Source organism: Marmota flaviventris, chromosome 4 (genome assembly GCF_047511675.1).
Source record: "Marmota flaviventris isolate mMarFla1 chromosome 4, mMarFla1.hap1, whole genome shotgun sequence".
NCBI classification, from domain to species: Eukaryota; Metazoa; Chordata; class Mammalia; order Rodentia; family Sciuridae; genus Marmota; species Marmota flaviventris.
Window position 1 is genome coordinate 167,069,105 of NC_092501.1, and position 68,391 is coordinate 167,137,495.

At 62.1% G+C, this 68,391-nt stretch overlaps 1 protein-coding gene and 1 long non-coding RNA gene across 2 annotated transcripts; both read right to left on the reverse strand.

Annotated features, from left to right (window-relative positions):
- Positions 1-745: 745 nt before the first annotated feature.
- On the reverse strand, positions 746-24,074 carry Gas6 (growth arrest specific 6). The gene is made up of 15 exons (XM_027938846.2): positions 23,892-24,074; positions 23,318-23,484; positions 17,515-17,539; positions 16,789-16,851; positions 12,735-12,857; positions 11,928-12,050; positions 10,756-10,878; positions 9,270-9,391; positions 8,530-8,648; positions 8,186-8,375; positions 5,950-6,114; positions 5,009-5,177; positions 3,347-3,519; positions 1,924-2,152; positions 746-1,217 (listed from the first exon to the last, which is right to left on the reverse strand). Exons 1-15 carry the CDS (start codon positions 23,971-23,973, stop codon positions 1,063-1,065), a joined length of 2,028 nt encoding a protein of 675 aa, XP_027794647.2. The 5' UTR covers positions 23,974-24,074; the 3' UTR covers positions 746-1,062.
- A 20,790-nt stretch (positions 24,075-44,864) lies between these two features.
- Positions 44,865-46,410, reverse strand: LOC139705465 (uncharacterized). Its single transcript, XR_011707437.1, has 3 exons — positions 45,889-46,410; positions 45,074-45,550; positions 44,865-44,995 (listed from the first exon to the last, which is right to left on the reverse strand). It is a non-coding gene; the product is annotated as an uncharacterized lncRNA (long non-coding RNA).
- Positions 46,411-68,391: the final 21,981 nt, after the last annotated feature.

The window sequence follows — 68,391 nt, forward strand, 5'->3', positions numbered from 1 at the left end:
CCACGGCTTCAAGCCTTGCCTGACTCTCTCGGCCTGCCAGCCACCTACTGTCTGGAGCCAGTGCAGAGCAGGGCTCAGGGTCATCTGTGGTGCGAGGGGTCCAGTGTCCAGCTGGTGCTGCCAGTGTGTGAGCCGAAGGCGGCCGTGCCCTGGAGGGCCAGCTGCCCCCAGCAAGGCAGGAGCCAACAGCTTGGCACTCAGCTGGGTTTCGACGTTTATGAAGGCGGCCTCATTCTTGACTTGGGCCTCCGCGCGGGTCCAGCAGTGATGGGATCCTGGCAGAGCGATGCGGCCGGGGCGTGAGCCTTGGCTGGGTCCTCCCCTGGGCCTAGGAGGGGCAGCGGCCCCACTGGCGTCTCCTGGCACACTTGCGGTTCCCTGTGGCCTCTAGGCAGCAGCCTCCCCGGAGGCCAGGACGGAGTTGGTGCATTTCCAGAGGTGGCTTCCCAGGCAGTGATAACCCGGCCTTTCATTGGCTGCTGGCGTCAAAGAGTGTCCGCGGCTCCTCCCCTCCTCACTGACAGCTGGGGACTGAGGCCAGAAGCAGGTGGGCCAGCTCAGAGGGGGCACAGGAGTGGCAGGAACTCTGTGCTGTGGCTGATGCCCACATCAAGCAGATCTGTCCCCTTCATAGAGGACAGACCCAGGCTCCTTGAGGCACAGAGCACAGCAGAGCGGTCAGCCTCCAAGCCCACTAACCCCAGTGCTGGACAACCTCGTGGAGCAGAAGATGGCCAACACAGGGTTAAAAAGGTTTCTGTAAATATTTTATTTCCCGTATTTTAGAGTCAGAAAGAAGCGTGTGGTCATAAAAATAATAGAGAATCATTTTCTTCAAGTCTGCTTCTCTGTGAGCTGCTGGCCCTCCCCGTGCCCACCCCTGTGGCCAGCTCCCAAGGGGCAGCCTCAGCCTCCACCCGTCCCCCATTCACAGCTATGTTACAAGGAGTGGCCCAAGGGAGAGTGCTCAGGGGTCGGGGCTGTGCTGCTCCAGGGCCGGCCTTCCACCTCCTGCCTCCTGGAAGAAGGCAGGGGGTCTTCCCAGAGGAGTCCTGCCGCAGCCTAGGGTGCGGCCAGCTCCACCGGAGGACAGGAGTGCGAGGTGATGTCGCTGTGCTTGTAGGCAGCCTCATCCAGGTCCAAAGGCCTCCGGTTGACCTCCAGCGTCATGCAACCACGGTAGAAGGCTGTGACGGGTGCCGAAGTCACTGGCACATCTGGGCAGTGGGGCAACAAGCACCATCAGTGGGCAGAGCCAGGCCCAGGAAGGCACAGCACATCTCCCTGGGGGCGCGGCGCCAAGCAGACACAAAGCCGGCTGATCCTCGGCGCCCTCACACCCAGAGGAGCCACCACACTGTGGGAACCCAGTGGCCTCCGGGAAGCCTCACTGCTGGAAACCCAGAGGAGCTGTGTCTGGCCACCAGGACAGAAGTCCTGCCGATGCTGCCAGATAGGGCCCCAGCAGAGCCACAGTCCTCTCTCTGCCACACTCCTGGCTCTGGGCAGCGCAGGGACAGTTTGTGGCTGGGTACCTGTCCCACCCCGCGTCTGCATGAGCCAGCAAGGTGCTGCTGGCCACCCATGCTGGACATGGAAGGGGCTGACAGCCATGTCAGTGGCCAACAGTGGCAGGTGACCAGCAGGGTCTGGGTGGTGGCCTTGCACACTTCCCAGAGCCTGCCTGGCCTCCCCCTGGGCCTTGGCCTGCTGGGATCTGGGCGGAGGCTCCCCAGAGATGCAGGGTGGCCGAGCGAGCTCGGGCCGGCCTGGGCTCCCCAGTCAGGTGGTGCGGCTGAGCAGGAGAGCCAGGCCGCAGTCCCTCTCCCTCCAAAGCCAAAGCTCCCCCCAGCACCAGCCTGGACTGGGGAAGCCAGGGCCCAGGGACACAGCCGTCCTCCCAGAACGCCACAGGAAGCCCACCTGGCAGCCCCCCCACGAAGGTGAGCACGGAGCCCTGCAGGTGCCTCTCCAGGGTGGCCAGCCTCTCCTGCAGCTGGGCAGCACCCACTTCGCTCTGGCCCTTGGTGCCGTCCACCTCCAGAGTGACCTTGCCATCCTTCAGGGACACGGTGACCATGTGCTCCTGCCCGTCACACACCTTGATCTCCATCAGGGCCAGGGCAACATCCTCGACTGCCAGGACCACCAGCTGTGGGGACACGGAGGGAGGGGTCAGGGTGACGTGGGAGTGCAGGGGTCACATGGGTCAGGGCATGGCAGCCAAGGCCCATACGCTAGCCACTGGCTCCCACTGCCTCTGGTACTGCACCAGGCCTCACATACCTCTCGAGCCTCCTCCCAGACCCCGGCAGGCCCAGGTCCCGGGCAGTACATGAGGCTGCCAGCACCCAGACCCTGCTGGGCATCCACTGTTGGCCACTGACATGGCTGCCAGCCCCTCCCACGCCCAGAGGGGTGGCCAGCAGCCCCTTGCTGGCTCATGCAGACCCAGGCACGTCTGTGGCCCTGAGGTGTGAGGGGCTCTTAGCCCTGGGTGACCCACTCCCACTAGGAGTGAAGAGAGGCTGGGAGGTGAGAGGCAATAGCAGGGCAACCCCTGGCCAGCCATGGGGACCTGGCCACTCAGGCACAGCTGAGCAGCTTCCCAGGGCCCCTGGTGCCTCAGGGTGGGCACGTGGGTATGGCTGTGGGCTCCCAGTCCCGAGGTGCCTGTGCTGGGTGGGAAGACTCTGTGCCCGGGCCCTCACAGTCCCTGGTGTGGGGGCTTTGCTGGTGGGGCGCTTGCTGTTTATCCCAGATGCTGGGAGCCGGGTGCCAGCGGGTGTGTGGCCGTGGCCCTCTTGGTGCACAGGCCGAGTCTGTTACTGTTGAGTGCACAGAGCAGGAGCGCTGGGCCCGGGGCAGCTTGGGACAGGGAGCCCTCTCTTCTGGCCCATGATCTCCTGTGGACGGGGGAGAGGAGGGTCTATTCCCAGGGCAGGAAGGGTGCTGCCGTGCAGGGAGTCCTCGGGAGGCCCCATCCCAGAATCAGCTGGAAAAGGACGCTGGCCTGCATCACGCAGGCCAGGTGGGCAGATCTGACATGATGGGCCTGGGGCAGCTGGCCACGTGATCCTCAACACCAGGTGTGGGGGACACACCCCACGCCCAGTGCCACCCAGGGCTGGCCTGGGAGCACACTGTCCCTCCAGCCGACTTGGCCAGCGACAGTCTGCCTTCCAGTCGTGTGGAGGTGGCCACCGCAGCTGTGGTCCCCCAAGCGCAAAGGCCCACCTGGATCCAGTGCTCAGGTCCCGGGAGAGGCCGGGGCTGGGACCCCTCCCCAGGTGGTGGGTTCCCAGGCTCTGGGTGCTGTGGCTGCGCTGGCAGAGGCGCAGCCTACCTGTTTCTTGAGCTTCTTGGTGGAGTGGTAGTCCACCAGGGCCACGGAGAGTGGCACCGTGTGGTCCTGGCCCACCAGCGCGATCAGCACACCCGTGTCGGTCGCTGGACGGACACGAGCCACCACTTCTATTTCCCAGGTCGTCTCCGTCCAGGCATCCGGGGACGTCCGCGCTGCGATGAGAGTCGCGCATTACAAGGCGGCACAGATGTCGGCGACGCTTGAATGAGTGGCGGTTGGACAGAGCACAAGCCTGCGGGGGGACGCTGCGACGCCTGCTCTCCGCAGAGGAGGCGCGGCCTGGCCCGGAGGAAGTGGGGGCTCGCCGTGGCACGAGCCTGAGGACCCTGCTGTCCCGGCCATGCCCTGTCTGGGAGGCAGTGGAGGAGGCCTGTGTAGGGGTGGCCGCCCCCTGCCACACACATTCTCCCCTCGGGGGCCTGGTTTCCAGGTTGGAGGGCCTCACGCTGACTTCATTCACACGCACACTGCCAGTCTCACGCGTGAGGCCACCGTCGGTGTGTAGCTCTGGGCACACTTGGCTAGAGAGGCGGTCCAGGCTGTCTGGGCCCCTAGACCCTCTGTGACGGGGACATTGGAGACCTTGTCCTCTAGCCCTTGTGTTCAGACCTCACCTAGAGCTGCAGACTTCTGGGGAGCACCTGGGACGGGGTCTGCTGGGGAGCACCTGGGGCGGGGTCTGTGGTAAGGCTGTAAGCTCCTGCCTCCTGCCCGCTCCAGCCGAGGCCCTGTGCTGGCCCTGGACCTTGTGCAGCCTCTGCTCGCAGCCCTCAGGGGTAGATGAGGAAATGCACAGGAACTGGGAAGGGCAAGAGCAGGCCTGAGCCTGCAGTACCCTGTCGGGGCCCTCCACTGGGCCAGCGCTTGCTGTCCCTCGGGGTCTGTCCTCAGCCCGGGGCCTCTGACCTGAGGTCTAGGGGCCTAGCCTGCCCCGGCTAACTGTGGTGCGCCAAGACATCTGGGCCCCACTTTAGAGGTGCCAGGGCTTCTGGGCTCCACCTCTGCCTTCTGGCCATCCTTGGCCCCTCCCTGGCTGCAGCACCACCAGCCCGATGGACAGACTGTCCAGTGCCCGTTCCCATGCACACAGACTCTGTGGCTCCCCACAGGTCCCAGGGCTCTCCTGCCCTGCCACAGCCCACCCTTTTGGAAGGCGTCCACACAGCCTGCCCCTGAGGAGGGCAGCATCTTCCTGCCCCGCTCTCCTGGGGCTGAGGGCAAGTCTCCTCGTGGCCTAGTTCTGCTGCCGAAGCTAAGGGCGCTGGGGTGGCCCCGCTCCTCCCTGCCACACCCCAGTGTTCCTCCTCTGAGCCCCCAGCAGCTGTCTTCCTGGGGTGGCCCCTGCTGCCTCCAGACACCCCACACCCCTCATGCAGGTGAGTGGGGGCCAGGTGGGCCATGAGCCTCTCCATCCTGGAGGCAGGGAGCTCTTCCTGCCAAGGACCCAACACCATCCGACACCAGCCTGCTCTGGACGTCCTGCTGTCTCCCCCACAGAGTGGTGCGACAGATGGCCACATGGGGGCCTGCACCTGTCTTGGCCTGTCCCTCCGAGGGAGACCTGGCCTGCCTGGTGGTCCCCTTGAATTCCGACCAGTGGTCTGAGGCCCCACCACAGTCCCTTCCATGGGTGTGACCTACCGTAGCTGAGGCTGTAGAAGGCAAACCCGCTCCCCGGGAAGAAAGACCCCCTCTCCGTCACGGAGAAGCACTGCATCTTGGAGTTCGCCTTCACCGTCTCCTGGATGGTGCTGTCCTCCCCGCCAAGCCAGTTCCAGCTCCGCAGGCAGCCGTCCAGACGGGGGTTGATCTGGAAAGACAGGGGAGTCTGGAGGCTTCCGCAGCCAAGGCCCTGTGGCGCCACCCTGACGCTGGCAGGCTCCCGCCTCTAAGGCGGGTGGAGGTCTATGGTGGGCCAGGGAAGCCCCACCTGGGTTGGTTCTTCAGAAAGGGCTCTTCACTTCAGGAAAGGCTGAGTCCCTGTGTCCACCCAGCAGGCCTCCCCAGGGGCCAGGCAGGTGTGGGGCACTGCCCTGCCTGCACAGGGGTGCCAGCCCAGCTCCGCCATGTGGAGGCCTCCAGGGTCTCCACACAGGAGCCCCGAGCCTTGTACACGGTCTCCAGCCGACTGCAGGCCTGCGCCACAGGTCTGATGTGCTGTGCCCAGGCAGGGCATCCCAGGAGCGGCCCTCCAGGGTGGGCATCAGTGCCTATACCACCTGGGTGACAGGCCTGTTTCCTGTGCAGAGTGGACATCCCACCCCCAAACCCAGAGTCCCAGCCACAAACCTCAGTGGGCTGCGATGGAGACCCACGAGGGTGAGAAAAGGCAGGTCTGAAAAGTAGGACCAGCCCTGGAGTGCGCTCAGAGTTGTCCAAGGGCTCATCTTTCTGTTGAAAGCGACTGCCGCGTCAGAGGACAGTCACAGCACACCTTGTCGCCAGTGCAGATGAAGTCTCAGGGAGGCTCATACGGAGGTGGTGAGGTCCGGCTCAGCCTCGGCCTTATCTGGGCCCTCACCTGGCTCAGCCCTGGCCCTGAGCACCCCAGCACCTCCCCGGCAGCGAGTGGCAGCACTCACGGGCTGGACGAGGTCCTTCTCCTTGAAGGGAATGCCTCCCACGGTGAGGTTCAGGTGATACAGGCCTCTGCGCAGCTGGAAGAGATCCCCGGCCACTGCAATCTTCATGACGGCATCCTTGTTGACCTTGATCACCAGATTTCCTTCCAGTTCTTCAACGGAGATCTGAAGGAGACCAGTGCTGTGAGGGCAGGTGTGAGCAGCCCTTTGGCCAGCCCGCGTTGCCTGACCCAGGGAGCCCCACCTCCTGAGACCAGGCTCAGGTCCGGGCCAGCCCTCTGCACCCGGGGACAGAAGGCACATGGGCCACACTGCTCCCTGGGGGCACGTGGGGTCAGCACTGCACACTGAGGGAAGGGGCTGACCTCCAACACATTCAGGACAGCAGATTTCCAGAGACCCAGTGAGGCCATGGAGTCGGGGGGAGCTCCACGTGGCAGGGACAGGGACCATGCCTACCAGCTACTGCAGACAGCCCCTTCAGGGCCCAGCAAGGCTGAGCCAGGGGACACCTCTGCAGCTAGGCAGGACACTCTCTCCTCTGGATGTTCTCAGTGTCTTGTGACCCCAGACACTGCAGTGCAGGGAGATGGCCTTTGGTGGTGGTGTGGCTGTGTGGGGACACTCCTGACCACTGGGGGAACCTGACCTTGGCCAAACACAGAGCCATACCCAAACTGAACCCTAAAGCAATCTCAAAGTTTCAACTCTTCTTGTTGCAAAATAAAACACCAGTGCAGGAGAACTCAACAGCATGAGCGTACAGCTCAGGGGCCCTCATGCTGTGAACAGCAGGGAACTGGGCCGGGCACAGCGGCCTCAGACCCTCACGCCCTCCTCCACAGCCTGCCTAGCTGCACTGCATCCAGGAAAACCCAGGCTCTGGGGTGTGCTCCAGTCCACGCATTCTCAGCTTCCAGTCTGCAGGAAGTCCCACCTCCGTGGCCCACGTGTGGTTCCAGTCCTAAGTCCCCTCTGGCCACACTTGGCCCTGGATTCGCCCTGAGCCACTCTTCTCTGCACCTTGGGGTTCTGCCTGGAGCTCATGCAGGGTGTTGCCCCAGGGACTGGCCTGCCCTGACCACCCTCCCCACGTTAGCTCCCTGGCCTCCTGGTCTCCTACGTGTCAGGGCTGTCCTCCCGGCTGGCCTGGGTGGTTGAAGGCAGCAGAACATTTTTTTATTTCTAAATCCCTAACAGCTAATCAGTGTCTGGCATGGATTGAATGCTGAATGGACAAATAAATTCCTCTGAAACTTTCCATGCAGAAAAGTCTTAAGTCTGTGTCTGTGCACACTGGACTCCGTCCTCTGGGGGACCATGTTTCCTCTCTGGCTAAGGTGCAGATGTTAGGCCCTGTGGAAAGGGCAGGACCATGCAGGCCTCCTGCAGCTGCCCTGCTCCTGAGTGGCTGTCAGGGCATGCGATGTGAGATCGAGGACTGTCCCAGAGGCCACTCCAGCATGCTTTCCCACTGGCCACTGTCCTGGGCCTGTCCCCATGCTGTGTGGCATGTGTGCCACCCACCCTGGAATGGCCTTCTTTCTGGCTTAGGTCTCTGTCTAGCTGTGCTGGGAATGCCCTTCCGGCTACTCTAAGGATGGGAGGGGACCAGGACATGACTTGGCAGGTGGGAATGTGAGCAGATGTCTGCAGGGCTCTGTCGGTGGAGGCCAGGGTGGAATTTTCCACTTGCTTCACTTCTAGGGAAAAGGAGTGTTTTCTGTTTCTCTGCCTATGGTTAGCTCCAAGCCTGCTTTACTGAAGAGCATCTCACCCACGACCTGGGATATGGGGTCTGCTGGCCACGTGGGTCCATGTGGGCCTGGGAGTGGAAACTCTCTGTGCAGGCCCTGCGAGGGCTCCCCTGGACTTGTGTCAGGAGTGAAGGCCAGAGCGAGGGGCAGAAGGTCAGTACAGCCAGGGGCACCCAGAACTGGGACTTGGGCTCTGGGGGCAAATTAAGCCAGGCCATCTTCTGTGAGCATTGGGCAGCCCCTGGCCTTGGACCCTTGCTGTGGTTGTCCCCTGGACTCTGGCCACCATGCCTGTATGAGACCTCTGAGGGCCTCATGTGAGGTGAAACAGGGCCCCTGAGTGGTATAGTGAGCCCCAGTGTGTGTACTAAGGGGCATGGGGTTCTACCTGTGGGCACCTGTCACCTGCCCAGAACCAGGGGTACCCTTGAACAAGCCGATGCACACTGGCCCAGGAGAGTCCTGGCAGCCCCACTCACAGTCTGCCACATGCCATGGTTGATGACAGGCCCGCTGCTGGTGACACGGCCGACACCGTTGTAGCGAAGCTGCAGTTCCAACCTGCCGGCCCGCAGACCCAGTACCACCCAGGTGCTGTCCCTACGGCCTCCAGCAAAGAAGAGGACCCCTTCAGGGTCAAAGGTCCGGAAGTCAAACTCAGCCACCAGCCTGCACAGACCGAGACACAGAATAGAGAGGTGTGGGCCACCTAGCACTGGGCAGCAGCAACCAGAGGTTGCACCAGCCTTGGCTTGTGGCTCCTCCAGGACCCTGGGCGGCTCTGCTCTCCCGGGAGCCCAACCGTCAGCGCCTGCGTCCTCACCTGGTGGGCTGCAGCCTCTTGAAGCGCAGTCTGATCACAGGGGTCCCACTGAACATGCGGCCCAGATACAAGGACTTCACACTCTTGGCCATGCTGAAGGGCACACATGGCAAGATGTCCTGCCGCCAGGGGAGGGCGCATCAGGAGGGCTGCCCTGTGGCTCTCAGGGCAGGTCCTGGCCCCTGCGTTCCCAGGGACTGGGCTGCCCACACCCGCCTCTGCCTCCCTGACTCTGAGATCCCAGAGCCTGTGATAGCCTGATGCAGGCTCCAGTGAGGAGCAGGGCTGCTGGTTACTGCTCCACCCCACGGTGCAGCCCTGTGCTGTCCCAGGTTCCCCGTGGCTCTGCGTGTTTAACCATGATTCACCTGGAGGGCCTCACTGCTCTTCTGGAGAACACTCACTATCGTCCACGTCCACACAGACTGGCTTCACCCACACCCAGAGCACAGGGCAAGGAGCGCCTGGCTGGCTGCCAGCTGTCCCCCGCAGGGAGCACAGGCACCCACCCACGTTGCAGGGTGCAGCCAGCCGCAGAGCCAGAGACGCTGCCTCAAGTCCTGGAGCCGCACCAAGCTGGCCAGCGTGAGCCGGGTTGCTATGGAGATTCCATCAACACAGCCAAACCCCACATGGCATGGAGCTCTACCCGTAGCTCTGGGGATCCCGGAGCCCTAGGCCAAAGCCCTGGCTCTAGAAGCCTTCTGCAGACCCCATCTGCTGGAGGGCCCCACGCCTACCTCGCAGGTGTCCATGTCCGGGGACAGCTTGAGCCCCCCGCGCCCGTTGCAGTGGCACGTGTAGCTGCCGGGAGTGTTGACACAGATCTGCTCGCAGCGGCCCTGCCAGCACTCGTCCACATCTGCCAGCAAAGAGTCACACGGCGGTGTGGGGACAGCTCCGGACCATGCCAGCCCCCGTGCAGCGCGCTGGTGTGGGAACGTCCCAAGTGTCTCACCAGGCGAGTGCCCGACAGCAGCCTGCTACTCCTCCCCAGAGCGGCCTCCTCTTACGGGCAAGCAAAGGCTGCGGGTGTCTGAGGAAGGTGCTGGACCACCCCACGGCTGCTCACGCCACCAGGCCCAGCTGGTGCAACCAGGGCCCCAGGAGACTGAGGGACGCTGGAGGGCAGCAGCTGGGCCCACTGGTCAGCTCACTCTGGCTGTCCAGCCCCCACACGCTCCCTCCCTGGGGGCTCAGCCCTCTCATGGGTTCCAGAGCTGCGCAGCAGGGGCCAGGGTTCCTCAAGGTTGCCAGAAAGGAGTAACAGAAGAGTCGGCCTCACTGCTCTGTGCCCAGGACATGCTGGGTCTCCACAGTGAGGAGTACCACCTTGCTGGCCAGCCTTCACACCGTGAGCTCACCAGGCTCGCAGACAGTCCAAGCTCAGGGTCTCTGCTCTTTATCTGTTGCAGGCTGCTGGAGGGTGGGCATGTATGTGCCACGGCATGTGCAGGAGTGCAAGCACAGCGCGCTTGCATATGTGAGTCCATGTGTATGCACGTATGTTTGTGTGCTAACTCACATACACAAGATTATGTGCACACACACATGTGGGCATATACTCACATGCATGTTCAAGCACATGAATGTGTGACTGTTGTGTGTGCATGTGCATGTAAGCTTATGTGTGCAAGCATGTTTGTGTGCATTTTTGTGCGCACATAGACTTGTGTGTGTGCATGCATGTAGGTATGTACGAGTGTATGTTTGAGTGCATGCACAATGTGTAGATGTGCATGTGCATGGGTGAGCCACCACATGTGTTCACATGCACATATTTTATGAAAGCACGTTTGTGTACACATGTGATCTGCATGTTAGTGAGCATGCATGAGTGTCTCCATGGTATATGTCCATGTGTGCACACATGCATGCGTGTGCATGCCATGTGGCACGTGCAAATTTGATTGTGCCCATGTATGTTCCCATGCATAGAGTGTACATGTGTAAGCATGTTTGTCAACATGTGCATGCGTGCCTGCATGTGTGTATGCATACATGTGTGGGTGGCACTGTGGTGTAAGTAGCCACTAGGCAAGGTGAGGGCTCAGTTTCAGAGTCCTCTTCATTGCAGGAGGTGTCCTGGCCTTTTTGCAACCCTCTGTTGGTAGAGGTTTCCGAGAACACTGGACTGAAGTCTGTTACCAATGAAGCCTGTGCTCAGGCAGTGACTGACCCCTGTCTCTGGGCTCAGGGACGGAGGAGGAGAAACCCATGGGGTACCTTGGCAGGCCTTCTCCTGGGAGCTGTACACGTAGCCCTCGTCACAGAGGCAGGAGTAGGAGCCTGGCAGGTTCCTGCAGCGCGTCTCCCCGCAGGCATCGGGGTCTGCACACTCGTCTATGTCTGCAAGCAAAGCCAGCGAGGCTAGGCTGTGCAGAGGAGCCTGGGACAGCTGCAGCCAGCTGCTGGGCAGGCAGGTGGGAGGAGCCCCAGACACTGAGGAGGAGGACAGAGTCGGGGAGGGCACGGCCACCAAGGGCCGGCCAGCCAGCGTCCATGTGGAGCGCTCACCCCACGCTGGGCCACATCAGCCACGTTATCAGAGTTAAGAATCCACCTCGTGACCAGGTATCCTCAATTTGCTTCTAAAGCACAGGATAGAGCCGTGACAAGGAGCTCTAGGGCTCCAGGTATGAGGAGGATGGAGGAGGGGAAGGCCGGCCTGGCCCTCAGTCACCTGTGTAGGGATGGCCTCTGGTGGTAAGGGACGGCAACTAAGGGGTGACATGAAAGCTTCTCAGAACAGACGACCGGAACAGTGTCCCCCGTCTGATGGGATGCTCTCCAGCTCTTGACGCTGGCCCCACCCCGTGGCTACCAGGATCCAACTGTCCACCACACAGGCAGCTGTGCCCCTTATCCTGAGCAAGTCCAGGAGCTCAGGGGCACCTTGGGTACCTCTGGATCAAGGGACAGGGCAAGGTCGCCCCTGCAAGGTGGGCTGCTGCTCCTCTGCAGCCTAGGGTGCCAGGGGTGGCGGGGTGCAGGCCTTTGAAGTGACCTCAGGGGTGTCCTCAGGGCACCCTGCTCTGGCGTTAGGCCCCCAGGAGCCTCAGGCTGATGGAAGCAGGGACAGGAGTAGGGAGGCTGAGCTGCCTCTGCTTCCTCAGGACAGGGCCGAGGGAGCCAGAGACGGGGGCTGGAGGGGTCTGAGAGACGCGTGGGTGGGACCCGGGGCCTACAACACTGCCCGAGCTCCCTGCATGGCCACCTGTGGAGCCTGGACCCTGAGAGCTACACTGCAGGCCAGGCAGGGCCAGCTGCCTGGCCCACCCCTCAGATCTTGGGGAATGGGTGGTCTGGAGCCCCACTGTGATCTGCGTTCTGCGGCTACTAGCCTCTGAGTGATGCCCACCTCCTCTGAGACGGGATGGTGGTGGGCCTGGCCTTACCTTGGCAGGTCCTGTTGTCGGAGGCAAGTGCAAAGCCACTGTGGCAGGCGCAGTAGAAGCTGCCTGGCTTGTTGTGGCAGACCTGGCTGCAACCCCCATTCTGCTGGCTGCACTCGTCCACATCTGGCAGGACAGAGAGCAGGGCGCAGGTGTACAGACCCCCACACTCCACCATGCCGCCCTGGGAGCGGGAGGGCGCAGGGGAGCGGGAGGGCGCAGGGGACCGGAGCAGCCATTGGGGCAACAGCTAGAGATCAGCCCCAAGGGCTCCAGCTGCATGCAGGAGGGGGTCAGAGGCCCAAATCTGCCATGGCCAGTGCCTGAGGGTGGACACTGCCCCACACCCCAAGGCCCAGGAGGCCACAAGGCCAGGTCCCATTTGGAACGCCCCATCGCAGTCTGCCTGCAGGCCCCGTGGGGCTGCAGGGCTCTGCCGTGAGGGGGAGCTTGACAGCATCCACACGTGGCCCTGGCTGAGGCCACATGCTGCTTGGCCGTGTCGGGGTGGGATCCACCGACGCAGGGTGCTGGGCCTCACGCATCTTCTTCCTGCCAGCCCTGCTCCCAGAGGGGCCACCCAGCCCCCTGTGTTCCCAGGAGCCCCAGGAAGCCTCAGGCTACAACACCCCAGGGCCTCTCCAGCAGGATACTGTGGGGAGGGAACCCACCAGGGGCAGGACCCCAGGACAGACTCTGGCTCCCCTGAGCCTCCATGGTGGGCAAGGTCAGAGCGCTGCGCAGCTGTGGTCAGGGTCAGTGCAAGGTCAGAGGGTCCTACCCTGCTCTTCCGGAGGTGGGGGCTCTTACCTTGATCACACAGCCGGCCGCCCCAGCCAGCTCTGCACAGGCAGAAGAAGTTGCCCATGAGATCCTGGCAGATTCGGGTTCCCTCTTTGTCACAAGGGTTTGGGGTGCACTGGTCTGGCAGGTCTGAGTTGAGACACAGACAGAAAGTCTTGAGAGGTTCCCACGAGCCCCAGAGCCAGGGGACAGTGGCTGGAGCTTCTCGTGTGCCCCCCGTGGAGCTCCGAGGGGCTGCTGGGCAGACGTGGCTGCCAGGAGGGTCTCCAGCTGACGGCAGGAGCAGGTGTGGGGGCTCCCGGTCCTGGGGGTGCTAGGAATCGGCAGAGGCCCTGAGAGGCCAAGGAGTAGGAGCTGGGCCCCCAGCCCCTGCCAACCCGAGGCGATTCCACCTGCCCCACCAGGGCCAGGCTGCCCTGGGCAGGGCGCTCACCAGCCTCGCAAGCCTTCTGCCCACCGAGCCTCAGTGGGCACTGGCACAGGACAGAGATCCCAGACCCAAGCCCAGGCCCCACCAGCAGGAACAGCCCCTGCCCGCAGCATCTCCCGCGAGGCTCCGGGTCAGGAGTGCACCCAGCAGTAGGCGCAGGCAGGACCCCAGCACAGCCTCAGCCAGGGGTCAAGGAAACTGCAGGCACCGCTACCTCCAAGGGAGTGCCACACACAGGGAGGCTGCCCTGGCACAGATGGGCAGGAAAGCTTGCGTGTGAGCCACCACGTCCTGAGGTCGGGGAGTTAGCAGAAAGGGCTATTGTCACGCCTTGGGCTCAAAGAGTCCTTTCAGGGGCTGCTGGCTGCGCAGACGAGGCCCAGCCAGCGCACAGAGGTCGGAGCTCATGCACTCTCTCCAACCTGGGGGGCTGCCAGGGCTCCTGTGTACAGATGGCCGTGGGCTGTGGCTGTGGGAGGCTCTGGGGAGTCCTGGAGGAGGGGTGCAGCACGGCAGGGCATTGGCTTTCCAGAGTCACGTCCTTCCTGGACCCCGAGTGGCCTCTGTCCCAGCGTGTGGACTGGCCAGGTGGAGGCCTCCGACCCGGCCTTCTTCCATCACACAGGGCTGCTTTCCCCAGATGGACGCTGACGCTCACACTCCCGGCTTCCCCTCCCTCCAAGCAGAATGCTGGCTGGCGGGTTTGAAGGCGTGGCGGGGTGGCTGCAGACCCCTGGACCTGGGACGCCTGGTTCCTGCTGAGGGTGGCCATCCTCACTCCCCAGCCACCCTGAGACCACAGTCATCAGTCACCTGGCCGGCCCATCCAGCCACCCAGTCACCGTGGTGCACAGCAGAGGGCAGGGCCGGCCAGTCCCTCCCCAGCACCAGCACCTGTGGCTCCTGCAGACAAGATGTTCTCCCTGGGCCCAGGTGGCTACCCAGAGCCTCTGAGCCTGGCGACAACTTCTGGTCACAGAAGGAAACAGGCCCTGAGTGCTCAGTGACCAGCCAATGGGGACACTGTGTGACCGTTCCTCAGAAGGAAATGACACCAGAGGTCCTGGCTCCTTTTCCCGTGGGTGGATGGCCCACAAGTCAGGCAGCAGGGTTGAGGCTGTGGGGGCTGTGCTGTCTCTGGGCTTCTCCGCCCACCTGCTGCCCACCCAGGGTGGGGACCTCCGCAGTCCACCTCCTCTGGAATAATCTCGGCAGCCAGCAGGCACCAAGGCCTGGGGCACTCATGCCAATGTGTCCCTGATCCTTAAGAGGAGCACTGGCAGGGTTTGGACCACAGCCTGTCCCCTGGCTCCCACCTGAGCTGTGCCCAGCGGCTGCAGGGAATCTGAACGAGGTGGCGAGTGGACCTCTGGTGGCAAAGCTGCACCCCTTCCACTTGCCTCAGGCTTCCTCCGTCCCCTCTCAGGAGACGGCCTCTGCTTTGCAAAGAGGCTCTGCACCAAGTTCAAGGGCAGCCTGTTAGGAGGGCAGGGCTCTGCCCACCTCTCTGTGGCCTGTGGCCACCTCAGTGGGTGGTTTTGCGAGGCCTTGGGCAGCACTGCCTTGCTTGGCTGGCTGTTGTGGGTGCAGCCCTCTCGAGGCTGCGTCCATTTCCCTCGCACACTGCAGCCGCCTGGCTGCACCCAGGGCCTCACAGGGTAGAGCCGCGCCTGGGGTCGGGGAGCAGAGCTGCCGCCTTGGTGGAGAGGCCCTGAGAAGCGAAGGGTATCAGGCATGGAGGGAGGCAGGACTGTGCCCCAAAGCCCCCAGTTACTCCCCTGAGGCCCCTGCCATGGGAGGGCAGTGGGGGAAGACCGTGTGCATGTCCACTGACCCAGTCGGCTGGGCTTAGGGTTATTTCTGAAGTACGTGCCTGTGAACTCAGTGTGGGGCTAGCTAACTTGGCCCTGAATTTGCCTAGGACACCATACTTCCCCTTTACAAAGTCTGTCCCTTGACAGGGGGACAGTACCAACTTCTACTGGGATGGGGCTGTTCTTCGGAGAGCCCTCCACCATGGAGCCAGCACCACACGCCGGTCTCTCCATGTCCCTCCCTCGGTCTCCAGGCAACATAGCTCCACCCACCTGTCCTGTCCCTGTTGGAAACTTATCCCCAGGGTAGAAGCAAAGGTCGAGCCTCTCCCTCTGCAGGTGCCCAGCCAACTTCTGTGTGATCAGGCTGACCCAGCTGGGGAAAGCAGAGGAGGAGCCTCTGCAGGGAGGGTGGCCACTCGGCAGCCTGCTCTCTATGCCGGTCACCAAGCCTCGAGTGTGTTCAGAGAGAGACCGTCTCAGCCTATCCACGTGCAGCTGCAGAGGGAATGGGAAGCAAGCAGGGACTTGGCCACACACTCTGTCCACGGCTGGCCTTTGTTCTGGCCACGAGAAAGGAGCCTTGTTCCCCTAAGGGGGCATCCTGCCTGGCTGGGCACAGTTCAACACTGGGGCATAGTGGCAGAGCTCAGCTGGAGAACCTGGAGCTGTCCACGCAAAGGTAAAGAAATGGAGACGGAGGCTCTTCCTGGCACAAAGAGAGCAGTCTGTGCTAGGGCAGGGTCTCTGAGCTCGGCAGCTGCAGCCACTGCTGCCCTGAGAGCTGCAGCCGCTGCTCTGGACCCCGGGGGCTCACCAGGAGCCCCTGCCTCTCTAGGGCTGCATCTGGACTCTGGCAGACTCAGAAATGATCTCTGAGGCTGCTGGTTACTTCTAACAAGAGTGGGTGAGCAAGAATGCAGGCTCAGACATGCCCACAGACTCCAAGTAAGACTGTCAGCAAGGAACCGACAAATACAGGTGGGGCCTAGACAGTCGGGAGGGCCAGGCTCACAGGGAGAGTGACCCTCCAAGGACCCTGGTGGGGCTTCGCCAGTGCTTCTGGGCAGGAGACACAGCTGTGAGGGGCACGGAGTGTGTCTGGCCCAGCCGCAGCAGAGGTTTGTCCTCCCCTAGCCAGGGCCTCACGCCTGCCCCACTCCTCCAGGGCTCTTGCTGGGTGAGCAGTCTCCAGTCCCATCCAGAAAGTGTCATCGCAACTTGAACCACTGAGGGACTCTGGGGCCGTGAAGTCATCAGCCAAAGTGGAGAACTCCATGAACACAGGAGCCAAACCTGCTCAGGTCAGTGGTTCCCAGACACACAGACAGCCAGAGGACACTGGAGGAGCAGCCCCACTGTCGGGACCATCAGCGCCAGGCTCAACCAGGAGCAAGGTGAGGGTGGGAGGGGTGCCTGGGCGCTCGGGGACAAGGGACACCAGGGCTCACCCTAGTGCATAGGATCATTCGCAAGTCTGGGGGTACCGCTAGACAGACTGTCACAGCAGACATGACGGGAGGATCTCCCAGGAGGGGCAGGAGGCACAGCGGGCAGCCGGGCAGAGCAGAAGACCCTGCGTGTGCTGGACGAGCCGCCGGCCAGTAGGCAGGATGCACCCCCCCCCCCCACTGCACTGTTCAGACATGCTGATGCCACCTTGGGGAAGTCAGAGTCTGCCTGTATACCAGGAAGGTCGGTGTGAAGGAAGCAGATTTGGGAAGGCCCGGCACCCACTGTGGTCACAGAGGAGTTCAGAGCTCCTGCCCGCGGCCCCCTAACGTGCCCGCTGGAGCAGGAGGAAGGGGACACTTACTGCGAACACACGTGGCGAAGTCAGGGCTTTTGCTGTACGGAGATCCATGTTTGTTGACACACTCTGCAAGAGAGAAATGAACGGCACGGTCACCGCCATCCTGGACAGGACGGAGCTCAGTGCGGCGCCAGGCTGCGGCAGGACACCTGCTGCCCTGGTCCTGCAGCCCTCACACACACGAGAGCAGAGACAGCAGGCTGTCCTTGCAGAGCCACCCTGCCAGGACCCCGGCAGGAAGTCATTGTCCCAGTAGGGCTGCTCTTTCTCCTTCTCTCCAAGGGCACTGTGCTTGTCCAGAGCCTCCTGCCCGCGCCCACTCACTGCTCTGAGGGCTTGTGCAGTCCTGCCCTTCACACTCAACACGTGTTTCTCGAGGTTCTCTGTTTCAACCATCAACATGGTGACCACAGTGAGTAAGCCCTCACAAACAGGGTTCTTGGGTGATAGCAGAAGTGCAGAGTCCTGACACCAGGAAGTGGGAGGACAGCAAATCAACCCTATTTCCAGGTGGTGGGTGGAGCTTGGCACTAAAGCAGAGAAGGGCCCTGCAAGAATTGGCTCTGCTCCGAGGGCTGGCAATCGGGAGAAAACCTCGGCACAGGCGAACTCATGCTTCTGACCTGCCTGCTCCGGATTCCCACTCAGTTTTCTTTCTAGCAGCAACTTGGCATCGGGGTCCCTCCCAACTCACCTCTGTGACAGCTGAAGTAAAGTGGTCAGACTTACCGAGGTATCTGGGGTAGAAGTAGTCCTGTGGAAAGAGAAGGCAGGCGTGAGCTCCCAGGCAGCACAGAAGGTGGCGACAGACTGGCGGGTCTCAAGCCCTCGGAACCACAGCCCCTCCCCAGGCCTCTGCCAGGAAGGAGGCAGGAGGCAGTGAATGCTGAGCAGGGTCTGCAGGGTGACTGCAGAGCCTCAGTGCACTTGTTGGATCACTTCCAGGTGCAAGTGAATCGGGGTCACCCAGGGATACTTGGAAAGTGCCACTGGAAGTGTCTCATGAGAAGGTACATCGAGGAGAAGGGTGTCCTGGGTGGAAGCAGGCTCTCCCAAGGACAGTCACCTTAGCCTGGACTCCCTGGGCCTATCAGCATCTGCACGGATCCGCATCCACTGCATCTGTGAGCCAGCTCTGCCAGGGAGGCCGCTCCCGAGGGGCCTCTACCCGAGTGCATACCAGTGGGCTGGCAGACGCTGGGCCGTGTGCCTGCGTGGCAGTGTGGACACTGGGCCATCTGCCCTGCGTGGCAGTGCGGAGCCCACTGGAGACTCCGTCAGGTCTGTTGTGGGGCTCAAGCAGACTCCAGGGCCCGGTCAGCCGGTCACAAGGGCAGTTTGGCTCTCCACATCCCAGGCTGGAGTGACCACAGAGGGACTGTGAATGGCAGTCAGGAGGGTGCGGGCGGGCTCTGCTCCTCCTTGCTCCATGGAACTGCACACCCACCCCGATGGGAAGACCCCGAGGCAGGAGGCTGTGGAATCTGCTCCAGTCAGGAGCAGGAAGGGCTGCAAGGTGACGGCGGCCGAGGGTCCTCGTGACCAGCAGAGCGACAGGGGCTGGGGCCCCAGCTCCCTCACCCCCCTCAGGCTGAGACCGCCCAGGTAGGCTCTGCACAGCAACCGGCCGCCTTCAGGTTGGCTTGGCCTCACACCCGTCTCCTCCTCCACCCAGCAGGAAGCACTGCCTTCCACCCAAGGCCAAGGAACCATCTGAGCACACCATGTCCGTCAGGGCCTGGGCCTCCCTGAGAGCCCCTGGTCGCGTCCATCAGAGCAGGGACATGACAGAGCTGGTCTTGCACCAGCCCTGCAGGCAATTCTAAGAACCAGCAGACCTGGTCCTGCTGACCCCGACCTGATTGGGATGTGAGGCAGAGCTGGCCAGCCTGGGTAGGGGCTGCGCCTCCAGGGGACAGTCTCCAGAGAGCTCCTCACAGAACTGGGCTTGTGCAGGGCTGGGAGAGAGGTGGGGGCGGCTCCTCATCCTGGCACTAACTAGGAGAAGACGCCTTCCATCCACCATTCTAAAAAGTCCAAGAAACAAGTGTGGCACCCAGGCACGGCTTCCACCCAGCCGTCAGCCACCGGCCAAACTCTGTCCAGGGAAGAAAGAACCCATGCCTTGCTCAGCGGCTCCCACCACCAGCTCCTTAAAAACCATGTAAGAACCTTTAGCAGTGTTTAACTCAACAGGCGGCTGCCGGGGCATGCCCTGCAGGCTCAAGGAGGGTGCTGGACACAATGACCTTGAAGGGCAGAGGGTCTAGGACTCTGAGGCAGACCCAAGCACCTCTGTAGGCAACAGGTCCATGGCCTTTGCATCTCCTGGTGCAGAACTGGGGGCTGCTGCGATTCAGAAAGAAGCCTCCAGGGGGAGCCAGATCTGGAGGGGGCACCCCACCCTGGAGAGCATGACCCCCAGGACTATGCCCTCCAGGCCTATGGCGGGGAAGGCTCAGGGGAGGGGACAGGCTGGAGGGAAGGTGTGGCTCAGCAACCAGGATACTGGGGAGTGAGGGAGGACCCTGAGGGGACATGGGAGAGAAAGGCATGTATGCTATGTGCACTCGTGTGTCTGCATGTGTGTCTGTGTGTGTCAGTGTGTCTGATTCCATGTACACGCCCTGACCAGTGTTCCACGTGTCAGTATGTGCATGTGTCTGCGTGTGTCAGTGTCTGACTACACACGTGCAATCCTGTCTCTGTGTGTCAGTGTGTGCATGTCTGAGTACATATGCATGTCCTGTGTTCTATGTGACAGTGTGTGCGTGTCTCTGCATGTGTGTCAGTGCGTGTCTGAGTACACATGCATGTCCTGGCCATGTGTTTCCCATGTCAGTGTGTACGTGTGTCTGAGTACGCGTGCATGTCCTGACCATGTTTCCCATGTCAGTGTGTACGTGTGTCTGTGTGTCAGTGCATGTCTGAGTACACATGCATGTCCTGACCATGTGTTTCCCATGTCAGTGTGTACATGTGTCTGAGTACACGTGCATGTCCTGACCATGTGTTTCCCATGTCAGTGTGTACGTGTGTCTGAGTACATGTGCATGCCCTGGTTGTGTGTTCTGCATGTCTGTTTGTGTGCATACGTGTGGGGGTATGTGGGACAGCTTTCAAGCAGGGCAGGGTGGGCATCTCAGCCTGGACATCCCTCCCCATGAGGTGCCTGCTTCCAAGTCTTTGGGGCTCCCTCTCTCCTCCTGCTGGAACTCCCCAGGCCACCCCAACAACTGGGCCTGGCCCCCAGTGGTTGTCCAAGGAGAACTGGGTGCTTCCATCAGTGGAGGAGGTGACCCTCTCTGGGCTGTTCTTGAAGAATCTGCAATCTCAGGAAAAAGGTCTTTGGAAAGTAGATGCAGTTCACACAAGGCCAGCTGGGCTTGGGCTTTTAAAACTGACCGCACCCCAAAATCCAACGGGAGAACTCACCACCAGCAGCAGAGAGGTGAGGAAGGCCGTGGGGAGAAGGGAGGGACAGGGAAGCAGAGCTCCAGGGCAGTCCTCACAGCTGAGCAGGGACTGCCCACCTGCCCTGCCGTAAACATTGCACTTTGTATCTCAAATAAAACAAGCACTAATCAGGAACCCGCGGTTTCCGCCTCCAGGCGGGAATCCAAGTGCCTGGGCGGCAGCTCTGGCTGAGATCAGCCACTTGACCAGGTCCTCCGGAAGCAGAGAGACCCTATCCGGCTAGGGCTTTGGTAAGAGGAGAGTGCTGAGGACCAATGCCACGCAGTGGAGGCAACCCCGGCAGAACCGCCCGGCCTCTGGGAGCTGGGCACCGGACCCTGGGGGAGGCTCAGTGCAGGAAGGGAGGGCAGCGCTGCAAAAGGGAAGCCAGATAAGAGGAGCGCGGGAGGGGACAAAATGGTCAGGAGGGGCCAGGCTTGTCACCAGCAGGGACACACCCTAGGCCAAGGAATGCTGGCCAGACAGCCAGGAGGTGCTGCAGGAAGTGCTCAGAGGGAGGACCTCCCCGCCTCAAGCAGAGGTGTGGGAATGCCAGCAGCCGGACGGGACCGGAAAGGCCACTGGACTTCACTCCCAGCTGTGGGGAGAGCCCTGCAGGCCAAGTGCTGTCCCTCAGGCAGAGGAGAGAACCCAGCCAGGGCCCTGGAGACGGAGCTCCAGCTGCCCAGGCCCACACAGCCCGGGACAGAGCGAAGCTCCCACTCTCCCCTCCCAAGAAGAGAGCAGCTGGCCTTCCTGCCAGGAGAGGGGCCGGATGTGGGCAGGTGTGCTGGACAAGGCCTCTCACAGAGGGCCAGGACAAACTATCAGCTTGCAGTTCCCTAAATCCCCAAGTGGGCTGGCACAGGGCAGGGCAGCAGGCCGACCCAGTGGGAGGGCCCTGGCCTGGCACAGCCACTGTGCAAATCTAGCCTGGCAGGTGGTCCTCTCCTTCCTATGCACCCCACCCACGCTCCTCTTATCTGGACCACCCAGGAGCCCCCTTCAAAGAATGCTGAAGAGCTGTTTCCAGGCAAGACACACCATGCCTGTGTCTTGGGAAAGCCCCAGGCTCACCAGACCTCACAGTCCTGCCTCAGCACCCTTCCTCAGGGTATGAGCCGTCATGGGGTCTGGAGACCCCGGTCCCCTGGCCTCAGGCCTCCGCATGGGTGTGGAGCAGAATGGGGTGCAGTGGAAGGTGGACACCTGTACTGCCCAAGTCCAGCTCTGACCAGACCCAGACCCCCCCCCGCCGCCCCGCATCCCACCCAGCCTGAGGACAGAGAAAGGGAGCACATCAGGCCCACATGCTGCCCGGAGCTCTGGCTCCTCCACTGGCCACCAGAGGGGCAGGCAGGTAGTCTGACCATCACTGTGACAGACACAGTGAGGTAGGCTAGCTGTGGGGACAGGAGGAGAACTCGGAAATGACAGACACCTCAATGTGAACAGGGTCTGACTCCTGATAGGCCAGACGGCCAGGCTAGCAGAGGAAGGCCCGCCCACAACACAGACAGGAGTGTACCCATGGCCCAGGCGTTGTGTTGAAGCCATGCGGCTCTGAGTACTTATTTCTTTTGCTTTTCTTTTTACACCCTTGTAAATAGAGTTATAATTAAAATATAAAACCAAGTCAAACCAGAGGGGCCTGACTCTGGCAAAAGCAGCTTGTCTGTCCGGGCAGCCAGGAGAAGCCAGCTCGGGCCTGTCAGACCTGGCAAACAGGGCTGCAGAGGGCCGGGCTCCTCTGGCTCCTCAGGCTGGGCTGGGCGGTGGCTTGGCAGTGCTCAGCTCTTGTCACCACAGACCCGGTCCCAGGTGAGGATGGGGTGAGAGGGCACTGCCTCCGTCACATAACTCCACAGTCGGGTGCCGAGTGCATGGCAGACCTGCCTCAGCCCCAGAGACCTTCTGTGAGTGGCCTGAGTCATTCTACCAGGGTTCATCATCAAAGAAATGATAAAACAGCCAGGTGAGGAAAAGACCTGTGAACTGCTCCCCCAGAGGATGGAGGGCGGCCGTAGAGGAGGGAGCTGGCTTCTCCAGCCCTGGACTCCGGCTTTCAACAGTTCCAGCCGCTTCAGAAACAAGTCTGAAAGGGCTGTCCAGCCAACCGCTAGAGATGCCAGTCAAAATAAAGACCCACGTGGGCCACAGTCCCATCCTTTTATCAAATGTGGTATTTATTTTATCTCAGAACTTTTAAAAGAAAAATTCCAGCAGAGCCAAAAGGTTAGCTCTGAGATCTCCCTAACTTGGTGGCATCCCCTGACACAAGCGGGGCCACACCACTCCAGAACCTTTGCTCTGCCCAGTGCCCATTCCTAAGTGTCCTCCATCGCTCCTGTGGAGACTCCTGTCCACCCCTGGGCTGCTGCTGCCTGGTTTCCCAAAGACATTATTCATACAAGCATGTCCTGGGCCCTTCCCCACCCCTCCCACCCTCCCTGTGTCTGTTCTCTGCACAATTCCTTAATCATATTTTTGGACCTGCTGCTGCAAGCAATTCCAGCCCTGAGGTCTTTCAATTCCTCTTTCAGGAAAACCCTCAGGCTCTCTGGAGGAGCACCAAGATGCAGCCCCAGCCCTCACCTCCACTCCAGCTGGTGTGTGTGTGTGGGGGGGGGCTGCGGCAAAGGAAGCATTTAGGTTTTTAACCACTGTGTTTCTTGTGCACTCTGAAAACCGACTCCTGCTGTATCCTGAGGGGAGGGCCACATCTTACTCTGAGCATTTCCTTTCAAGTGCGTCTCTCAGGAGCTGCTGCAGGGCCCCAATCATATGTGGCTCCAAGACCTGCCTCCTCTCCTAAACGGAACCTGGGGTCACCAGGGAAACTGGGTGCAAGAGGGTCACTAAGGCGCACGGGGTGGCTGGTGCTGGGACCCTCACTGGGAGCTTCTGGGGTCTGAGTTCTGAGGTGGGGCCAAGAGCCCTTCCACTGGGGCTCGCCAGAGCAGTAAGCCGGGTCCCGGGGCCCAGGTCGCAGTCCTTGGTGAAGCTTGATGAAGCTCCGGACCACGGAGGGCTTCCGACACAGGCCCGCCCGCCCCCGGCCGCGGACGCCCCTCACCGTCTCGGGGTCGTTTTCGAACACCTCCCGGGCCTCCTCCTGGTTGCACAGCTCCTCGACGCACTCCCGCTCCAGGTGACCCTGCTTGGCCTCCTCGAAGACCTGGTAGGCACGGCGCTGCCTGGGCCGAAGGAACTGCGCCGCCTCGCGCGCCCGCAGCAGCACCGCTGCCGGGAGAGGGCGGCGTCAACCTGCGCCCCGGGTGGGGGGCCGCGGGGTTGGGCGGCGGCGCGGGACTGCGGCGGGGCCAGGGGTGGCGAGGGCCAACACGCGGGGATGCATCAGGAAGATCGGGGTCTGCAGAGGGCAGGGAGGCCCAAGGGGCCGGGAGGCCGCGGGATGGGGGTGGGGGGCAGAGGTGCCGCCGGGGGCCGCGATGTCACTGGGGACGGAGATCAGGGGGTGGGGATGCCGCAGAGGGGCTGCTGGGGGCCGCGATGCCGCAGGGGTCAGAGGTTAGGGGCTGGGGGCCGGGATGCCGCAGGGGTGCACCCGAGCCCCGTGAGGTCGCGGGGACCGAGGTGTCGCAGAGGGCGGCTGGCGCCCTCCCGGGAGGGGCCGGCGCGGGACTCACTGTGCGCGGACTCGGAGGCCAGCAGGAGCAGCAGCAGCGCGGTGCCCAGGGCGGCGACGGGCCCGGGCGGCGGCGGCGGCATGGCGGGGCCGGGCCGGCGGGCGGCCGGGAGCGCGCGGTCAGAGCGCCCGGGAGGCCGTGGCGAGCCGCGGGCACCGCGGGGCAGTGGCTCCGGTCATCCCGTCCCCGCGGCACTGAAGGTCACATCCCGGCGGCGGCGGCGGCACCGGCGCGGGGCGAGTGGGCGGGGGCGGCGGCCGGGGCGGGGCGGCCCAGCAGCGACGCGGGCCGCGGGGCCGCGCTCGGGCTGCGTCCGCGGACGCAGGGGAAAGCAGGTCACCCGCTGCTGGCGGTTCCGCGCCGCCGCGCGCGTCCTGGGAGAGGAGGCTCGGGCGTCATGCAGACTGCGCTTCTTCGCCGGGAAGCGAGCGTTCGAGGGAGGAGGAGGAAGCCAGCGCGGCTCGCGCTGGACCGCGTGGCCGACGCCCTCCGGTCAGCACGCCTCTTGAGCCTCTCGCCGCCGCACGGCAAAGCATCCTTTTTGGATTCTTCATTCTTGGGCACATTTTCTCAAGACTGGGGTGCAGGGAGTGAAACTATTTCTTTTTGTCGTCTGTTTTCCATAATGATGGCATGCAAACTCCGGGGTTCCCCAACCCAAAGCACACTGTGCTGCGTCTCAGAGACAGGACTTTCTGTCCCTTGTCTCTGAATATTTTACAAAGTCACAGGCAACACACACACACACACACACACACACACACACACACGGCCCAACCCTGGCCACCACTCAGGGAGCCCTGAGGAGGACGGTAAGCCTGGCACCCCTCCAGGAGGAGGGGACCTGGAAACCAGACTGGAGAGTCCTGCTTCTGAAATCCCCACACCCGAAAATGGTGATGAAAAGGGACAGTGAGTCACCTCCACCCCAGTGGCTGCCCACTTTGCTTTCTGAGCTCACGGCTCTAATTCTTAGAAGAATGGAATGTCATTGCTAGGGGAATTTTTTGACCAGGTCCTTGGTTTGAAGGTGGGGTTAACCATCATGGAACATGCGGATTCCGGAGAAATGATAAATGTCCCTAGGAATGATCTTCAAGGAGAACTAGAAATCGGTGAAGTCATGCACATTTGGCCTGAGTGTCGGGGGCACTCCCAGAAAGCCTCCTGGTGCCGCAAGGGTGCCTCAGCCTGCAAACACCACTGAGCTCAGAGCAGACAGAACGTTTGTTATGTTAATTTTCCTGCCCTCCCTTAAGGAGGAGCATGGTTTCCAAAATACACGTGGTGTCAGTGAACTAGGAGCACCTGCAGTGAGCCAGCTCTTGCCATGTTTGTGGGGCCTAAACCAGGGACATGGCAGGCTTCAAGGAGGGTGTAAACTCCTATCAGAGTTTCTACATGTTGGTGAGGGTCTGAAGAAGACAGCGTGCTTCTGGAGCACTCAGCTCCCCCCGCAGGTCAGCGAGAGCTTCTCTGGGCAGTCTGCAGTAGTGCAGCGCCTACATCAGGTGACCAGGTGTCAGCATGGCCTCAGCAGGATGCAGTCTTCCAGGTGCCCTGCCGGCTATTAGCCTGGTCCACACACCCCCCCCCCCCATATTCTCAATGCATCCTTTCTACCCAGGTAGCTCCCAATAGTAGTGCCTCCCATGGTGCAGATGCTCAACTTGATCTAGATCCCTGAGCATTGCAGGGAGCAGCTATGGAGAGCAGAGGAGGATGCCCACCCCAGAGAACTTCTGCCTAGTGACCAGTGCAGAGTGTGTGCTGTGGGTCAGAAATGGAAAACAATCTAGATAATGTGTTTCAAAAGTGGAAAGAGCCATCAGCTCTATCTTGTGCCTGAGACAGCAATGAAGTGGACAGTCCAGCCCCACTAGGAGCAGGAGTTCAGACCAGGCAGCAGACACCCTACCTGGCAGCTCCTCTTTCCTGCCCAGAAAGCAGGGATGGGGTGGGGTGGAAACGAGGTGTTGGGAGCAGTGCAGGGTCCACAGGCCCCTGCTGCTCTTGCCTTCTTGGGGTCACAATGCCACCACAATAGAACCAGTCCTGCATCCAGCACCTGCAGGCCGAGCACTTGCTGTCTTGCCTGAAAAGATGCTGGGCATTGACCAGCCAATCAATCAGTGCCTTTGCAGCTATTTTGGGGGTATAATGGAAATCACAGTGATTTTGTCAGATTTTGGCACATTTGAGACACATGTGTACACTTGTGAAGACATCACGGTCACGTTGAAGACATGTTCAGATCCAGAAAGGTTTCCCTACAGCCTTCTGCAGTTCCTGTCTCCTGGATCCCTGCCCTGCCTTGAGTCTGGGTCCCCGGGCAAAGCCATGGCCAGCTTCCTGTCACTACGGGCTATTCTGCGTTTCTTAGAGGGGCACATGAAAGGAAGCATGTGGTGTGCACGTTCCTCTATCCCCTGTCAGTACCTGTGTCTTCGGAGCTGTCTGTGCTGGTGCGTGATCAGCAGTGATGCTCAGTTGCGTGGGTCTGACACTGTTTATCATTCACCTCTTCATGGACATTTGGCTTGTTTCTGGAGTTTTTATCATTACAAATCTGCCATGAACATTTGTGCACAAGTCATCACATGTGAATACGTTTTCTCTTCGTGAAGCACCTAGGAGCAGCATTGTAGGCACTTTTAAGGAAACTCAACCCCTCCAAGGGCTCTGCCACTTCCCATCACCACAGCAGTGTGTGTGCTGCACCTGCTGCGTGTTGGCCATGGGCAGCTTCAAGGTCTGCCTTCCAGGTCTACAGGAGCACCCCTTGTTTAAACATGTACTTCCCCAGCAACTTAGGAACTGGAGCAAATTCTCATGAGCTGCTGCCATTCAAATACCTTCTCTGGTGAAGTGTCTGTTTAAGTGTTGTTTCTTCCTTTCTCTTAGCTTGGGATGATTGCTTTTCTGATTGCTGAATTTCAAGAATTCTTTGCATGTTTTTGATATAAGTCCCTTATCAGATGTGTGGTTTGCAAATATTCCCAGTCTGTGGCTGGTGTTTTCATTCTGTCAAAATTGTCTTTCAAAGAACAGAATTTTTAAAAATTAGTGCATTTTAATGATACAGAATAATGGGTTTTGTTGTGGCATACACATACATGCAAATGATGTACTGTGGCCATAGCCACCCCAGCCCCTGGTTTCCTTCCTCTCCTCTGATAGTCTCCCTGCTACTTTCCTGTCATCCCCCAGATCCCACCTGTGCAGGAAAACATGTGATACCTGTCCTTGTGTCTGGCTCATTTGACTTTACTTGATGGTCTCTGATTCCATTCATTTCCCTGCAAACAACACAATTTCGTTCTTTCTGGTTGCATAATAGTCCACTGTGTATATATACCACATTTTCTTTATACTCACATACACCTGGGCTGATCCTGTGACTTGGCTAATGTGAGTTGTACCATGATAAACATGGGCATGCTGGTATCTCTACAGCTTTAATTCCTCCGTGTGGTATAGTGGGGTCCATGGTGGCTCTCTTTCTAACTGTGTGAGGAGCCTCCCTTCTGGCTGGGTGAGATGGAATCTCAACGTGGTTTTCATTTGATTTCCCTGATGGTGGATGATGTGGAATATCTTTTTCAAATACTTATTGGCCACTCATAGGTCTTTCGAGAAGCATCTGTTCATTCCATTTGCCTGCTGACTGGCCAGTGTTGTTTTAGTCCTTTATCTATTCCACTCTCACCCGCTGCAGAGGACCCGCTGGCCAGCTCTCCCTCCCCCTTCTCTCCACCGGTGTCCCCTTAGGTGTGCACTCACTGGTGCTCTGACCTGGGTTCTCGCTCCTGCTTCCTGGAGTCCTGGGCTGGGTTCCTGGGTCTTGAGCATTTCCCCATGTTTTCTTCCAAAGTTTTGGGTCTCGTGTGAGGTCTTTGGTCCACTCTGAGTCGGCCTGTGCAGGGTGAGAGGGTCTCATTCTTCTACAGGTAGACATCTGGTTTCCCCAGGCTCTGCTCTCCAGCCTGTGAGTGGCCCCGGTCACAGGCCAGAGTTGGGGGCCCTGTGGCTGTCTTGCGTCCCTCCTGTTCACCATGCTGCTTTGTGACCATGGTCTCCAGTACACCTGAATCAGTCTTGGGCCTCCGTGCTGCTCGGTTTGCCCACAGAGCAGAGCCCTGGGCTTGGAAGCGACTTGGAATGTTTTCATTAGTGGGCTCTGCTCTTGGGGTCAGCTCTGCCGGGCCGAGTGCCACAGGATGTCTTCCAGACGCCGTGTGGCTTCATGCTGCGCGCCTGGGAGCAGGACCCGTTTGAGTTGGTGATCCTTGCGGGCTGGGAAAGTAGCTTCTATTTCCAGTATTCCATGAGGCCTTTCTTCTTAAAATCAGGGGAGAATGCGGGGAGTTGCCAGAAGCTTCTTCTGCATCGATCGATAGGGTCTTTTCCCTTTCATCAGTGCGTGCGCCACCGCGATCCGCCTCCAACGTCCAGCAGGTCCTGCGTCCCTGTGAGCCCACTTGGTCATGACACTCCCCCTTCAGACAGCTGCTGGTTTCCGCTTGCAAGGCCTTGTGGGGAACTTCCCTGTCCACACGCCCGCTTCCCCGGTGGCTGCTGCTGCGCGGTGCGGGAGCCCTGGGCGCGCTCAAGGCAGGCTGCCTCCCCGCAGGATGTGCTGCCCCTGCAGGCCCCAGCGTGGGTGCCCTGCTGGTTTCAGTGCACAGAGTGCGGTGCAGGGACCTGGTGGGGCCCTGGTCACCTCTGCGTCTGTCTGTGAGTGTGAAGTCATGGATTGCTGGGCTGTGGTGGGGCACACAAAGGTCACAGCCCTTCTTGGCCAAGATGCCGGCTCGTCCCACTTCCCAGGCATTCCCAGCTCCAAAGCTCAGACTCCTGGTCCCAGGTCCATGAGGACTTCTGCCCTGCCTTGTCCCCCGGGCAAAACATTGCAGTCTGACACTTGCAGTGGGATTCTGTGCCAAACACTCACATGCAAGAGGCCCACGGAATCTGCACCAACCCTCCACAGAAATGCTGTCCGACTCCCTGGCAGGCTGCACCTCCTGTACCCAAGGCCTGAGGTTCTGTCCGGGGTCCCAGGTGGTGGAGACGCCGTGGTTCCCCTGCAGCAGCAATCCTGAGCCCACTCCCTGTAGCCCAGGAGGCCTGGCATGGCGGCTGGGGTCTCTCGTTCATGTCTCTGGGGCTGGAGCTGCCTTGGAGGGGGCCTGGTACCAGGGTTCAGGGTGAGGCTGTGGCTTGGGCGGTAACTGCTGCTCATCTGGAAAGCTGCCCCAACACAGGGTGGCCCTGGACTGACTCCCACTGCAGGTCTGCGTCATGGATGTAAGTGACAGACTTGCAGAGGGTCCACCTTTCCCTCTGACTGGGCAGGCGAAGGCAGGCATCAGGAGAGCTCCACGCTCCTCGCTTCTGGCTGCCAGAAGGTGGACGCCGTCCTCTGCACTCAGGCCGGAGCCGTCCTTGGAGAGAACACTCTGGGCTGACCTGACCCTGCCGCTGCTGGAGGGCTAGGAAGGGCTGGGGAGGTGGTCCTGGGGCCAACAGTCCCACCGGGCTGGGTGAAGAGCCCTATGACAGATGGCGCCTTAGACCACCGTGCCAGGAGCACGTGAGCACTGTTATTAGAGGCGAGGAGCAGTGGCGGGCGTCTCCCGTCAGAGGCCGTGGTTTGCTGATGCTGGTTTTCACAAACTGATGAGCTTTGCTTCAGTGAACTTGAAAGAGGAACCTGGGCCGACACAGGCTGGAAGAGCTCTATAAATATTATTCTGGAGAGTGTCCAAAGCATTTACAGCAACTGTGCCACTCTTGAGGAAGGACACAGCTGTTTTCACTAACACGGTGGTGTTGAACCTTCCAGGACAGGCAGTTGGCATAAAGCTCAAGGGCAGCTCCACTCCACCAGTCAGACTCATACCCTTGAAAGGTCAAGGGTGCTGGGCATGCAGAGTCCAGGGACAGTGGGAAAGTCACAGTCTGAGAAGCCTGAAGCCACAGACACGCATTCTCTAGCCATCCTGGAGCGAGAAGCCCAGGCATAGCGGGGCTGGACTCCCACCTAGGGCTTGGGGGGGGGGGACCCTCCAGGGATGGCGGGGCTGGACTCCCACCCAGGGCTCCGGGGAGTCCTCCAGGGATGGCGGGGCTGGACTCCCACCCAGGGCTCCAGGGAGTCCTCCAGGGATGGCGGGCTGGACTCCCACCTAGGGCTTGGGGGGGGGGACCCTCCAGGGATGGCGGGGCTGGACTCCCACCCAGGGGAGTCCTCCAGGGATGGCAGGCTGGACTCCCACCCAGGGCTCTGGGGAGTCCTCCAGGGATGGCGGGCTGGACTCCCTCCCAGGGCTTGGAGGGGGACCCTCCAGGGATGGCAGGCTGGACTCCCACCCAGGGGAGTCCTCCAGGGATGGCGGGCTGGACTCCCTCCCAGGGCTTGGAGGGGGACCCTCCAGGGATGGCAGGCTGGATTCCACCCTGGGCTCCAGGGTTTCCGCCCTGCCAGCCCTGGGCTCCAGGTGTCTTGACTCCTGTTTACTTATCTCCGTGTCTGCAATCTTCACGTCTCTTGTATGTGTGTGCCTCAGTGTCCCTCTCCTCTTTGTACAGGATGCAGTGCTGCTGGATGGGGGTCCACCCTCCTTGCCTTAACTGGCTGTGTCTGCATCGATCCCATCTCCAGGTGAGACTGTGTTCAGAGGCTGGGGTTAGGCGCTGGTGTGTACCTAGTAGAGCTCGAAGACACTCCTGGAATCCGCCTTCCCCCTGCTCATCTCAAAGGTGCACTCCGCCTCTGCCTTCCCACCATGCTTGGGACGCTCCTGCCCTGGAGCAGCCTGTTCCTGGCTCTGTGCTCCTGTCTCAGGGGCAGGACAGAGAGCAGCTTTGTGCTGCTGGGCTGGCTCCCAGGCAGATAGAGGACAAACCGTGTCAAGGTCTTTGGTTGACTGAGCAGAGGAGGTGGGAGCAGGCAGAGCCGGTTCCTGGAGTTCTCCTGTTGAAGCAGGAATGTGAGAGCTGATTTCTGGGGGATATGCTTAGTGGACCCATAAGCTTCACCAACAGTAAGAGTCGGGACGGAGGTTTAGAGACCATCTTTTCCTTGAGCAAAAATTTGCCTCTTTACTGAAAAAGATCTGTGGGTCCATGTGAATTCAGAGTTGGGTTGCAGTTCCCGTAAGTAGCAAGGTGGACGTGGCACTTGCCTGACTCGCAATGTCCTGGGTGGCTGGGGAGGGGACTCCCATTGCTCTGTCAGTGAGCATTGCCCCAAATGCACTCCCAGGGCATGTTCTAAGACTGCAGGCGGGATTGACTTGGGCTGATCCGTGTCCTGTCCTGTCCTGTCCTGTCTGGTGGCAGAGTTGGTGGCTCTAAGCACAGGAAGAATTGTTTGCACAACAAACCCCTTTATGATGGAGTGGCAGTTCCAGGTTTTGAATTTCAAAACTTGCTTGTCAGGAGGGTGCATGTGGAGCCGGCCCTCAGGCTGCTGCAGAATGACTTGTGTCCGATGCTTGGGAGGTCAGTGTGGTCAGGCCCCCATGAAGAGCTGGCCGCCTGCCCCTCGTTCTCACGCCCATTGACTCTAGCTCGGGTCGGCCTGGCCTGCTCCTTCCCCTGTGTGCTTGTGGCCCCAGGTGACTGTTGTGGCTCCTGATCCCTCGGGGTCTAGTGCCTACTTGAAATCTGGGGACTAGATTTCTCAGTCTCTCTGCTAAGATGGCTCGACCCTGAAGCCCAGGCGGAGCCCCGTGGAGGGCAGAGCACTGCAGGGAGGGGGCCGCTTTCTGTCCCCAGTGTCTTTCATCCCAGGATCCCCCGTGGCCCCCACCCTAACCCTGGGGTGCAGTGCCGCCTGTTTGTAGGTGCAAACCTGGCCCTGAGGTTGACTTTGCTTCCTTCAGGGCTGGCTGCTCGTCCCTCAGCAACTGGCTTCAGGTGACCAGTGAGGAGAAGTGGCCAAGGATGCGTGGGGACTTGTGTGTGGTGGCCACAGCAGGGAGAGCCTTCCCTAGCAAAGGCCCAGCCAGCAGCTCTGCTCCCTGCTGTAGCCACAGCCACAGCCAAAGGTCTCCTGGGTGGAGGTGGCTGGAGTGGAACCCCCCCGGGGCATCCCACCTCCAGGCAGCACAGCCTCCCTGAGCCCTGGGTGGGCTGTGGGAGACGCAGGAGAAGGAGACTGAGGCTGAGCCAGGACATGGGCTTTTACTCTGAGAACCAGGTCTACACCAAGCAGGAGGAATGCAGTGCCCATGCTCAGAAGCCGCGGTGTGCGTGGGGCCCCTCTGTCACCACCCTGCAGACCTGCCTGGGAGCAGGGTGCCAGGCTCCCCTGAGGTTGGCCCCGAGAGACTGCGAGGCTGGCAGCAGGACCAAGGTTTCCAGCCCCCCTGCCGACTCTGGCTCACCCTGCACACTTGGGCCCCCACCCCGAGCCACCTGAACCCCAGGCCAATGTCCCGACGGGGAAGGCTAGCTTTGGAAGCCATGGCCAGAGTTACATAAGGTCACCTCCACCCACCAGGGCTGTGAAAATTGGGTCTCGCCCATTACACAGTCTGTGTCTGAGGCTGAGTCTGCCCTGAGGTCTGATGCACTAATGTGAGCCACCGTGAGCTGAAGGACGTCCCACAGATGTGACATTTGGGGACACAGTGGAGGAGGGCAGCAGTGGCTTTATACACCCCAGGCCAAGGTGGTCAAGACTACACAGCTGGGCCCCCTGGGCTTGGTCCCCAAACCCGAGAGAAACCTGGTCCCTGGCCCAGCTGTGCTGGTGTTGGGGCTGCGGCCACTGGACACACCCATCTGTCCGAAAGCTGGCCCTCGGGCAGGCAGCACGTGCAGTGCCACAGGAACGCCCTCCGCTGCCCGCCCACACGCCCTGTGACACCCCAGCAAGGCCTTCCCATGGGCAGGGCTGCTGGCGGGCGACCAGGTGCCCAGGCCTGAAGCACCCAGCTCCAGGAGACTCCTGACCTTCCTGAGGGGACAGGCACCTGGTCCAGGCCCAGAGGGAGGACGCAGCAGTGCTGCAGGCTTCCCCTGAGGCCACAGACAGGTGGCCCCTCCCTCACACCAACCTCCCTAAAACCCGGGAGGCAGAGAGCATCAACAGCCCCCACTCCACAGAAGAGGAAAACGGGGAGGCCCTTAAAACCACCATTCGGGGGGCTCGGCCAGCAGAGATCCTGCAGGCAAACCTGGGGGCTGCCGTGTCCTCCCCAGGTTGCTCATGCTCCGGAGCAGGGCCAGAGAGGCCCAGCCTCAGGCCCTGGGATGCACAGCATCTGCTCTTGCAGGACATTAGTCCACCACAGAGTTTTCAGACAAGCACCAGACCTACCCTGCGGCAAGCCACAGCCCTGGGGGCCACCCGCTTCCTCAGGGATATTTTGAATTCATCCCAGACGTCATGTTACTGTGTCCATGAGTATTTCAGAGTGTATTTCAAAGATCACAACTGAAACCCACAAAATCTCAGTTCTATATGTCACCTGGAAAACAGCACTCAGGACCCTCGACTCCCTGGCTGGCGGCCAGCTCCTGCTGTCCCAGGGCGACCCTACTGCCCACAGCCCAGCTCCTGCTGTCCCAGGGCCTCCTCCTGCCCACAGCCCACCTCCTCACTGTCCCAGGGCCTCCTCCTGCCCACAGCCCACCTCCTCACTGTCCAGGGCCTCCTCCTGCCCACAGCCCACCTCCTCACTGTCCCAGGGCCTCCTCCTGCCCACAGCCCACCTCCTGCTGTCCCAGGGCCTCCTCCTGCCCACAGCCCACCTCCTCACTGTCCCAGGGCCTCCTCCTGCTCACAGCCCACCTCCTCACTGTCCCAGGGCCTCCTCCTGCCCACAGCCCAGCTCCTCACTGTCCCAGGGCCTCCTCCTGCTCACAGCCCACCTCCTGCTGTCCCAGGGCCTCCTCCTGCCCACAGCCCACCTCCTCACTGTCCCAGGGCCTCCTCCTGCCCACAGCCCACCTCCTCACTGTCCCAGGGCCTCCTCCTGCTCACAGCCCACCTCCTCACTGTCCCAGGGCCTCCTCCTGCCCACAGCCCACCTCCTCACTGTCCAGGGCCTCCTCCTGCCCACAGCCCAGCTCCTCACTGTCCCAGGGCCTCCTCCTGCCCACAGCCCACCTCCTCACTGTCCCAGGGCCTCCTCCTGCCCACAGCCCACCTCCTCACTGTCCCAGGGCCTCCTCCTGCCCACAGCCCAGCTCCTCACTGTCCCAGGGCCTCCTCCTGCCCACAGCCCACCTCCTCGCTGTCCCAGGGCCTCCTCCTGCCCACAGCCCACCTCCTCGCTGTCCCAGGGCCTCCTCCTGCCCACAGCCCACCTCCTCGCTGTCCCAGGGTCTCCTCCTGCCCACAGCCCACCTCCTCGCTGTCCCAGGGCCTCCTCCTGCCCACAGCCCACCTCCTCGCTGTCCCAGGGCCTCCTCCTGCCCACAGCCCACCTCCTCACTGTCCCAGGGCCTCCTCCTGCCCACAACCTACCTCCTCACTGTCCAGGGCCTCCTCCTGCCCACAGCCCAGCTCCTCACTGTCCCAGGGCCTCCTCCTGCCCACAGCCCACCTCCTCACTGTCCCAGGGCCTCCTCCTGCCCACAGCCCACCTCCTCACTGTCCCAGGGCCTCCTCCTGCCCACAGCCCACCTCCTGCTGTCCCAGGGCCTCCTCCTGCCCACAGCCCACCTCCTCACTGTCCAGGGCCTCCTCCTGCCCACAGCCCACCTCCTCACTGTCCCAGGGCCTCCTCCTGCCCACAGCCCACCTCCTCACTGTCCCAGGGCCTCCTCCTGCCCACAGTCCACCTCCTCACTGTCCCAGGGCCTCCTCCTGCCCACAGCCCACCTCCTCACTGTCCCAGGGTCTCCCTCCTGCCCACAGCCCACCTCCTCACTGTCCCAGGGCCTCCTCCTGCCCACAGCCCACCTCCTGCTGTCCCAGGGCCTCCTCCTGCCCACAGCCCACCTCCTCACTGTCCCAGGGCCTCCTCCTGCCCACAGCCCACCTCCTCACTGTCCCAGGGCCTCCTCCTGCTCACAGCCCACCTCCTCACTGTCCCAGGGCCTCCTCCTGCCCACAGCCCACCTCCTCACTGTCCCAGGGCCTCCTCCTGTCCACAGCCCACCTCCTCACTGTCCCAGGGCCTCCTCCTGCTCACAGCCCAGCTCCTCACTGTCCCAGGGTCTCCCTCCTGCCCACAGCCCACCTCCTCACTGTCCCAGGGTCTCCCTCCTGCCCACAGCCCACCTCCTCACTGTCCCAGGGCCTCCTCCTGCCCACAGCCCACCTCCTCACTGTCCCAGGGCCTCCTCCTGCCCACAGCCCACCTCCTCACTGTCCCAGGGTCTCCCTCCTGCCCACAGCCCACCTCCTCACTGTCCAGGGCCTCCTCCTGCCCACAGCCCACCTCCTGCTGTCCCAGGGCCTCCTCCTGCCCACAGCCCACCTCCTGCTGTCCCAGGGCCTCCTCCTGCCCACAGCCCACCTCCTGCTGTCCCAGGGCCTCCTCCTGCCCACAGCCCACCTCCTCACTGTCCAGGGCCTCCTCCTGCCCACAGCCCACCTCCTCACTGTCCCAGGGCCTCCTCCTGCCCACAGCCCACCTCCTCACTGTCCCAGGGCCTCCTCCTGCCCACAGTCCACCTCCTCACTGTCCCAGGGCCTCCTCCTGCCCACAGCCCACCTCCTCACTGTCCCAGGGTCTCCCTCCTGCCCACAGCCCACCTCCTCACTGTCCCAGGGCCTCCTCCTGCCCACAGCCCACCTCCTGCTGTCCCAGGGCCTCCTCCTGCCCACAGCCCACCTCCTCACTGTCCCAGGGCCTCCTCCTGCCCACAGCCCACCTCCTCACTGTCCCAGGGCCTCCTCCTGCTCACAGCCCACCTCCTCACTGTCCCAGGGCCTCCTCCTGCCCACAGCCCACCTCCTCACTGTCCCAGGGTCTCCCTCCTGCCCACAGCCCACCTCCTCACTGTCCAGGGCCTCCTCCTGCCCACAGCCCACCTCCTGCTGTCCCAGGGCCTCCTCCTGCCCACAGCCCACCTCCTCACTGTCCCAGGGCCTCCTCCTGCCCACAGCCCAGCTCCTGCTGTCCCAGGGCCTCCTCCTGCCCACAGCCCACCTCCTCACTGTCCAGGGCCTCCTCCTGCCCACAGCCCACCTCCTGCTGTCCCAGGGCCTCCTCCTGCCCACAGCCCACCTCCTCACTGTCCAGGGCCTCCTCCTGCCCACAGCCCACCTCCTCACTGTCCCAGGGCCTCCTCCTGCTCACAGCCCACCTCCTCACTGTCCCAGGGCCTCCTCCTGCCCACAGCCCACCTCCTCACTGTCCAGGGCCTCCTCCTGCCCACAGCCCAGCTCCTCACTGTCCCAGGGCCTCCTCCTGCCCACAGCCCACCTCCTCACTGTCCCAGGGCCTCCTCCTGCCCACAGCCCACCTCCTCACTGTCCCAGGGCCTCCTCCTGCCCACAGCCCAGCTCCTCACTGTCCCAGGGCCTCCTCCTGCCAACAGCCCACCTCCTCGCTGTCCCAGGGCCTCCTCCTGCCCACAGCCCACCTCCTCGCTGTCCCAGGGCCTCCTCCTGCCCACAGCCCACCTCCTCGCTGTCCCAGGGTCTCCTCCTGCCCACAGCCCACCTCCTCGCTGTCCCAGGGCCTCCTCCTGCCCACAGCCCACCTCCTCACTGTCCAGGGCCTCCTCCTGCCCACAGCCCAGCTCCTCACTGTCCCAGGGCCTCCTCCTGCCCACAGCCCAGCTCCTCACTGTCCCAGGGCCTCCTCCTGCCCACAGCCCACCTCCTCACTGTCCCAGGGCCTCCTCCTGCCCACAGCCCACCTCCTCACTGTCCCAGGGCCTCCTCCTGCCCACAGCCCACCTCCTGCTGTCCCAGGGCCTCCTCCTGCCCACAGCCCACCTCCTCACTGTCCCAGGGTCTCCCTCCTGCCCACAGCCCACCTCCTCACTGTCCAGGGCCTCCTCCTGCCCACAGTCCACCTCCTGCTGTCCCAGGGCCTCCTCCTGCCCACAGCCCACCTCCTCACTGTCCCAGGGCCTCCTCCTGCCTACAGCCCACCTCCTCACTGTCCAGGGCCTCCTCCTGCCCACAGCCCACCTCCTGCTGTCCCAGGGCCTCCTCCTGCCCACAGCCCACCTCCTCACTGTCCCAGGGCCTCCTCCTGCCCACAGCCCACCTCCTGCTGTCCCAGGGCCTCCTCCTGCCCACAGCCCACCTCCTCACTGTCCCAGGGCCTCCTCCTGCCCACAGCCCACCTCCTCACTGTCCAGGGCCTCCTCCTGCCCACAGCCCACCTCCTCACTGTCCCAGGGCCTCCTCCTGCCTACAGCCCACCTCCTCACTGTCCAGGGCCTCCTCCTGCCCACAGCCCACCTCCTCACTGTCCCAGGGCCTCCTCCTGCTCACAGCCCACCTCCTCACTGTCCAGGGCCTCCTCCTGCCCACAGTCCACCTCCTCACTGTCCCAGGGCCTCCTCCTGCCCACAGCCCACCTCCTCACTGTCCCAGGGTCTCCCTCCTGCCCACAGCCCACCTCCTCACTGTCCAGGGCCTCCTCCTGCCCACAGTCCACCTCCTCACTGTCCCAGGGCCTCCTCCTGCCCACAGCCCACCTCCTCACTGTCCCAGGGTCTCCCTCCTGCCCACAGCCCACCTCCTCACTGTCCCAGGGCCTCCTCCTGCCCACAGCCCACCTCCTCACTGTCCAGGGCCTCCTCCTGCCCACAGCCCACCTCCTGCTGTCCCAGGGCCTCCTCCTGCCCACAGCCCACCTCCTCACTGTCCCAGGGCCTCCTCCTGCCCACAGCCCACCTCCTCACTGTCCCAGGGCCTCCTCCTGCCCACAGCCCACCTCCTCACTGTCCCAGGGCCTCCTCCTGCCCACAGCCCACCTCCTGCTGTCCCAGGGCCTCCTCCTGCCCACAGCCCACCTCCTCACTGTCCCAGGGCCTCCTCCTGCCCACAGCCCACCTCCTCACTGTCCCAGGGCCTCCTCCTGCCCACAGCCCACCTCCTCACTGTCCCAGGGCCTCCTCCTGCCCACAGCCCACCTCCTCACTGTCCCAGGGCCTCCTCCTGCCCACAGCCCACCTCCTCACTGTCCCAGGGCCTCCTCCTGCCCACAGCCCACCTCCTCACTGTCCCAGGGCCTCCTCCTGCCCACAGCCCACCTCCTCACTGTCCCAGGGCCTCCTCCTGCCCACAGCCCACCTCCTCACTGTCCCAGGGCCTCCTCCTGCCCACAGCCCACCTCCTCACTGTCCAGGGCCTCCTCCTGCTCACAGCCCACCTCCTGCTGTCCCAGGGCCTCCTCCTGCCCACAGCCCACCTCCTCACTGTCCCAGGGCCTCCTCCTGCCCACAGCCCACCTCCTCACTGTCCCAGGGCCAACTCCTGCCCACAGCCCACCTCCTCACTGTCCCAGGGCCTCCTCCTGCCCACAGCCCACCTCCTCACTGTCCCAGGGCCTCCTCCTGCCCACAGCCCACCTCCTCACTGTCCCAGGGCCTCCTCCTGCCCACAGCCCACCTCCTCACTGTCCCAGGGCCTCCTCCTGCCCACAGCCCACCTCCTCACTGTCCCAGGGCCTCCTCCTGCCCACAGCCCACCTCCTGCTGTCCCAGGGCCTCCTCCTGCCCACAGCCCACCTCCTCACTGTCCAGGGCCTCCTCCTGCCCACAGCCCAGCTCCTGCTGTCCCAGGGCCTCCTCCTGCCCACAGCCCACCTCCTCACTGTCCCAGGGCCTCCTCCTGCCCACAGCCCACCTCCTCACTGTCCCAGGGCCTCCTCCTGCCCACAGCCCACCTCCTCACTGTCCCAGGGCCTCCTCCTGCCCACAGCCCACCTCCTCACTGTCCCAGGGCCTCCTCCTGCCCACAGCCCACCTCCTCACTGTCCCAGGGCCTCCTCCTGCTCACAGCCCACCTCCTGCTGTCCCAGGGCCTCCTCCTGCCCACAGCCCAGCTCCTGCTGTCCCAGGGCCTCCTCCTGCCCACAGCCCACCTCCTCACTGTCCCAGGGCCTCCTCCTGCCCACAGCCCACCTCCTCACTGTCCCAGGGCCTCCTCCTGCCCACAGCCCACCTCCTCACTGTCCCAGGGCCTCCTCCTGCCCACAGCCCACCTCCTCACTGTCCCAGGGCCTCCTCCTGCCCACAGCCCACCTCCTCACTGTCCCAGGGCCTCCTCCTGCTCACAGCCCACCTCCTGCTGTCCCAGGGCCTCCTCCTGCCCACAGCCCAGCTCCTGCTGTCCCAGGGCCTCCTCCTGCCCACAGCCCACCTCCTCACTGTCCCAGGGCCTCCTCCTGCCCACAGCCCACCTCCTCACTGTCCCAGGGCCTCCCCCTCCCCACAGTCCACCTCCTCACTGTCCCAGGGTCTCCCTCCTGCCCACAGCCCACCTCCTCACTGTCCAGGGCCTCCTCCTGCCCACAGCCCACCTCCTCGCTGTCCCAGGGCCTCCTCCTGCTCACAGCCCACCTCCTGCTGTCCCAGGGCCTCCTCCTGCTCACAGCCCACCTCCTGCTGTCCCAGGGCCTCCTCCTGCCCACAGCCCACCTCCTCACTGTCCCAGGGCCTCCTCCTGCCCACAGTCCACCTCCTCACTGTCCCAGGGCCTCCTCCTGCCCACAGCCCACCTCCTCACTGTCCCAGGGTCTCCCTCCTGCCCACAGCCCACCTCCTCACTGTCCCAGGGCCTCCTCCTGCCCACAGCCCACCTCCTCACTGTCCCAGGGTCTCCCTCCTGCCCACAGCCCACCTCCTCACTGTCCAGGGCCTCCTCCTGCTCACAGCCCACCTCCTGCTGTCCCAGGGCCTCCTCCTGCCCACAGCCCACCTCCTCACTGTCCCAGGGCCTCCTCCTGCCCACAGCCCACCTCCTGCTGTCCCAGGGCCTCCTCCTGCCCACAGCCCACCTCCTCACTGTCCAGGGCCTCCTCCTGCCCACAGCCCAGCTCCTGCTGTCCCAGGGCCTCCTCCTGCCCACAGCCCACCTCCTCACTGTCCCAGGGCCTCCTCCTGCCCACAGCCCACCTCCTCACTGTCCCAGGGCCTCCTCCTGCCCACAGCCCACCTCCTGCTGTCCCAGGGCCTCCTCCTGCCCACAGCCCAGCTCCTGCTGTCCCAGGGCCTCCTCCTGCCCACAGCCCACCTCCTCACTGTCCCAGGGCCTCCTCCTGCCCACAGCCCACCTCCTCACTGTCCCAGGGCCTCCTCCTGCTCACAGCCCACCTCCTGCTGTCCCAGGGCCTCCTCCTGCCCACAGCCCACCTCCTCACTGTCCCAGGGCCTCCTCCTGCCCACAGCCCACCTCCTCACTGTCCCAGGGTCTCCCTCCTGCCCACAGCCCACCTCCTCACTGTCCAGGGCCTCCTCCTGCCCACAGCCCACCTCCTGCTGTCCCAGGGCCTCCTCCTGCCCACAGCCCACCTCCTCACTGTCCCAGGGCCTCCTCCTGCCCACAGCCCAGCTCCTGCTGTCCCAGGGCCTCCTCCTGCCCACAGCCCAGCTCCTCACTGTCCCAGGGCCTCCTCCTGCCCACAGCCCACCTCCTCACTGTCCCAGGGCCTCCTCCTGCCCACAGCCCACCTCCTCACTGTCCCAGGGCCTCCTCCTGCCCACAGCCCACCTCCTCACTGTCCCAGGGCCTCCTCCTGCCCACAGCCCACCTCCTCACTGTCCCAGGGCCTCCTCCTGCCCACAGCCCACCTCCTCACTGTCCCAGGGCCTCCTCCTGCCCACAGCCCACCTCCTCACTGTCCCAGGGCCTCCTCCTGCCCACAGCCCACCTCCTCACTGTCCCAGGGCCTCCTCCTGCCCACAGCCCACCTCCTCACTGTCCCAGGGCCTCCTCCTGCCCACAGCCCACTTCCTCACTGTCCCAGGGCCTCCTCCTGCCCACAGCCCACCTCCTCACTGTCCAGGGCCTCCTCCTGCCCACAGCCCACCTCCTCACTGTCCAGGGCCTCCTCCTGCTCACAGCCCACCTCCTGCTGTCCCAGGGCCTCCTCCTGCCCACAGCCCACCTCCTCACTGTCCCAGGGCCTCCTCCTGCCCACAGCCCACCTCCTCACTGTCCCAGGGCCTCCTCCTGCCCACAGCCCACCTCCTGCTGTCCCAGGGCCTCCTCCTGCCCACAGCCCACCTCCTCACTGTCCCAGGGCCTCCTCCTGCCCACAGCCCAGCTCCTGCTGTCCCAGGGCCTCCTCCTGCCCACAGCCCAGCTCCTCACTGTCCCAGGGCCTCCTCCTGCCCACAGCCCACCTCCTCACTGTCCCAGGGCCTCCTCCTGCCCACAGCCCACCTCCTCACTGTCCCAGGGCCTCCTCCTGCCCACAGCCCACCTCCTGCTGTCCCAGGGCCTCCTCCTGCCCACAGCCCACCTCCTCACTGTCCCAGGGTCTCCCTCCTGCCCACAGCCCACCTCCTCACTGTCCAGGGCCTCCTCCTGCTCACAGCCCACCTCCTCACTGTCCCAGGGCCTCCTCCTGCCCACAGCCCACCTCCTCACTGTCCCAGGGCCTCCTCCTGCCCACAGCCCAGCTCCTGCTGTCCCAGGGCCTCCTCCTGCCCACAGCCCACCTCCTCACTGTCCCAGGGCCTCCTCCTGCCCACAGCCCAGCTCCTCACTGTCCCAGGGCCTCCTCCTGCCCACAGCCCACCTCCTCACTGTCCCAGGGCCTCCTCCTGCCCACAGCCCAGCTCCTCACTGTCCCAGGGCCTCCTCCTGCCCACAGCCCACCTCCTCACTGTCCCAGGGCCTCCTCCTGCCCACAGTCCACCTCCTCACTGTCCCAGGGCCTCCTCCTGCCCACAGCCCACCTCCTCACTGTCCAGGGTCTCCCTCCTGCCCACAGCCCACCTCCTCACTGTCCAGGGCCTCCTCCTGCCCACAGTCCACCTCCTCACTGTCCCAGGGCCTCCTCCTGCCCACAGCCCACCTCCTCACTGTCCAGGGCCTCCTCCTGCCCACAGCCCACCTCCTCACTGTCCCAGGGCCTCCTCCTGCCCACAGCCCACCTCCTGCTGTCCCAGGGCCTCCTCCTGCCCACAGCCCACCTCCTCACTGTCCCAGCGCCTCCTCCTGCCCACAGCCCACCTCCTCACTGTCCCAGGGCCTCCTCCTGCCCACAGCCCACCTCCTGCTGTCCCAGGGCCTCCTCCTGCCCACAGCCCACCTCCTCACTGTCCAGGGCCTCCTCCTGCCCACAGCCCAGCTCCTGCTGTCCCAGGGCCTCCTCCTGCCCACAGCCCACCTCCTCACTGTCCCAGGGCCTCCTCCTGCCCACAGCCCACCTCCTCACTGTCCCAGGGCCTCCTCCTGCCCACAGCCCACCTCCTCACTGTCCCAGGGCCTCCTCCTGCCCACAGCCCACCTCCTCACTGTCCCAGGGCCTCCTCCTGCTCACAGCCCACCTCCTCACTGTCCCAGGGCCTCCTCCTGCCCACAGCCCACCTCCTGCTGTCCCAGGGCCTCCTCCTGCCCACAGCCCACCTCCTGCTGTCCCAGGGCCTCCTCCTGCCCACAGCCCACCTCCTGCTGTCCCAGGGCCTCCTCCTGCCCACAGCCCACCTCCTCACTGTCCCAGGGCCTCCTCCTGCCCACAGCCCACCTCCTCACTGTCCCAGGGCCTCCTCCTGCCCACAGCCCACCTCCTCACTGTCCCAGGGTCTCCTCCTGCCCACAGCCCACCTCCTCACTGTCCCAGGGCCTCCTCCTGCTCACAGCCCACCTCCTCACTGTCCCAGGGCCTCCTCCTGCCCACAGCCCACCTCCTCACTGTCCCAGGGCCTCCTCCTGCCCACAGCCCACCTCCTGCTGTCCCAGGGCCTCCTCCTGCCCACAGCCCACCTCCTCACTGTCCCAGGGCCTCCTCCTGCCCACAGCCCACCTCCTGCTGTCCCAGGGCCTCCTCCTGCCCACAGCCCACCTCCTCACTGTCCAGGGCCTCCTCCTGCCCACAGCCCAGCTCCTGCTGTCCCAGGGCCTCCTCCTGCCCACAGCCCACCTCCTCACTGTCCCAGGGCCTCCTCCTGCCCACAGCCCAGCTCCTGCTGTCCCAGGGCCTCCTCCTGCCCACAGCCCACCTCCTCACTGTCCAGGGCCTCCTCCTGCCCACAGCCCAGCTCCTGCTGTCCCAGGGCCTCCTCCTGCCCACAGCCCACCTCCTCACTGTCCCAGGGCCTCCTCCTGCTCACAGCCCACCTCCTCACTGTCCCAGGGCCTCCTCCTGCCCACAGCCCACCTCCTCACTGTCCCAGGGCCTCCTCCTGCCCACAGCCCACCTCCTGCTGTCCCAGGGCCTCCTCCTGCCCACAGCCCACCTCCTCACTGTCCCAGGGCCTCCTCCTGCCCACAGCCCACCTCCTGCTGTCCCAGGGCCTCCTCCTGCCCACAGCCCACCTCCTCACTGTCCAGGGCCTCCTCCTGCCCACAGCCCAGCTCCTGCTGTCCCAGGGCCTCCTCCTGCCCACAGCCCACCTCCTCACTGTCCCAGGGCCTCCTCCTGCCCACAGCCCAGCTCCTGCTGTCCCAGGGCCTCCTCCTGCCCACAGCCCACCTCCTCACTGTCCAGGGCCTCCTCCTGCCCACAGCCCAGCTCCTGCTGTCCCAGGGCCTCCTCCTGCCCACAGCCCACCTCCTCACTGTCCAGGGCCTCCTCCTGCCCACAGCCCACCTCCTGCTGTCCCAGGGCCTCCTCCTGCCCACAGCCCAGCTCCTGCTGTCCCAGGGCCTCCTCCTGCCCACAGCCCACCTCCTCACTGTCCCAGGGCCTCCTCCTGCCCACAGCCCACCTCCTCACTGTCCCAGGGCCTCCTCCTGCCCACAGCCCACCTCCTCACTGTCCCAGGGCCTCCTCCTGCCCACAGCCCACCTCCTCACTGTCCCAGGGCCTCCTCCTGCCCACAGCCCACCTCCTCACTGTCCCAGGGCCTCCTCCTGCTCACAGCCCACCTCCTCACTGTCCCAGGGCCTCCTCCTGCCCACAGCCCACCTCCTCACTGTCCCAGGGCCTCCTCCTGCCTACAGCCCACCTCCTCACTGTCCCAGGGCCTCCTCCTGCCCACAGCCCACCTCCTCACTGTCCCAGGGCCTCCTCCTGCCCACAGTCCACCTCCTGCTGTCCCAGGGCCTCCTCCTGCCCACAGCCCAGCTCCTGCTGTCCCAGGGCCTCCTCCTGCCCACAGCCCACCTCCTCACTGTCCCAGGGCCTCCTCCTGCCCACAGCCCACCTCCTCACTGTCCCAGGGCCTCCTCCTGCTCACAGCCCACCTCCTGCTGTCCCAGGGCCTCCTCCTGCCCACAGCCCACCTCCTCACTGTCCCAGGGCCTCCTCCTGCCCACAGTCCACCTCCTCACTGTCCCAGGGCCTCCTCCTGCCCACAGCCCACCTCCTCACTGTCCCAGGGTCTCCCTCCTGCCCACAGCCCACCTCCTCACTGTCCAGGGCCTCCTCCTGCCCACAGCCCACCTCCTGCTGTCCCAGGGCCTCCTCCTGCCCACAGCCCACCTCCTCACTGTCCCAGGGTCTCCCTCCTGCCCACAGCCCACCTCCTCACTGTCCAGGGCCTCCTCCTGCCCACAGCCCACCTCCTGCTGTCCCAGGGCCTCCTCCTGCCCACAGCCCAGCTCCTGCTGTCCCAGGGCCTCCTCCTGCCCACAGCCCACCTCCTCACTGTCCCAGGGCCTCCTCCTGCCCACAGCCCACCTCCTCACTGTCCCAGGGCCTCCTCCTGCCCACAGCCCACCTCCTCACTGTCCCAGGGCCTCCTCCTGCCCACAGCCCACCTCCTCACTGTCCCAGGGCCTCCTCCTGCCCACAGCCCACCTCCTCACTGTCCCAGGGCCTCCTCCTGCCCACAGCCCACCTCCTCACTGTCCCAGGGCCTCCTCCTGCCCACAGCCCACCTCCTCACTGTCCCAGGGCCTCCTCCTGCCCACAGCCCACCTCCTCACTGTCCCAGGGCCTCCTCCTGCCCACAGCCCACCTCCTCACTGTCCAGGGCCTCCTCCTGCCCACAGCCCACCTCCTCACTGTCCCAGGGCCTCCTCCTGCCCACAGCCCACCTCCTCACTGTCCCAGGGCCTCCTCCTGCCCACAGCCCAGCTCCTGCTGTCCCAGGGCCTCCTCCTGCCCACAGCCCAGCTCCTGCTGTCCCAGGGCCTCCTCCTGCCCACAGCCCAGCTCCTCACTGTCCCCATGGCATCCTTCCCTGCAGGGCCTCTGGTGTCTCCCTCAGTCCCATTTTTCTTCGCCTTTGGCTTCTGCCCCCCTTTGCTGGGTTCTGGGGTTGCCCACTGGCCAGTCCCAGCCTCACCTGTGTGATGACGGCATGGCTCAGGGCTGGCGGCTGTGGCTGCCTCGTGCAGGCCCTGCTGCGTGGCACAGCCTGTCCTGAGCACCGGTTTTCTGGGGCTTGGCCTCCCCCTCCACTGCTCACCCTGATGCAGTCTGGGAAAGAAGCTGTCTCTCCTTCATTTGCTGGTTTCAGGAGAGTGAGGGGGCTCTCATGTCTCCGTGGTGCCTCGTATTATGCCCTCCTGTAGGATGTTGGCAAGAGCCGGGCTTAGCTCTGCTGGATGTTTCGCCCACTGTGTGGCTCTCTGTCCCCAGCGTCCCCACGTCCTTCAGCCTGTGTGCCTAATGGGAAGGTCAAAATGGTTAGTGATGTTTTCTGGACGGGGAATTTAGGATGGAAGTTGCACTCGGGGGTGACCAGGAAGAACAGCTTCCCTCTGCTGCCTCAGTAACATTTCCCCACAGCTGCCCAGGAGCAGAGCCTGACCAGGAGCAGGTCTCCGTCCTCCTCAGGGTCCCTTCCCACGCAGAAGCAGCAGAGCCAGAGCAGTTGGCCTCTGGGCCTCTCCTTGCGAGCTTCTGACCCCTCACAGTGTGGGCAACCTGGGGTGGCCTGGGAACCCCCAGGCCTGCAGCCCCCAGGCACTGGTCTGGACAGGGCACAGGGTGGGTGTTCAGACCTGCTACAGCGGCATACATGCAAGGAGAAACCCAGATTCCCGATGAGGCCCGTGGCCATGTCCTCTGCCTGGGGCACTCACCCCATGGTGTCCTCCAAGGACACAAAGGGGAGGCAGCCAAGCCTGGACAGTGGGTGTTTCTTGGGGCGGTCCAGAGCCCTGAGTGTCAGGAATGTGGGTGAAGATTCCCCAAGGAATCTGCAGGCACAGAGGTGGCAGTGGGCTCTGGACACTGGGAGGCCACCGCTGAGGAGGGGCTCCCATGGCTCTGGTCCATCCCTACGACTGCTAGGTGGAGCAGGTCGTGCTGGGGACAAGGTCTTTGCTGGCGTTACTGTACAGAAGCATCTCTCGGTGAGGTTCCCTTAGCCACAGCCCTCCTCCATCTTGAGAGCAGGCGCACAGGGCCCTCCAGTCTGTGGGCCCTCGCTCTTCCCTTGGAGACCTTTTGGTCACTCAGCCCATCCAGGGGGTTTGCGTCTTCAAGTCCTCACCCTCTCCCCTCAAAGCCCATCTGTGATGTAAGGTGCCACTCACATTCCGGGACTAGCAGGGCCAGGGGTCTGGGTTGGGGACTTGGGGACAGGGGCCCGTGTTGCTGTGGGAGGGGCAGCTGTGGGGGTTCTGCCTTGGGAGGAGCAGCCGTGGGAGGAGCTGCTGTGGGAGGAGCAGCTGTGGGAGGAGCTGCTGTGGGAGGAGCAGCTGTGGGAGGAGCTGCTGTGGGAGGAGCAGCCATGGGAGGAGCTGTTGTGGGAGGGGCAGCCGTGGGAGGAGCAGCCGTGGGAGGAGCTGCTGTGGGAGGAGCTGCCATGGGAGGAGCTGTTGTGGGAGGGGCAGCCATGGGAGGAGCTGCTGTGGGAGGAGCAGCCGTGGGAGGAGCTGCTGTGGGAGGAGCTGTTGTGGGAGGGGCAGCCGTGGGAGGGGCAGCCGTGGGAGGAGCTGTTGTGGGAGGAGCTGCCGTGGGAGGAGCTGCTGTGGGAGGGGCAGCTGTGGGAGGAGCTGCTGTGGGAGGAGCAGCCGTGGGAGGGGCAGCCGTGGGAGGAGCTGTTGTGGGAGGGGCAGCCGTGGGAGGAGCAGCCGTGGGAGGAGCTGCTGTGGGAGGAGCTGCCGTGGGAGGAGCTGTTGTGGGATGGGCAGCCGTGGGAGGAGCTGCCGTGGGTTGTGCTCTTGGTGGGGTCTCTTGGCTGCACAGGGCTATGCCTCCACCTCAAACCCAAGTCCAGGCCAGAGAGCCTGTCCTGGCCCTGGGCATCGGGCTCAGTCCCGCAGGCAGCATGCCCTCCTCCCTGAGGCTTTGGTCAGCAAGATGCTGCCACTGGGGTCTCGGGACAGAGGCTGTGCCAGCCTCACCCTCTCCACGTGGGGGAGAGGAGCTGGGGTGACGCTGTGACTGTGGTTCTGGCTGCCTGGCTGTCCTTGCTGAAGGGCTCCAGGGCCTCCGGATCAGCGTGGGAAGAGGTGAGCAGCTGCTCTGCCCGCTCCTGGCTGGAGAAGAAGCCGCCTTCTCTAGGATCATAGCCACAGGTCTCCACCCCTTCCCTTGGAGACCTTTGGTCACTCAGCGGGCCAGGTCGTGTGGGCTGATCCTGTATGAACGACTCCTTCCTTGTGGAATCCTGTGAGTGGCTCAGCTAGATTTTAAAATAGGACTTATCTGGAGGTGAGTCAGCCTGCACTCAGGTGTGAGAAGCAGCTCTGGGCACCTGGCCCGGGCCTCCTGCTCGGCTGCTGGCCCCAGGTGAGCAGGTTGTTCTTGCAGCTGCCAGGTCTGCCAGGTCCGTGGCTGCTCCCTGCGGACAGGCTGCTCCAGGAAGAGCCGTGGCTTGAGGCGCTTCCTCGGCCTTCTGAATCCAGACATTCAGCAGGGCTTCAGGGTTCCTCCAGAGCAGCCTTCCTGCCTTGCTGCCTCTCTCCACCCTGTGGGAGGAACCTCAGTGGGTGAGGTGAAGAGCAGGAAGTTGGTCTTACCCGGCAGATGATGGTGGTCCTGGTACCACTTGTGGAATAATCTATCACTCAGTTGTTTTGTTGTGAAGCCTCAGTGCTAATCCCAAGTGTGAGCGGCATGTCCCCTTCTCTCACAGACGAGGTGCCCAAGTGCAGGTTCCATTATTCAAGGCCACTCGCTTGAGGTCCATCCTGGTGCCCAGCAGAGACCATTGAGCCCCAGGGCCTCATGTGGCCTGTGGAAGGATGTTCTCTAGGAAGGCCTCTGTGGTGCCCAGGACCAGGTGCCCACAGGCCTGGAGCCTTCTCACCCAGCACTAATCAGGGTCCTAATCGCAGATGCCAGCCATTGAGCACAGGGTGTCCAGCAGGGCCCAGTGCGATAAGGGCTGTCTGACTCCTCATGGGGCACATCCAAGATGTTACCCAGCATCACACCTGCATGAAGATGGGGCCTGGGGACGTCTCTGCAGGGTGTACAGGACCTCCACGCTCCTCAGACACCCAAGGGTAGCCGAGTGGCCTGCCTCCATCACTCCAGAGTTTTGAAAAAGTGATGCGTTTCATAGCTTAAAAATTCATTGCAATAAATTAATTGATCAGGTAAAATACAGCCTTAGGACATCCCCAAGTAAGGGTGGTGAAGTATCAGGGTTGCACAACAGGGACTGGAGAGCCGCGGAGCCTCAGTGGCTGCTGGAAGCCGCCTTGCCCAAGAACTGCAGGCTGAAGGAGCTGTCGCTGTGAACGTGACCTTGGGCTTCCCGCCTGGCAGCTCAGTGCTCTCCACCATCTGTGGGGACGGACAAGATTCTCTCAAGTGCAGTGTATGCAGACAGACTTCAGCAGTCCTCTTCAGTGCTGGGCAAACCAGCGGTCAGCGTGGACAGTAAGGCGTAATAAAGCTGGTCGTGGCCACACCTGCAATTCCAGCACCCTGGTGACTGAGGCAGGAGGGTCCCAAGTTCAAGGGCAACTCAGAGAGACCCTGTCCCAAAATGAAATATAAAAAGGGGTGGGGATGTGGCTCAGTGGTTAAGCACCCCTGGGTTCAACACCCAGTATCAAAAAATAAAAAAAGAAAAGAAAAGTAAGGCAGAGGGTGGTATGTTTTCTGGAAAGCAGCTCAGATGGGCCAGGGGACCTCCCAGTGTCCTCTGGGAACCATGGGCGTGGCCAAGCACTCGGGAAACCTCCCAGCTAGAGCAGGCAGAGGCCGGCCCAACCCAGGGTGTGCAGGCCTCCCTCTCCCTCCCCAGAAGGGCCGGGCTGGCCTTGGCAGTCACCACAGGGAGGAAGTCTGGGCCCGGCAGAAGGCCCCTGAGAGGCCGAGCAGAAGAGCCACTGCTGGAAAGACCAGCTGCCCCAGGAATCCAGCAGGTGCTCAGAACAGCTCTGCCAGGCAGACTCCTGTCCTGAGATGGGCCTACCACCGAGCCTGGCCAGCAAGCATGCCAGCCGGGCGGGAGGGCCCCGAGGGCCCCCCCTTTATCTGTAAGGCAGCACTGCCCAGCTAGGATAGGAGGAGCTCAGCATGCCAGCCGGGAGGGAGGGCCCCCCTTTATCTGTAAGGCAGCACTGCCCAGCTAGGATAGGAGAAGTTCAGGGTCACACTGTGCATGATTGGCTAATTTTAGAATTGGGCGGGCAAAGAAAAGGGCTGTGGTCAAAATGGCCAGACTGGATCTTGCATCCTCATTAAAGCTGTTCTGAAAGTGGACCACGGACTTTCTACTTTTCCCATTACCACGAGGATGACGAGGATGATGGCTGTCAGACTGTCACACAGCATGTGCACCCAGCGCCTCCAAGAATGCCCAGGGCCGTGGCAGCGGGGAACCAAGGGCCCAGTGAGATAAGGGCAAAGACCCGATGGAGGACATCCCCAGCCTCAGGGGAAGGCAGGAGAGCCCGAGCCGGTGTCACCCCCTCAGAAGGCCAGTTGTGACACTGACAGTGCTGTGGCTGGGTCTGGAGCAGAACTTCCTGGCTGCGGGTGGGTGGGTGGGCCTGTGGCGCCTGTGCCTGGCTGCTGGGAGGTCCTGGAGAAGGAGGCCGAGTGTGGGCCGATGCTTCGGGGAGAGCAGTTGGCAGAGTGTTTCTGACAACCTCGAGGGCTCCGCTGGAGGAATGGGAAATCCTGAGCAGTCCACCCATGGGCGTCTGGCTCACCCCGTCCTGATGCTGCTTCGGATGCCCACCTTGCCTTCCCCTCCTCCACGCAGGACCATTCAGGGCAGGTCTCAGCCCAGGAGTGGAACACTCCCCTTAGTGTGGTTAGTTTATATTTTGGGTTGGGGACAGGGGATTAGGGACCATAAGACCCAGGCCTGTGTGGAACCCTTCCCAGTGGACAGCCACGGAGAGGGTGTTGGGAGAGGAAAGACCTACCCATGATCCTAACTGTGCAGCTTGGCAGAGCGCCCAGTGGTTCCCTAGCACTCCTTCTTGGGCAGTACCCCTACCCTGCCCACCCGCCCCACCAGAGGCCGGCGCAGAGATGGGCCTGCTGGGCCTGCCCTGCGCCTCTGCGCCCCCTGCTGTGCAGAGCGCTAGTCCTCCTGACATCTCACCTCATTTCCCTGCTGCAGAGCTCTGGATGGCAGGCACTGGGCTGTGCCTGTGGCCCAGAAAAGAGGAGTCCCAGGCCCCTGACGAGGCCCGGTTCTGAGGATGTGACCCTGGCCCTGAGGTCAGCACTCTCACGTGCTCAGCCTGGGAAGTGCTGGCACAGGTCCTGGTGGGTAGCCGGGAGTAAAGGAGCCAGGATGGGGCAGGGAGCAGCTGGGACGGTAGCTGCGGTGGCCAGCACTGTCCTACTGAAACTGGAGATTTGAGATGAACTAGGTTCTCTGCTTCACCAATTTATTTCTGGGTTTTTTTGTGTCATAAATTTGAAGAATAAATTCCATGGACAATAACTACAGGGAAGAAGAGGCGGATAGGATGGATCTAAGTGAGAAGAGGTAGAACTCGCCGAGCCGCGGGGCACCAGGTGTCAGGACGCCTGCTTTGTGTGCTAGCCATAGTTCTCCTGGCCCTGAGTGTTGATCAAGATCTGTGTTAAGCATGCTTCCAGAAAGCACCCAAGTCCTTGGCTTGTCCTTTCGCCTTCCTGTAACTCCCTCTGGGTCTGTGGGAATGTTCTCACATGCTGGGAGCCATTAGCCAAGTAGGTATGACAATTTCCTTGCCAGCGTACCCCATGTTGCAGTGACATTGAATGTAGGTGACCTTGCTCAAGGACCAAGGTGGATTAGGGCGTTCCCGGTTTAGGTTCCAGGTTTAAGGTTTAAGATTATTCCTGCTGGGAATAGGGCGTATCCTGCTGCCTGAGTTCCCCTTGAGTTCTCACGGGATTCAGAGTATTTTTTGGGAGACAGAAGCCCAGTGGAGGGGGATTTGGGCAGAGAACGTGGATTTCCCCAGAACGTGATTGTAGATGGCTGGTGTGAGTTCGGGAATAAAGAGTTGCTGTTTGAATCTACAAGCTGTGTGGTGGCTCGTGATTGTGTGCCCAGCCAGACTGCGGCACCCACAGGGGACCCCCGTGAGAAGAGGCCTTGAGGAGACCCCCTGGCTCCTGCTGGTCCGTCTGTGTGGTCTCTGCCTCTGCACAGGACTTTACTTGGCCCTTACCCTGACTGCCTGACCACTGTTCCTTCCTGCTCGCTGAATCCAGCTGCAGGTGGTGGAGGGGAGCCTCCGGGAAGGCTTCCTGGTGGGCAGCACTGACCTCACGGGGGCCATCTTCAGGTGTGAGCAGCAGACGGGCAGCACTCTAGAGCTGGACCCACGTGGCCGAGCCGTCACAAAGCCCAAGTGTTTCTGTCTACCTGGGGCTGCAGGCCCGGAGAGAGGCCTGCTCTGGCCAGGCCTTAGAGGGCCAGGAGCGGGAACACACCAGCTCTAAGTGGATCTTGGGTTCCAACAAGGCCGGTGCTGGTCCAGCAAAGCCGCCGCCGAAGGAAGGTGGAAGCTGCTCCCAAGAGAGGGGCCGCTGAGCCTTGGTCACATGTTCCCACCGTCCTCCTGTACTGTCCCCTTACCATGACCCACCAACTGCCACCATGGACCTCTGGATTGCCCTGAAGCCACGTCCCTTAACTCCCCATGTCCCTGCTGGTGGAGAACAAGGACTCAGGTTCCTTCCCCTGTGTGTCACCCTTTTCAGCAGAAAGTAACCAGAACAAGTCGATGCCCAAATACCCTGAAAGAATTTAGGGGCCAGTCTTTGAAGGGAGAATGTTGGGGAGAGACGGATGAGGATGGTGGGAACATGAGGTTAAGGGGATGATCATAAAATCAGCCCACTCTACTGACTCCCCATGTGCTTTCTCTGCCTGCAGCCCTGCCTGGCCTGAGGGGACCAGACTGGCAGGGTGCCATGGTCTGGTGTCAGTGTAGACAGTGAATGACGGAGGTCAAGGGAGGAGGTTATCACTGGTCCTCCAACAGCCAACCTTGGTTCCCAGCCAGAGGAGTTGCTAAGGATTCCCCTGAGCTCCTGCCTCTTCCTGCCCCCGGCACATATGTGAAGGAGGAGATGTGGGGCTCTGGGGGTGTCTAAAAGAGCAAGACACACCCCCCCACAGCCAGCCAGCCCTGGGCTCCCTGCTCTCTGGAGAAGTCTACTTATCTCTTTCTTAATAAAACTTGGCTTCTACGCTTGCCTCAGCATTTCTCGGGTGTTTAATCTTCCACATCAGGGGAACAAGGACCTGTTCCTGGTCTCCAAGACAGTGTCATCAGGACAGACAGCAATGCCCTAAGTGGCTCATGGAGAGCACAGGGAAGTGCTCAGGGTTTCTCTGGGTGAAGGGACTCTGGTGAGCGCCCCCACCCCATCCTTCTTCTTTCCTCCTTTTCCAAATTCCCTTCAGCAAGGCACTGGGAGCTGGCCCTGGGAAGCCCCTTCTGAACCCGGGCTCTACGTTGGTCTGTCTTTCACGTCCCTTATCTCCTGTGGTTCTCTCCTCCCCTGCAGCGAGTGTGCTTGAGCTAACGAGTCCTGAGACCTAGAGCCACAGTGTTGGTGGGATGCCGGCGTGGCTGCTGTCTCCAGGACAGTAGGACAACCTCGCAGAGAGACGGGTCCCAGCCTGGTAGAGCCAGGCCATCACCACGGCCACCGCCGGGCTTCCGTGGAGGGGCTGTCTTTGCCTGCTGGTGTGACTCCTAGAAACAGCATGGCCAGTTCAGTGCTCCTCCCCCACAGCTGTGGGTGTCCCCCACGTGGCTGGCAAGCTGCTTGGGCAAAGTTCTCCTGGGGTTCCAAGCCAGCATGACCCCCCGATTGGCTGTGGCTGGAGGACAAGGCTCTGGGGCTTTTAACTCCCACTCTCCCAAGCATGAATACTTTCAAGGTCAAGGCCAGCTACTTTTCCTGGACCCCGTTGTCTTGTTGGGGTGAAGTTCTGCTCTGCTTCAAGTGGAGTGGTGCTTACAAGAGTCAGTAGGAAGCAGACACGCCCCTGGTCAAGTCTGTGCAGCCGGCGAGGAGGACGGCGTGGAGCCCAGCAGGCAACTGTCCCCTTAGCAGAAACGGGTCTCAGAAGGCGGTGATGGGGCTGGCAGCAGTGAGGACCGAGGAGAAGACGAGATGCGCCACGTGGATTCGTCTGCAGTGTCCCCAAAAGCTAGCCCCCGTGCTGACTTCAGAGTTCCCCGACTCCCTGACTTCCACAAGGTGCTCAAGGCCCCTCTCTTTTAAAAACGCAGCTATGCTGGGTGCTGGCTGCACACGCGCAGGCTTGTCCCTCTGCTGCGGCTTTGTATAGTGTGCTAAGGTCCATCAGTCCACCACCCCCGGGCCACATGTGTGCAGCTGGCCCTGGCACGGGCACGAGAAGGTCGCCGGGAGGGGCTGCGTGCAGTCCCGCCACAGGGCGGCACCCCGAAGCCGTCCACTCCTTCAGCAGAGAGGCCCACCTCACCTGGCAGGAGGGGCTGTTTCCCTCCACGGTGGCCCCAGAGGAGCGGACGTCCCCCAGGGCAGCGCCACGGAATCCCTAGGCAGGGCGTGTGTCATGGTCTGGATGTGAGGTGTCCCCAAAGCTCACATGCGGGACCAAGAGTGTCAGGGGAACCGGTGGGTTGTGACACCTTAACCCAACCAGTGGATCAACCCCGAGGGGTCACTGAGTGGTGACTGGAGGCCGGTGGGTGAAGCTGGAGGGGCTGGCATGGGGGCTGGCACGGGGCAGACATTTTGTTTCGGGAGTGTCTCTGCTTCCTGATCATCAGGGAGCTGCTTCCCCCTGCCACACTCTTCCTCCATGAGGCTCAGCCTCCCTTGAGCCCTGAGGAATAGAGCTGCCGTCTGTGGAGGACGGTGTGAAACCCTGAGCCTTCACACAAACTCCCCTCCTCTGCAGCTGTTCTGACAGCTCACTAAAAGAGCACGCCCCCCCCTGTGGGCCGTCGCTGGCACTGGGGGGCTGCAGGTCTGCAGGGCGCCCACCCACCTGTGCTTTGCCCTCTCCTGTGTGGCCTGGAGCCAGCTCTTGGAGGGGTTGGGGGAAGCCCTGGGGCCCAAACCTGACTCAGCCAGATGGTCTGCAGGCAGGAAGGAGCAGCGCTCTGTCCCGGTCCCGGCCAGCCCTGCCCTGGGCTCTCGGCTGCACATCACCAGGCCTGGGCCAGCCGTGCTCTCCCGCCTGTCTGCACAGACCCTCCGACTGCCGGCTGGCCTGGCCTTTCCTTTCTGCTGCCGCACCTGGCCTTCATTTCTTGCTGGGTCCTGCTGCACTGGTGGCACCTCCAGAATGTCCCATGGCAACAGGGACAAGGGCCCCTTGTCTAGGGGGATGGACTGCTCACCGTTTCTGCCAAAGTGACCTTGCTCCCCGTCCGTGCTCCTGCTGAGCCTGGTGGCCCCCACAAACATGCCCAGCACAGATGCCACAGACCTCTCTCTGGGGCTGTGGGAGCCAGAGCTCTTCCATGGCACATGAAGCCTGTGTCCCCACAGAGGGTGCCTGGTGTGGGCAGCAGCTCAGGACCCTGTGGCTGGCGTGCCTGGCTCCCTGGGGGTGGCTCCCCGACCCCTGGCAGGCGGCAGTGCCCCAGAACGTCCTTCTGCCCCCACCTCTGCTCCTTCAGCTCATCCTGAAGTCGGAGGGTGTTGAAATGTGCTGGGCAAAGCCAGCTGGGAGCCCTTCCAGGAGGGCAGCCTGTCTGCAGAGGGCGCCTGGCTCCAGGGCCTGCGGGAGAGGCAGGTAAGCCAGCAGCAGCTGAGAAGCCAGCCAGGGGGCTCCTCTGTCTCCTTCACGTGGCTTTCCTCTGGTGAGGCTGCTGGCAGAGCCAGGTCAGCACTGGTTCACAAGAGCCCTCTTTCTGACCATGTCCTGTGCATGCGATGGATCTCTGTTAGCCTGAGTTCTCACGTGGAGCTGGTCTCGCACTCTTGGGGCAACGTGGAAGGTCATGGAATGTTCTTTTCCAGTGTGGAAAGATGGGACTTGCTGAAGGTTTGTTCTTACTTTCTCTTGAAGGTTCTAAGGCTGACTTTATGGGCATGTGGATGACGTGGGAAACAGTATTCCGTCAGAGCGTGCCACGCGATGACCACTGCATGTGTCCCTAGGCCACCACAGTCCAGAGAAGCCCAGCCACCCAGCATCGGGTGACCCCGGTGCCATCGTCCCTTTGCTCTGGCCCCTGACCCTGGGATGCCCTGCCACCACCTGCTCACATGGTGTCTCCATGTTGGAGATGCTGTGATTTGCTTGTTCGTTCCCTGTTGGTGGACAGGCAGGTCCCTTCCAGTTCCTGTGGCTGAGTCAGGATACCGTGGGTGCCAGTGCACGGGCTTCTGTTCGCAGAGCTCTTCACCCTCTGGAGGGATGGCCCAGGAGCAGAGGGGGCTGCTGTGTGGCAGGTGTGGCGCCAGTGTCCCCAGGCTGGACGGGCAGCTGCCGTGGACTCACCAGCTGCTCTGCGTGGGCTCCTGCAGCTCTCCTGCTGTCCTGGGAACACTGCCGCTGGTGCTCCTGCACCTCTCATGGCTGCTCCTGTCCTTCCCCACTCTTGCGAGGGTGCCTCGTGGGGTGAGGTGCGGGTTCTGAACCCACGGGGTGGAGGAGCACGCGTCTAACCTACGCGCTCCTCCAAGGCCTGGTGTCTGGTTTCCTCAGTGCTGTCTGAACCAAGGCAGTTTCAGTCCCCCATTCCCTTGGTGACCCCCATGCTCTCCCTTCCCAGCTTGTCACCAAGGTGGATCTCCCGACCACTGAGGGCAGAAGCAGCCTGGCAAGCATGGCCTTCATTCCACTGGGTCACGTCTCTACCTCCACATGCTGATCTTTCCATGTCACTGTGTTTTCCAGGCCCTGGGGACCAAGCTGGGAGCGCCTGCCCTGGGTGGCACTCTGGCCGGTGCTAGGGCTTACCCAGGGCTTTGCATCTATACGGAGGAAGGGTCCTGCTCACTGGTTTTACCTGGTCTGGCTTCTGTGTCCAGGTGATAGTCGTTCTGAAACTCAGCTGGGACATGTTCCCACCTTTATATTTCCTGAAAGAGATTCTAGTGATTGATGCCGATTCCAGGAACACTGCGTAGAAGTCGCCCCCAGGCGGCCTGGGTGTGGAGACATCTTTTTGGAGTTTTAAACAATAAGTTTCTCTAACAAGTGGCAGGACTATATTAGTCTGCTGAGAGAGGGGGGCACAGTGCTGTGCTGCCCTGGGTGGCCTGGTGTGGTGGCCTAGTGGTCCCACCCCTGGGTGACGTTGTGGAGCTCTGGCTGCTGTGGTCTAGTGGTCCCACCCCTGGGTGACGTTGTGGAGCTCTGGCTGCTGTGGTCTGGTGGTCCCACCCCTGGGTGACGTTGTGGAGCTCTGGCTGCTGTGGCCTGGTGGTCCCACCCCTGGGTGACGTTGTGGAGCTCTGGCTGCTGTGGCCTGGTGGTCCCACCCCTGGGTGACGTTGTGGAGCTCTGGCTGCTGTGGCCTGGTGGTCCCACCCCTGGGTGACGTTGTGGAGCTCTGGCTGCTGTGGCCTGGTGGTCCCACCCCTGGGTGACGTTGTGGAGCTCTGGCTGCTGTGGCCTGGTGGTCCCACCCCTGGGTGACGTTGTGAAGCTCTGTGGTCTGGTGGTCCCACCCCTGGGTGACGTTGTGGAGCTGTGGCTGCTGTGGTCTGGTGGTCCCACCCCTGGGTGACGTTGTGGAGCTGTGGCTGCTGTGGTCTGGTGGTCCCACCCCTGGGTGACGTTGTGGAGCTCTGGCTGCTGTGGCCTGGTGGTCCCACCCCTGGGTGACGTTGTGGAGCTGTGGCTGCTGTGATCTAGTGGTCCCACCCCTGGGTGATGTTGTGGAGCTGTGGCTACTGTGGTCTGGTGGTCCCACCCCTGGGTGACGTTGTGGAGCTCTGGCTGCTGTGGTCTGGTGGTCCTACCCCTTGTTGACGTTGTGGAGCTCTGGCTGCTGTGGTCTGGTGGTCCCACCCCTGGGTGATGTTGTGGAGCTGTGGCTGCTGTGGCCTGGTGGTCCTACCCCTTGTTGACGTTGTGGAGCTCTGGCTGCTGTGGTCTGGTGGTCCCACCCCTGGGTGACGTTGTGGAGCTCTGGCTACTGTGGTCTGGTGGTCCCACCCCTGGGTGACGTTGTGGAGCTCTGGCTGCTGTGATCTAGTGGTCCTACCCCTTGTTGACGTTGTGGAGCTCTGGCTGCTGTGGTCTGGTGGTCCCACCCCTGGGTGACGTTGTGGAGCTCTGGCTGCTGTGGTCTGGTGGTCCCACCCCTGGGTGACGTTGTGGAGCTGTGGCTGCTGTGGTCTGGTGGTCCCACCCCTGGGTGACGTTGTGGAGCTCTGGCTACTGTGGTCTGGTGGTCCCACCCCTGGGTGACGTTGTGGAGCTCTGGCTGCTGTGGTCTGGTGGTCCCACCCCTGGGTGACGTTGTGGAGCTCTGGCTGCTGTGGTCTGGTGGTCCCACCCCTGGGTGACGTTGTGGAGCTCTGGCTGCTGTGGTCTGGTGGTCCCACCCCTGGGTGATGTTGTGGAGCTCTGGCTGCTGTGATCTAGTGGTCCTACCCCTTGTTGACGTTGTGGAGCTCTGGCTGCTGTGGTCTGGTGGTCCCACCCCTGGGTGACGTTGTGGAGCTCTGGCTGCTGTGATCTAGTGGTCCTACCCCTTGTTGACGTTGTGGAGCTCTGGCTGCTGTGGTCTGGTGGTCCTACCCCTGGGTGACGTTGTGGAGCTCTGGCTGCTGTGGTCTAGTGGTCCCACCCCTGGGTGACGTTGTGGAGCTGTGGCTGCTGTGGTCTAGTGGTCCCACCCCTGGGTGACGTTGTGGAGCTCTGGCTGCTGTGGCCTAGTGGTCCCACCCCTTGTTGACGTTGTGGAGCTCTGGCTGCTGTGGTCTGGTGGTCCCACCCCTGGGTGACGTTGTGGAGCTCTGGCTGCTGTGGTCTAGTGGTCCCACCCCTGGGTGACGTTGTGGAGCTGTGGCTGCTGTGGTCTAGTGGTCCCACCCCTGGGTGACGTTGTGGAGCTGTGGCTGCTGTGGTCTAGTGGTCCCACCCCTGGGTGACGTTGTGGAGCTCTGGCTGCTGTGGTCTGGTGGTCCCACCCCTGGGTGACGTTGTGGAGCTCTGGCTGCTGTGGTCTGGTGGTCCTACCCCTGGGTGGCGTTGTGGAGCTCTGGCTGCTGTGGTCTGGTGGTCCCACCCCTGGGTGACGTTGTGGAGCTCTGGCTGCTGTGGTCTGGTGGTCCCCCCCGGATGACGTTGTGGAGCTCTGGCTGCTGTGGCCTAGTGGTCCCACCCCTGGGTGACGTTGTGGAGCTCTGTGGCCTGGTGGTCCCCCCCTGGGTGACGTTGTGGAGCTCTGGCTGCTGTGGTCTGGTGGTCCTACCCCTGGGTGACGTTGTGGAGCTCTGGCTGCTGTGGTCTGGTGGTCCTACCCCTGGGTGACGTTGTGGAGCTCTGGCTGCTGTGGTCTGGTGGTACTACCCCTGGGTGACGTTGTGGAGCTCTGGCTGCTGTGATCTAGTGGTCCTACCCCTGGGTGACGTTGTGGAGCTCTGGCTGCTGTGGTCTGGTGGTCCCACCCCTGGGTGACATTGTGGAGCTCTGGCTGCTGTGGTCTGGTGGTCCTACCCCTGGGTGACGTTGTGGAGCTCTGGCTGCTGTGGTCTGGTGGTCCCACCCCTGGGTGACGTTGTGGAGCTCTGGCTGCTGTGGCCTGGTGGTCCCCCCCTGGGTGACGTTGTGGAGCTCTGGCTGCTGTGGTCTGGTGGTCCTACCCCTGGGTGGCGTTGTGGAGCTCTGGCTGCTGTGGTTTGGTGGTCCCACCCCCTCAGTTGCTCGTGGGCCCTGGCGCCCTCCTGCCCAGCTCTGGTGCTGTGCCTGTGGTGTGGCCCCTGGTGCCTGCTGCGGATGTCGCATCTCTGCCCTCCAGCAGGAGGCTGCAGGTGGCTCTGACGTGTCTCTCAGAGGCAGCTCTTGTTTGCTCACTTTCTTCCTGTTTCTCAAGCCCTTCCTTTCTACTCCCCTCGACGGACGAGTTTTCCTCGCGCGTTGTTGTCTGTCTTGCTCTTGTTTTCTGGGCTCTTGGTGAGAGCATGGCGTTGATTCTGATGGTCCCCGTCCGCACCCTCGGTCTTCCTGTGCTGTGCTGCACTTCATCTCAGCATGCATGCCTCTTCTCTGATATCTGAGGTTTCCTCTGTGACCAGGGATTCTTTAGTGTATGCTGCTTATTTCCAGGTGTGGGGCTTCCCTGTTATCTTTCCGTTGCTGACTCCTGGTTGACCATTTGGGCTAGCCCACCCTTTCTGTCGGCTCCCGTTATTTCAGCCTTGTCTTGCAGCCCGGGTCTCTCTTGGCAGTGTTCACTGTCTTGGGAAGGTGTTGCTCTGGTGTTCTGTACACATGGATCTGACTGTTGCTGACCGTGCTGTTGAGTTCGATACCCTTGCTGAGTTTCTCTCTGGCTGTTTTACCAGTTTTTGGAAAGAGGTGTTGGAGTCTCCAGCCACAGTTGTGGACTTGTTCCTTTTTCCTTTCTATCCTTTCAGCTCCTTCAAGTGCTTCATAGCTCTGTTGTGGTTGCAAAGAAAATGAGGCTTCTATGTGGTTTAGTGGATTGAACTTCGTGTTATGTCCCTCTTTTTCTCAGGCAATGTTCTCTTTTCTGGAGTCTCTTTTCTGTGATTTAAAACAACAGCGTCTGATTTCCTTTGGTCGATGTTTGGGGGAGAGGTCTTAAGTCTTCTTCAGCTTTCACCCTGCCTCAGTTGTCACGTTAGATGAGTTTCTGGTAACTAGCATACAGTTGGGTCACAGTTTGTAGTCCATTCTTCCAATCTTTGACTTTTGATTCATGAAGTTAGACCCTTTACATTTAGTGTACTTGTAGACACGTTAGGGCTTACGTCTCCATTTTAGTTTCTTGTTTTCTATTTTTCACTCCCGTTTTTTTCTTCCTTTGTAGGTTACTTTGACACTTTTTAGAATTCCACCTTGAATTGTCTATAGTGTTTCTATTATAAGTCCTTAAGTGTCCTTTTAGTGGTTGCTCTAGACACAGTGTTATTGACGTGTGCTATGGCTCAGCTGGAGGGTTTTCAGAGACTGAAACCAAGGGCCCTAGGAAAGTGTGTGAAGGGCTGGTCTGTGAGGGGAGGCGGGGAGGAGGAGCGTGGCTTGGGGATGGTGCCCTCTGAGCCCCAACTTCTGGGTGCCAAGCTTCTCCTCAGGCCTCTTGCATCATCTGCAAACACCCAGGAGCCCCGGGGCTCGTCTCCAGCCACAGAGGAGAGGCGAGGAGGAGTCTGGCAGGTTTTTCTGGGAGAGCGGAGTGAATAGCTGGCCTGACTCAGCTGCTGCCAAACCTGGAGACCAGGAAGAGGGAGCTAAAGACCCCCAGCCAACGCCAAGCAGGGCAGATGGGCCGAGGGCAATAGGAGTCAATCGCCTTGTGAGTCTGGAGGCCCGGATTTCGCAAGAAGGCACTGGCAGTGCTGGCCACTGCAGAGGCTCCACGGTAGGTGACATCCTGCCTCCCTCCACTCTGTCATTCTCTGCTGGGGGCACATCACTCCAGTCCTGGCTCCACATCACTGGGCACTCTGCCAATTTTCCTGGGCCAGACCCATCTTCCAAGGATGCACTCATGCCGACTGGGCTGGCCACAGAGACCCCTTTCCAGACAAGGTCACGTCCACTGCACAGGACTGGGACTTTGGCCTGTGATTTTGGGATCCACAGCAGCGATGGCAGACCTCCTGGCACCATGAGTGGGCACGAAGGAGGGCACTGTGCTCCAGGGGCTGCAGGGGCTGGGCAGAGAACGACAGGGCTTTGTGCTTGGCCACCCCGGGTCCACCCTCTGGGGTAGAGACAGCGTTTTCCTGTCTTGAGGAGGGATAGGTAGCTGACTGGGGTCACACAGGGGGCCTCCCAGGTGTGAGGTCCAGGTGCCCTTTTTACGCTCGACGTGAGCCGCCCAGGATTATCTAAGAGCAGCTGGCTCCAGACGGAACAAGGGCCGGGGCCAACAGTCCAGCCCTGCCCTCCAGGAACCTGGGCCACATTCCTGAGGAGCCTGCAAGGCCAGGAGCCTCCTGTTTCCAACCAGCCACAAGCTGAGGTGAGGCTGGGGGAGGCTGAGGGTCCATGCCAAGCTGAGGGACCCTGATGCCCAGGAACTGAAGGCCGCAGGCAGAGGTCCAGGGCGGCACTCCATGGACAGGGGGATGTCCTGACAGGAGGCAGGGTCCACAGGAGGCAGGACCAGCAACGTGGTCTGTGGGGCCTGTGCCAAGGGACAGCCTCAGGGAATCAGTGAGAATGTCAAGGTGGCGGCAGAGTGTCGGGGGTGCAGGGCCGACTCCTGCGTGGTCCTGCCACCTGTCCTCCTACACCTGGGGCTCCTGGGGCCCTCCTGGAGCTGGGGCAGGACACTGCAGGAAGGGGTGCATGGCCAGAGCTGCCTCATGTGGCCGTATCTGACCCAGTCCCTTGGGCCCTGCAACTGAGCAGGTCTCGGAGGACAGCAGAGGGAAGCGCCTGCCCAGCTCCCACCTGCAGGCCATGGCTGCTGCTGCTGAGGGGACTTCACGGGGCCAGAAAACAGCTTCTGAGTGCCTTCTTGTGGGGAGAAGATTTGCTGATCCAGTCCTAGCATTGAGGTGACCACCTCCCAGGCCTCGCACCCAGCACCTCATGACCACATGTGTGCCCTGTGTATTCTGCCTGAGCCCCAGGAAATTGTCTCCATTTCTTCAGAGAAATGCAGCACAGAACCATCGGCATTCCCCCAGCCCTGCCCCCCTGGTGCCCTGCGTGGAGGACAGGGCCACCAACAGATCCTGACTCTTTCCCTGGTGCCCTGCGTGGGGGACAGGGATGAAACACACCCCTGACTCTTCCCTGGTGTCCTGTGTAGAGGACAGGGCCACCAACATGCCCTGACTCTCCCCCTGGTGCCCTGCGTGGGGGACAGGGCCACCAACACGCCCCTGACTCTCCCCCTGGTGCCCTGCGTGGGGGACAGGGCCACCAACACGCCCCTGACTCTCCCCCTGGTGCCCTGCATGGGGGACAGGGCCACTTGCATGACTGGACACATCTAGGAGGAAGACTTTGGAGTGTCTGTCCACGGGAGCTGGCCGGGTGGTGGTGGCTTTATCCTTTCTTCCTGCCCAGGGTTTGGAGTGTTGGCACATGGAAGGTTTAAATATGTCAGCTCTGGGGCCACAAAGTAAACACCACATATTTTCCTAGTCTGTCCATGGATTTCGTAATCAGGGCTCAGCTTAAAGGGGCTCCAGGGGATCTGAGGCTGTTGCCGCTGTGGGAAGGAGGAGGCAGGGCTGACCATGGGTGGACCATGTGGAAACCCCCACGTTGGCAGCACGTCTTTCCTGGGTACTCTGGGGCCGTCATTCCTGTGGTGGGTGCAGAGAAAGCTCGGAGTCCACCTGACCAGCACCCGGCTCTCAGCAGCCCTGGTCAGAACCCCCTGGTGTCCCAGCTGTGCTGACAGGTGGACTGGGCTCCAGGTCGGCCATCTGCAGCGTGGAGCACCTGAGCCATGGAGGGCGGTCCTGGGGTCCCAGACTTGCTGCTGCAGCATGTTGGACCCGGCCTCACAGCAGGGCCCAGGAAGGAGCAGCCTGCCCGTGGTCAGCCGGTTAGATGGACTCTGGGGCGAGGAAGTCACGCATTTCCCTGGGAAGTGAACTCCCAGTTCGCAGACACTCCCACCGCCAGTCAGGTGGGGTGGGTCAGCCATGCCCCCAGCAGACCAGCCGCACCTTTGGGTGGCCCAGCTCTGCCCCTCGAAGGACGGCCCACGCCCACATGGCCTGGGCTCACTTCAGGGGCAAGTGCTTTGAAGTCGTGAAGCTCCACAGTGCGCTTACAAAGGTCCTGGTGACACTTGGAAAAGCTCTGGTTATGCCACACCAGGCTTCCAGTGTGACACCCCCACCCCCAGCCGATCTGGAGAGAGAACGCTGGCACTCCCAGCTGCCTCCCAGCCAGCAGTGGCCTTCCGCGGGGACCAGCAGTCAGCAGCCTCGGCCAGCAGTGCACTGGGCCCTGGGCGGCCGGCCTGTGTGCTAACGTGACAGATCCCTGCTGGGCACCTGGGACCCAGGCCAGCCCAGCAGGGCCCTGCAGGTCACATTGGGAGCTGAGCTGGGAGGTCAGGAAGTTCGTGGGCCACATGTCAACCCAGGTCCTCTGATCCCAGACGGACGCTCCTGGGAAGGGGCTCCCAGGGTTGTCCTGAAGCACACCGCCCTGCAGCTGGGAGGGTTCCTGCCCTGGGGACCGGCGCTCCGGGCGTCCAGGTGGGCTTGGTGTCAGCTGTGGGCTCGCGGGTTCCTCTGGCTTCTGGAAAGGCCTTTCCCCCCACCTCCCGGGGGCTCGAGCCTCTGGCCGCCAGTCAGGCGGGCTGTCCAAGCCTGGCCGAGCACGTGAGGGCAGTGAGTCGGCCAGTCTGGAGGGCTGCAAGGGCAGCCCTCAGTCTCATCTGAGGTCGCCCGAGGAGGCGAGGCAGACCCAGGTACAGGGTCACTCTCCACCAAGTAGGAAGGCTGTCCCAAGTGGAGCCCAGGGGTGAGTAGAGGCAGCGGGAGGTGAGATGAGGTGACCCCTGCAGCCAGATCCAGCTGTGTCTGAAGGCCAGAAATCTCCTCTTGTGGTTATACGACTAATAAAGCCCCTTGGGCGTGGTGGAAGGTGGCTCAGACTACATCTCTGCTGCTGGCACCCAGCAGTCCCGAAGACACCTTGTCATGGCACTGCCGAGTTCTGGCACCGTGGCTCCTTAGAGCGGGCCCTGTGGGCAGCACGCATGTTGGGCCCCTCCCCTCCTGCTGCAGCCCTGGGGAGGGACGTAAGACGGCACTTACCTGCAGACTTTGAGGACAGCCGGGGGGGGGGGGGTAGGCTGGTGCAGGCAGCACAGGCGCTCAGAGCCAAGAGTGGTCCTTGGCTATCCTGGTAGGGGGCCAGGCAGACAGCACCTGGGCCCAGCCACAGAGGCCTCCAGCAGCCCCAGGCCTGTGGACTGGGAACTCCACTGTGGACAGCTGTGCCCTACACTCGTCGCCAGCTGTGGGAAAGGGTCCTCCTGAGTGCTGGGCGGGCACTGTCTCCTCACAGGGTGGGCCTCCCTGGGCCCAGCCCTGAGCCGACGCAGGGGTCCTGGGCCCAGGAAGGCCTGTGTCCAGATGCAGCAGGCCCTGTCCTCCCTGCCCTGGCAGGGCCTGGGGTGGAGCTGCCTGCAGGGTTGCACCACCCCTTCTCCCCAGAGGCAGAATCCCCCCCAAACGGGCAAAGCCAGTGAGACTTCAAGCACAGGCAGACCCTCCCTTCAGCTCTCCCGGCTTGTTAAAAACACCATTTTCTCAATGGAATGTGAGCCCTGACCCTTCCCCTGCCATGGAGGCCCCATCAGCCTCTGCCCTGCCCTCCCTGGCCACTCCTGTGAACTGCAGCTTGAAGTTTGGGAACCCTACAGCCCTGGGGCCACCTATAGCCACCTATATATATGCCCCCTGTGTGTGGGTGCCGCAGTCTGGCTGCAGCAAAATAACCGGGGGGTGACGAACAACTTGTGTACGTTGATACAGCAGGAGTAGCAGCCGTTTATTGCAGGACAGGAGGGGTATATATACATTCCACACAGCTTATCTAATTAGCATAAACTAGATACATCAGTCAACCAATCAGGAATCTCCACACTTAATGGCTCGCTTTTGTTACTTCTCAAACCACTCCCTCTGGCATTCTGCCAGGCGCCATCCAGACTTGTTTACAGACTCTAACATTCCCCTGGCAAAATGCCAGGTGTTATTTTGACTTGTTTACAGACTCTAACATGTGGGGGTCACTGTGTGTGTCCACCACAGTGTGTGTCCACCATTGCATGTGCCAGTCATTGCATGTGTCCATCACTGCCTGTGCTGGTCATCACATGTGCTGGTCACTACATGAGCTGATAACTGCATGTGCGTGTGTACGTCCATCACAGTGTGTTCATCACTGTGTGTGCTGGTCATTGCGTGTCCATCACTGCCTGTGCTGGTCATCGGGTATACTGGTCACTGTGTGTGTGGACAGCACACAGAGGGCCGGCTGGGACGCTCTGCTGTTGTGCCTGTGCTCTTCCTTCTGAGGCAGAGTGGTTCACAGCAGATGCCTGAGTGCTGCCAGGTCAAGGGGTACTGGGCTCACTACAAGGGACAGGGTTCTCAGTGTGGAGGGGGAGCCACAGGGAGGTGGCCCTGGGGTCCACCAGGGTGGTTCCCAGACCAGGGAAGGGTGCCAGGAGCAGCTCTCCCCTCCCACTGCCCAGTGCTCTCCCTGCAGCAGGTGACCCTTCCTGACAGTCCTCAGGGCTTCTCCCATAAGGCACTGGGCCCCAGGCAGAACCCTGGTCCCAGAGGAGGGTCCAACGGGGATTTCCTGTTTGTCAGCTTCCTGAGCCCGGAGCTCGACGTTGAGTCGTCGAAGGAGGCCACAAAGGCTGTGCCTGTGGGAGGTTGAGGCAAGATGGTGACAGGTTGGAGGCCAGCCAGGCAACTTAGCAAGGCCCTGTCTCAAAGTAAAAACTAAGAAGGGCTGGGGGTGTGGCCAAGTGGTGGAGCGCCCTGTGTCCAGTCCCAGGACCAACACACACACACACACACACACACACACACACACACACGCACACACACACCAAAAACTGAGGACTTCTGTGGGGGCCACAGAGCCTGCGGGACTGGCATTTCCTGCTTGCTGGTGACAAGCAGCCGTGTGCCCTGGTCCTGGGTTTGGCTGTGACAGTGGCCCTGCCCTACTGGTCCACACCTTCCTGAGTGTGTGCTCCTGGTGCCTTCAGTAGACTGCCCTGGTCCTGGGACTCCTGTTCACTCCCAAGGGCCTCGGAGGGAGCTGGCCTGTGTGGCCGAGGGCCTGGGAGGGCTGCTGACTTCCCTTCACTGTTTGTCTCAGGACGCTGTGACTGACACCCTCCGTGACACAGCAGGCAGGGCGGCTGAGTGTCCTCCTGGGCAAGGAGCACCTGCTGAGCAGCCTGGAGGACCTCCTCAGGACCCACAGCCCGGCCCCACTCCCCACCCTCTGCCCAGCCATAGCTACCGCTGACATTTAAGCTGCTGCTCTGGCTGTCACTCTGAGGTCCCCAAATCATATGCTTGTGCGTTGGTTCCTGGACTGGGTAGAAATCATCTGTCACCTCCTGCCTGACAGACACCCCACCTCTGTCTCTGCTGTTGGCACATCTCACCAGAACTCCGCTGATGTTCCTTGGTAAGTCCCCAAACTGTCACGTGTCCCTATGCGCCATCCCTCAATGCATCACGTGTCCCTATGTGCCATCCCTCAATGCATCACGTGTCCCTATGTGCCGTCCCTCAATGCATCGTGTGTCTCTATGTGCCATCCCTCAATGCATCACATGTCCCTGGCGTGCCATCCCTCAATGCATCACGTGTCTCTATGTGCCATCCCTGGATGTATCACGTGTCCCTATGTGCCATCCCTCAATGCATCACGTGTCCCTATGTGCCATCCCTCAATGCATCGTGTGTCTCTATGTGCCATCCCTCAATGCATCACATGTCCCTGGCGTGCCATCCCTCAATGCATCACGTGTCTCTATGTGCCGTCCCTGGATGTATCACGTGTCCCTATGTGCCGTCCCTCAATGCATCACGTGTCCCTGGCGTGCCGACGTCGCTCGTGACTGAGGAGTGAGTGTGATCATTCCTCTCTGAACGTCATCCCCCTAGTGCCAACTGGCTGCCCTTATCCAGCCTTCTGCTGGGAGTCGGGTGGAGGTGTGGGCTCCTCTGTGGGCAGTGCTCAGGGTGCAGGCTCAGGTGGGGAGTGACTGTCTGGTCAGGCTCTGGGGAGAGAACATGGGGCAGGGGCTGAAGCTTGGGCTGACCATCAGAGCTAGTCTTTGTCCTCATTGAACCCAAGTGATGGGGCTGGGAGAGCTTCCAGGTCGGTGGACATGCCCACTTGCCGGGGGGGTGGCACTGCCCAGCTCCAGGGGATAGAGGCTGCCCCGCTGGGGCCCCTTCTGGACTTGCTGGCCCTGTGCGCCCCTGCCCGGCTCTCTGTCCTGGCTCACCCTTCGCACTATGCCAGAGCATGAGCCCAAGCATTCCCCGAGTACAGGAGCTATTTAGCAACTCCCTAAAAATGTTGTGGGCTGCCCTGGCCTGGGGCCAAGTTGGACAGAAGTACGGGACGCTGGGAACCCTCACGTTGCACTGCCCGCTGAAGTGAGGCATCCTGTGGGACTGTGTCCTGCCTGTGGGCCAGACACAGACTTCCAGAAGTAGGCGCCAGGACTGCACCTGCGGTGTTGAGAGGGGACTTTGGTCGTCTGGGGAGAGCAAGCTACGCTTGGTGCCGTAATGTGGGAGTGGAGCCACAGCTTTCCTGTGGCCTCTGCGTTCTCCAAGGGTCGGCCAGCAGTGGACTAAGCTGGACAGGGAGCTGGACAAGCTTGTGGAAGCAGAGGAGCCAGGGCCTGTCGCAGGGCTGTCCTGGGCTCTGGCCGTGAGCTGCGAAGAGCGTCATCTGTCGAAATGCCGCTCCTTTCCACAGCACAACAGGAAGCACCAACTCCCAGCTGCACGTGGGCCCTAAGGGACCCTGAATATCCAGCTCTTTGAAGCAACAGCTCAGTCCACTAGGGTGCTGCGCAAGAGCCTTGGGCTGGGTGCTGAGTAAGCAGCAGAGCAGACTGGGGTAGTGCTGAGGGCTGGGAGGCCAGAGACCCCGGGTCCACGGAGGCCTGACCCTCGAGGTGCTGTCTCCCTCCTCCTGTGCCCTCCTGGAGGACAAGTAAAGGCCTCCCTAAAACCTCTCTCATTTAAAAATTTTTGATCTGGGGTCTCACTGTAAGGAATTCTTATATAAAAAACAACCCTGTTCTGGGGCTGGGCTGTAGCTCAGCGGTCGGGCGCTCGCCTAGCACGTGTGAGGCCCTGGGTTCGATTCTCAGCTCCATGTAAATAAAATAAAGATCTTGTGCCAACTACAACTTAAAAAATAAAGCTAGGCAGAGGAG

Coding starts and splice junctions, on each gene's coding strand:
- Gas6 (XM_027938846.2), bottom strand. CDS start 23,973: ATGCCGCCGCCGCCGCCCGGGCCCGTCGCCGCCCTGGGCACCGCGCTG. Junction 9,392..10,755: donor CCAGGAGAAGGCCTGCCAAG/GTACCCCATGGG, acceptor CTTTGCTGGCAG/ATGTGGACGAGTGCTGGCAG. Junction 1,218..1,923: donor CTTCGTGGGGGGGCTGCCAG/GTGGGCTTCCTG, acceptor CCCACTGCCCAG/ATGTGCCAGTGACTTCGGCA.